Here is a 71,476-nt window from a genome sequence, read left to right on the forward strand (position 1 = left end):
GTTTCCCACTTTTCATGTCCACCTTCCCCACTTTCAGGTCGGCCTTCCCAGTTTTTGGGTCTGGCTTGCCAGCTATCGGATCAGTTTTCAATTCTGTTTTGGCCGGGCTCTTGCCTGTAATTTTCCCTGGATTCAAGCCGAGCTTCCCGGATAAACTTTGTCCCGATTTGCTGAGATTTTGTCCCCGTTTTAACAACGGTTTTCCGACCGACTTTCCAATTTCGTCCCCACTCCCGGGATCAGCAAGGGAATTTTTGATGCTTTTTCCAGGGATACTGTTTCCATTCTCCCCATACCCCTTGATCAGTTTCCCATTATCCTTCTTTATGGTTAACCCATTCTTAATCAGTCCTGTGGGATTCTTCCCGTGAATCAGGCTTTTGTTTGTTTCGGTTTTGCCTCGTAAAACGGCGGTGCCAACAGTCTTTCCCTGAAGGCCGGTAGATTTTCCCTGTATGCCGGCACTTACCGCCTTGCCGAGCTTCCCCAGCCCCGATTCTCCGCGCCCTCTCTCTGTTGCGCTTTTTACCTCTCTGCCAACTCCCCGCGGGGTCACCTCACCCTGGGTGGCTCGCCGACTCCTGTTCGCCCCCTCGCCCTCTGTCCCGCTCCGGGCTACCCCAGTGTCCTCTGTCTTCGGTCGAGTCTTCAAGCTCAGCTGGAAGTCTTTGAACCACTTTGCCATGGCGAGCGATCACCCAACAGGCTTGTGTTCCGATGCAAGTGAACCGACACAGTGCAGCGATACCCGGTCACGAGTCAAACCCAGAGACGACTACTGATCTTCAACTTCACAAAATGCCAACCATTCAATGGAAAATAAAACTCAATCTGTGCGGACGCCCAGGGTGCAGAGACGCCAGCAATCCAACAGTTACATTTTCCTTTAACTTTGTGATTTCAGTCAGAAAAGGGCCCTCCCTCCCTAGACCCCCGCCTGTTGAAGACGTGGGCTATTCCACTCTGCCTGCTCCTCTCGTTAGCCTTCAGACTCCACCTTCCTGCCATTGTGAGCTCGTACGATGAAAAGCACAGCAACTTCCACTTCCACAGGCATCTGATAATTCCACCAAAGCCGAAAAAGAAAAATACACACATTTTCCATCCACAGCCATTGTACTCATTCCTGTTTAACTGTAACACAATCAGTCCCAATAGGAGCATTTATGGTACGAGTGAACTGACCCTCATTTTCTACAGCCACCTCCCTTAATTAACTGTAAGTGCAGTAGTTCTCATTGTGCTGTGGGAACTTTGCTCCTGATTTTACGATCTATATATCAACATAAAGCAATTGTCCCTGGCTGACACCTGCAACCCACTTCCCTTCTAATTAGCAACAAATAACTTCTTAATCAGGTGATGAGTGAATGCAAAGGGGTCATTTTTATGGTCACTGCTGTGGGGTCAGCCAAGGTATGCAGGACAAGCTCTCGAAACACTCTGCAGAAGTGTCCCGACTGGGGTAGAGTCCCGACCGAAAAAGATCGCCTGCCCACATTTTCTCTAGGGATGCTGACTGACCCGCTGAGTACCTCCAGTGTTTTCCCTCAATATTCCAGCATCTGCAGTTCCTTGTAACTCCCACAAAATGCTATTAGCCAAAAAAACATCTGTTTTATTGTCCTGAAGAAGGGTCTCGCCCTGAAACGTCGCCTATTTCCTTCGCTCCATAGATGCTGCCTCACCGGCTGAGTTTCTCCAGCATTTTTGTCTACCTTCGATTTTCCAGCATCTGCAGTTCCTTTTTAAACAAATGTTTTAGAAACATAGAAAATAGGTGCAGGAGGCCATTCGGCCCTTCGAACTTGCACCGCCATTCGATATGATCATGGCTGATCATCCAACTCAGTATCCCGTACCTGCCTTATCTCCATACCCCCTGATACCTTTAGCCACAAGGGCCACATCTAACTCCCTCTTAAATATAGCCAATGAACTGGCCTCAACTACCTTCTGTGGCAGAGAATTCCAGAGATGCACCACTTTTCACCACTCTCTGTGTGAAAAATGTTTTTCTCATCTCGGTCCTAAAAGATTTCCCCCTTATCCTTAAACTGTGACCCCTTGTTCTGGACTTTCCCAACATCGGGAACAATCTTCCTGCATCTAGCCTGTCCAACCCCTTAAGAATTTTGTAAGTTTCTATAAGATCCCCCCTCAATCTTCTAAATTCTAGCGAGTACAAGCCGAGTCTATCCAGTCTTTCTTCATATGAAAGTCCTGACATCCTAGGAATCAGTCTGGTGAACCTTCTCTGGCCATTTATTGTCCATGTTTATTGTCCATTTTCTCCAGAGATGCCGTCTGACCCACACCGGAGTTACTCCGGCACTTTGTGTCTTTACGTTTCAGTAGTTAAAGCAATAGACAATAGACAAATAGGTGCAGGAGTAGGCCATTCGGCCCTTCGAGCCAGCACCGCTATTCAATGTGATCATGGCTGATCATCCCCAATCAGTACCCCGTTCCTGCCTTCTCCCCAATATACCCTGACTCCGCTATCTTTAAGAGCCTTATCTAGCTCTCCCATGAAAGTATCCAGAGAACCGGCCTCCACCGGCCTCCAGAGGCGGAGAATTCCACAGACTCACAAATCTCAGTGAGAAAAAGTGTTTCCTCGTCTCCGTTCTAAATGGCTTACCCCTTATTCTTAGCAAAGTTTGAGGTAGATGTGCGGGAAAGTTTTTTTTAACATACAGCGGATGGTAGATGCCTGGAACGCACTGCCAGGGGCGGTGGTTGAAGCAGATGTGTTAGTGGTATTTAAAATACTTTTGGATAGGCGTATGGATATGAAGGTTATGCTGCTTGTCCCGCTGAGTTACTCCAGTATTTTGTGTCTACCTTCGATTTAAACCAGCATCTGCTGTTCTTCCCTACACAAGGTTATTTATGTGATGGTCTTGGCAACCAATAGAGCCCTAGCCTGCTCAATCTCTCCCTGTATCTCACACCGTCGAGTCCTGGCAACATCCTCGTAAATCTTCTTGGCACCCTTTCCAGCTTCTACGCCTTTTATGGGCCTGTCCCACTTGCCGCTTTTTTTAGGCAACTGCCGGTGACAACCTACGCGATAACCTACGACAGCACCTACAAGTCAAGCTATGCTCATTGGCGTTAAACCCACTGCCGCCAAAAAAAAATTTCAACGTTGAAAATTTAGCGCCGATCACCGGCGAACATGTGATGACAAACTAGTCGCCTGCAGTTGCCTAAAAAAATCACCTAAGTGGGACAGGCCCATTCTGGATCTGGATGTAGTATGCTGAAAAGCTCTAAGTTGAGTATCACTCAGCACTTGCTCTCCCTCTCCTCCCCCTTCTCTCCCTCTCCTCCTTCACCTTCGCTCCTTCTCTTCCCCTCTTTCCTTCTCCTCTCCCTCTCCCCCCTCTTCTCCTCCTCCTTTCCCCATCCTCTCCTTCTCTTTTCCTTTCTCTCCCTCTCCTTCTTCTCTGTCTCATCTTCTCTCTCTCCCCCTTACCCTCTCCTCCTTCCCCTTCTACTCCTCCTTTCCCCCTCCTCTCCTTCTCTCACTCATTAGATTAGATTTACTTTATTAATCCCTTTATTCAGGGGAAATTCAGATGTCCTTGCAGCACACTAATAAAAATACAACATAGCATTCAAGAAGAAGTTCAACACCAAAACACAAAAACATCCCCCCACAGTGATTCCCACTGTGGGGGAAGGCACAAAGTCCAGTCCCCATCCTCTTGTCCACCCAGAGTCGGGCCTATTGAGGCCTCCACAGTCGCCGCCACGGCGCCCGATGTTCTCGGCGGGTGATGGTGCTCCGGCATCGGGAGAACCCTCAGTGGCTTGGGGTGCCAGGAACGGCCGCCTTCCCACCGGAGACCGCGGCTTCCAAGCCAACAGACCGCGCCGGACGGAGCTCCACACACTGGCGATCTCGACAAGAGATCCCAGGCTCCGGGATGTAAAGTTCAGCGCCGCAGCTGGCCGCTCCACAGAACCGCGGCTCCACAATGTTCTCATCGGCGGTCCCAGCATACTGGAGTTCCAGCGCGGCGACCCAGGAAAGGCATTGCCCGCTCCGCAATAGCGCTCCAACGCTGCGCCGCCGCCAAAGCCGAGGTTCTGGCCAGGTCCCCTCAGGGAAACGTCGCTCCAGGACCCGCTGGTAGGCCGCGAGGACAGGTCGAAGGTGCTGCTCGGAGGAAGGCAGCCTCTCCGACCAGGTAGGGACTTGAAAAAGCAGTTTCCCCCTTCCCCCCCACCACCCCCCACACATAAAAAGATTAGACCCCCCCGACTACACACTTTAACCTACTAAAAATAATAAAAAAGAAGTGAAAAAAACGGACAGCTGCAGGACAGGCAGCCGTACAGGACAGCGCCTCCTCCTATCATTCCCCTTCTCTTCCTTCCCCTCTTCCTTCTTCTCCCCCTCTTTCTCTTATTCTCTCATTCACACCACCCCTCCTCCTTCCCCCATTATCCTGTCTTCCTTCGCCCTCCCTCTTCCCTTCTCTTTCTCTCCTACTCTCTCTTCTCCTCCTTTCCCTTCTCCTTATATCCCCACCCCACCCCTTCCTCTCTCCCCTTCACCCCTTCATCTCCCCCTTCTCCCCTTCCCCTGCGCTGAGGTAGCAAAAGGATTTGAGTATAGGAGCAGGGAGGTTCTACTGCAGTTGTACAGGGTCTTGGTGAGACCACACCTGGAGTATTGCGTACAGTTTTGGTCTCCTAATCTGAGGAAAGACATTCTTGCCATAGAGGGAGTACAGAGAAGGTTCACCAGACTGATTCCTGGGATGTCAGGACTTTCATATGAAGAAAGACTGGATAGACTCGGCTTGTACTCGCTAGAATTTAGAAGATTGAGGGGGGATCTTATAGAAACTTACAAACTTCTTAAGGGTGTTCAAGAAGGAACTGCAGATGCTGGAAGATCGAAGGTACACAAAATTACTGGAGAAACTCAGCGGGTGCCTAAACTTCTTAAGGGGTTGGACAGGCTAGATGCAGGAAGATTATTCCCGATGTTGGGGAAGTCCAGAACTAGGGGTCACAGTTTAAGGATAAGAGGGAAGTCTTTTAGGACCGAGATGAGAAAATCATTTTTTACACAGAGAGTGGTGAATCTGTGGAATTCTCTGCCACAGAAGGTAGTTGAGGCCACAGTTCATTGGCTATATTTAAGAGGGAGTTAGATGTGGCCCTTGTGGCTAAAGGGATCAGGGGGTATGGAGAGAAGGCAGGGATGGAATACTGAGTTGGATGATCAGCCATGATCATATCGAATGGCGGTGCAGGCTCGAAGGGCCGAATGGCCTCTACTCCTGCACCTATTTTCTATGTTTCTATGTAACTGTGGTTAATATATCTGCAGAGAAAATGTAGAATGCAACAAAAAAAACCGTGCTGATGAAGGGATGGTGACAAAGAGCAGCAGACTCATCGCCAGCACCTTGTCACCACAGTCCTTGCCTCTGCCTGAAGTGGTCGTCGATGCACAAAATGGCGGCCGGCCTTCTCCTCTCGCTGGCCCCGCTCAATCTCTCCCTGTCGCTCAGCCCCCACCCCTCGAGTCCTGGCAACATCCTCATAAAGTGCAGAGTGCCAAGACCGTGCCAATGGGTCAACGAGTTGCTGCCACCACCTTGTCTTACAATATACTTACAACACCTTACAATATACTTGGTGCCACCCTTGAAGAATCCAAACAAACCAAGTATCTTGGCATCAAATCTGCATTGGAATGATCAGAAACATCATGCAACGGTGAAAGCAACTGGTGTCCTAAACTTTCTGAGGCGCAACTTTCATCATTGTTCAACTTCTGTCAAGGAGAAGCTATACTTCACCCTCGTTAGACCTCATTGGGACTACGCAGTTGCAGCATGGGACCCATACACAAATAAAAACATTTCTTCCATCCAACGTGTCCAAAGACAGGCAGCTCGATTTGTTACTAACACCTATGAGAGAGAAGCGAGTGTCACCAAACTTCTGAATTCTCTAGGGTGGAACCCTCTCCAAGACAGACGTGAAGCTCACCGTTTGACCTGTTTTTACAACATGTTAAATGGGTCAGCTCGACATAGATTACAAGACCTACACCAAACCCAAACCAATTAGGAGCAGACGAGGGCATTCGATGCAATTTGTGATCCCAGCTACAAAGACAGATGTGTACAGCAATTCGTTCTTCCCCCGCACAATTAAAGCATGGAATAGGGGGGTTGCACGAAATGTCACTGGGTCATAGGGCTCGACGCATGGAGCCGCTAAATCCAACTGGAAGACATCCGTCACTTCCGGTATATGTTATTAATGCTAGAAACGCGTACTTTCCTACCTGTTAAAAACCGCCAAAATGTTGATTTTTTGCGCTGAAAAAAATTGTGGGAGTCGGGGTAAGTGTGAGAGACATCTACCCAACTTTAGAATTCCAAACGTGAAGCGAAATGAAGGTATAGAGAAGCGAGAGCTGAAGAGACTACAGCAGCTAAAGTGCTTGGTAAACATTGAAAATATTGGGAATTATCGCGTTTGCTCACTGCATTTCATCAAGTAAGGCATTATTTGTGTTTTTTCTTGATTCCTTTGGTATCTAAAAATTCTCAGAAGTGATAAATCTGGCTGTAAATTTTTCTTCAGATGCGTTTTCATTTTGTATGTAAAAACCCACGAGAACCATGGGCGATTACAGCCAGATTTATCACTTCTGAAATTTTTTAGATGCCAAAGGAATCAAGAAAAAACACAAATAATGCCTTACTGTTGATGAAATGCAGTGAGCAAACGGCCAATGTTCGCCAAGCACTCTGGTTGTTGTTGTCTCTTCAGCTCTCGTTTCTATCTACCGTCATTTCTCCTCACTTTTGGAATTCTGAAGTATGCTAAATGTCTCACACGCTTATCCCGATTTCCATAATTATTTACAGCGCAAAAATGGACAATTTCAGCGGGTTTTAACGGGCCCGCTACGCTGGAAACAATGGTAAGTGCCTACCTGCAGTTCATCGCGTGTAATCCATTTGGAGTAGTGTAGTAACAGTACGGGTCATGGGTCGTGACCCGACTGTCGTGAAGTAGTCGGTGGGGGCGCAGCAAGCCGGCGCCCTGTCAGCAGCGTGTCCGTTTTTCCAACTTTTTTTTTTCTTTTAGTATGTTTTAAAATATGTTTTTTTTGTGTTTTTTTGTGTGTCTTGTGTGGGGGGTGGTGTGGGGCGGTGAGCGGGAAACCGTTTTGGTCGCCTCCTCCATGGAGAGGCGACTTTTTCCAGGTCGCCTCCCCCGTGGCCTAACAACGAGGATCGGGCGGCCTTTCCCGGAGACGCGCCCGGGGCTTCAGCGGCGGGCGCGGCGCGGATTCTCGGCTTGGAGCGGGCGAGCCCTCGCTGGGGCTAGCCAGAGGGGAGCGCTCCGTTTCGCTGGCCCGCGGCAGCCGGCAGCCTGAAGCCGCGGTCTGCAGAGCTCCAGCTGGCGCGGCTACCGCAGCCCGGGATCCCTCGTGGGGGACCCGGGAGAAGAAGGAGCTTCCACCGCTGGCCCGCGGCTAACTTCTACCGCGGACCCGGACATACCATCACCCCTGTAGGGGAGCTTCGACCGCCGGCCCTGTGGTCTGCGGTGCTTCTGGCTGCGGCGGGAACTTTAAATCTTCGACCGCCGGCCTGCGGCCTACACCAACCTAAAGCCGCGGTCTCCGGTGGGGAAGAGCCGATCCTGGACTGACTCTGGACTCTGGTCCCAACCACGGGGGGAAATGGAGGAGGACTGGCCAAATTTTGTGCCTTCCACCACAGTGATGAATGCTGTGGTGGATGTTTGTGTTAAATTTTTATTGTGTATTGTGTGTTCTTTATCATTGTATCGCTGCTGACAAATTCATTTCACTTGCACTTTATGTGCAATGTGACGAATAAAACTGATTGTATAGGGAGGTTTCACGGCAGTTGGGTCACGACCCATGACCCGTACTGTTGCTACGCTACTCCAAATGGAGTACACGCGATGAACTGCAGGTAGGCACTTACCATTGTTTCCAGCGTAGCGGGCCCGTTAAAACCCACTGAAATTGTCAATTTTTGCGCTGTAAATAATGATGGAAATCGGGATAAGCGTGCGAGACATTTAGCCTACTTCAGAATTCCAAAAGTGAGGAGAAATGACGGCAGATAGAAGCGAAAGCTGAAGGGACAACAACAACCAGAGTGCTTGGCGAACATTGGCCGTTTGCACACTGCATTTCATCAAGTAAGGTGTTTTTTCTTGATTCCTTTGGCATCTAAAAAGTTTCAGAAGTGATAAATCTGGCTGTAATTTTTTTAAATCGGTCATGGTTCCCGTGGGTTTTTACATACAAAATGAAAACGCATCTGAAGAAAAATTTACAGCCAGATTTATCACTTCTGAGAATGTTTAGATACCAAAGGAATCAAGAAAAACCACAAATAATGCCTTACTTGATGAAATGCAGTGAGCAAACGCGATAATTCCCAATATTTTCAATTCCGATATCTGCACGGACAATGTTTACCAAGCACTTTAGCTGTTGTTGTCCCTTCAGCTCTCGCTTCTCTATACCTTCATTTCGCTTCACGTTTGGAATTCTAAAGTTGGGTACATATCTCTCACACTTACCCCGACTCCCACAATTTATTTCAGCGCAAAAATTCAACATTTTGGCGGTTTTTAACAGGTAGGAAAGTACGCGTTTCTAGCATTAATAACATATACCGGAAGTGACGGATGTCTTCCAGTTGGATTTAGCGGCTCCATGCGTCGAGCCCTATGACCCAGTGACCTTACGTGCAACCCCCCTATACTTCACCCTCGTTAGATCTCATTTGGACTGCACAGTTGCAGCATGGGACCCATACACAAATAAAAACATTTCTTCCATCCAACGTGTCCAAAGACAGGCAGCTCGATTTGTTACTAACACCTATGAGAGAGAAGCGAGTGTCACCAAACTTCTGAATTCTCTGGGGTGGAACCCTCTCCAAGACAGACACATGTGAAGCTCACCGTTTGACCTGTTTTTACATGTTAAATGTTCAGCTCGACATAGATTACAAGACCTACACCAAACCCAAACCAATTACGAGCAGACGAGGGCATTCGATGCAATTTGTGATCCCAGCTACAAAGACAGATGTGTTGGTACAGCAATTCGTTCTTCCCCCGCACAATTAAAGCATGGAATAATCTTCACCCTACTATAGTTACCCAACCAGATGCAACTAAATTTAAAGTAGCTCTTTCTTCCCAATAACCCTTTCTGGCTTAAGTCCTCTCTTCACCACCTCCAGTTTAAATTCCATTTGGAATATTTTGGAGGACCAAGAAACCAAGAACCAAGGCAGCCATTGTTGACGTTTGATTTCTTTGTGCCCGCAGGTTGGTATACCCCGCCCAAGGAGGATGGTTAACCCGGCCGGCTGCCCTGTGTGTGCTTCAGGACCAATTAACCTGCACCAGTTGGGAAAAAAACAACAACTACATTTTATCAGTAGCTGCCTCTTCCCCTGTGAGACGGATGGGCTTCAATCGGACTCTTGGATCATATACTCACTATAAAATAAAAACCTGTATATACAAGTATACATCTGTACACTCACGGACAAATACTGCAAACTCCTTGTCTGTTGCCAGACCCTGTTTTCGGCGTCCTGCTCCTGCAGACTCTCAAATCCACTTCATGTAAACTGGATTTTGTAAACTGCGGCTGTCACACTACTCAACAATGTACCTCGGTGACTGCCAATCACCCCCCCACCCCGGACACTCCTCCCACAGGAAAAACACTATGTCTGTATACATGTAAATAGATTTATTTATTGAATTCATATTCTATGTCGCTCTTCCAGGGAGATGCTAACTGCATTTCGTTGTCTCTGTATTGTACACTGACAATGACAATTAAAGTTGAATCTGAATCGGATTTTGAATAGATTCGGATCAATTTTACATCTAGTTTTTGTTTCATTTTTGCCCCTGTTCCCCCATACCCACTTCCCTCTCACTAGGCATCAATGTGGACCTTTAATGTATTTTTTCTTCTTCACACGCACCTTTTTTCTCTTTTTGTTGTTGTTGTTGTTTAAAATGTATGCTGGTTTTGTGAAGATGTGTATCTTTCTGAAACAATAATTACAGTTTATTAATGGCTGCAGCTTTTTGTTTTCCTGCCTGACCCTGGGGGCTCCTTCCCTGGTGTGGGAATTCCATTTGGAATATTTTGGAGGACCAAGAAACCAAGAGGGGTTGGACAGGCTAGATGCAGGAAGATTGTTCCCGATGTTGGGGAAGTCCAGAACAAGGGGTCACAGTTTAAGGATAAGGGGGAAGTCTTTTAGGACCGAGATGAGAAAATCATTTTTTTACACAGAGAGTGGTGAATCGGTGGAATTCACTGCCACAGATTGTAGTTGAGGCCACAGTTCATTGGCTATATTTAAGAGGGAGTTAGATGTGGCCCTTGTGGCTAAAGGGATCAGGGGGTATGGAGAGAAGGCAGGTACAGGATACTGAGTTGGATGATCAGCCATGATCATATTGAATGGCGGTGCTGGCTCGAAGGGCCGAATGGCCTCTACTCATGTACCTATTTTCTATGTAATCCCGCTTGGAGTGCATACTGTCGTTGTGTCCTTGGGCAAGACACTTCACCCACCTTTGCCTGTGTGTGAATGTGTGTGAGTGATTGGTGGTGGTCGGAGGGGCCGTAGGCGCAGATTGGCAGCCACGCTTCCGTCAGCCTGCCCCAGGGCAGCTGTGGCTACAGAAGTAGCTCACCACCACCGAGTGTGACTGAGGAGTGTATGAATAATGCGATGTAAAGCGCCTTGAGTATTCTAGAAAGGCGCTATATAAATCCCATCCATTATTATTATTTATGTTTCTATGTAACCGTTTGTACCATCGCCCGATGGGGGTATCGCCTCAGTGCAGAGGGAGAAGAGGAGGGAAGAGACTGCAGCCCTAAGATTTTTGCCTCCACCACAGTGAGGAGGTGCTTGGAGTGGGGACTGGACATGGGGTGGGGACTGGACATTGTGCCTTCCTCCACAGTGCTATCCACTGTGGGGGGATGATTTTTTTTTGTCTAATTGTAGTCCTGTAGGTCTGTGTCCAAGATGGCTGCCGTGAAGAGAGAGTGGACGCTGGCGCGCTTTGGCTGCCGCTGCTCCCTCTTCACACTGTGTTTTTGATTTTCTGTTTTTGGATTGAATTCTGTTTTTAATTTGTGTCTCTGTGATGTCTTTATTACTTGTTATATTCCGATTATATGTTATTCCGATTACTATGTAAGGTGTCCTTGAGATGTCTGAAAGGCGCCCATTAAATAAAATTTATTATTATTATTATTATTGGAGGACTCACTGTGATGGATGTTAATTTGTGTTTATTATTGTTTATTATTGTATTATTGTATGTATGACTGCAGGCACGAAATTTCGTTCAGACCGTAAGGTCTGAATGACAATAAAGGTATTTCTAATTCTAATTCAGTGAAGAAAACGAATGGTATGTTAGCTTTCATAGCAAAAGGATTTGAGTATAGGAGCAGGGAGGTTCTACTGCAGTTGTACAGGGTCTTGGTGAGACCACACCTGGAGTATTGCGTACAGTTTTGGTCTCCAAATCTGAGGAAGGACATTATTGCCATAGAGGGAGTGCAGAGAAGGTTCACCAGACTGATTCCTGGGATGTCAGGACTGTCTTATGAAGAAAGACTGGATAGACTTGGTTTATACTCTCTAGAATTTAGGAGATTGAGTGGGGATCTTATAGAAACTTACAAAATTCTTAAGGGGTTGGACAGGCTAGATGCAGGAAGATTGCTCCCGATGTTGGGGAAGTCCAGGACAAGGGGTCACAGCTTAAGGATAAGGGGGAAATCCTTTAAAACCGAGATGAGAAGAACTTTTTTCACACAGAGAGTGGTGAATCTCTGGAACTCCCTGCCACAGAGGGTAGTCGAGGCCAGTTCATTGGCTATATTTAAGAGGGAGTTAGATGTGGCCCTTGTGGCTAAGGGGATCAGAGGGTATGGAGAGAAGGCAGGTACGGGATACTGAGTGGATGATCAGCCATGATCATATTGAATGGCGGTGCAGGCTCGAAGGGCCGAATGGCCTCTACTCCTGCACCTAATTTCTATGTTTCTATGTTTCTAATTCTAATTCTAATTCTAATTCTAACTGTGGTTAATATATCTGCAGAGAAAATGTAGAATGCAAAAAAAAAAACCTGTGTTTGATGAAGGGATGGTGACAAAGAGCAGCAGTCACTGTCAGCACCTTGTCTCGCCCAAAGATCTTATAGCAGAGCTCTCCTCTATAATCTTTGGTCTCACCTCTGCCTGAAGTGGTCGTCGATGCACAAAATGGCGGCCGGGCTGCTCTCTCCATCCGCCCCCCTCGCCAACACTGCGGGGCGGAAGTGACCGTCCAGCTGCCCTAAATAACCGATTAACACGCCAAACGTCACCCCCCGACGGCCTGCCGGTTGAATATGTTGCTTCCCTTCCCTCTCACGGCCGCTGAAGGGCGGTCAGAGCGGAGAGAAGAGGGGGGAATGAATTAACCCGGGTCACGTGATAATAAGGGGGCAGAGGGGGGCTTCCGGCCGGGAGCACGTGGTCTGATGGAGGGCGACGGCGGAGGTGAGGACAACATGGCGGCTGCTGGCCTCAACCTGTCTTATTGCCTTCCAGTGGAAGTTACTGTCGCAATGGAGACCTCTCTCCTCTTGTTTAACTGTTTCTTTCCATGGCTGACAAAAGTTGCATTCAACTTCAAACGGGTGTGGACAGTCGTTCATTCATTCATTCAATCAATCAATGTCATTCGACGTTGGGAGTGGACACGTGTAGGTCAGCAAATCTCTTGCAGGTTTAGATCATGCAGCAGGGTGGCCAGATGCCCCATCTAAGCTTGTCCCCATCTAAACTACTCCCATCGAAGCTACTCCCATCTAAACTAGTCCCATCTAAACTAGTTCAATTAAAACTAATCCCATCTAAACTAGTTTAATTTAAACTAGTCCCATCTAAACTAATCCCATTTAAACTAGTCCCATCTAAACTAGTTCAATTAAAACTAATCCCATCTAAACTAGTTTAATTTAAACTAGTCCCACCTAAACTAATCCCATTTAAACTAGTCCCATCTAAACTAGTTCCATTTAAACTAGTCCCATCTAAACTAGTTCCATTTAACCGAGTCCCATCTAAACTAGTTCCATTTAAACTAGTCCCATCTAAACTAGTTCCATTTAACCGAGTCCCATCTAAACTAGTTTAATTTAAACTAGTCCCATCTAAACTAGTTCCATCTAAACTAGTTCCATTTAACCGAGTCCCATCTAAACTAGTTTAATTTAAACTAGTCCCATCTAAACTAGTTCCATTTAAACGAGTCCCATCTAAACTAGTTTAATTTAAACTAGTCCCATCTAAACTAATCCCATTTAAACTAGTTCCATTTAAACTAGTCCCATCTAAACTAGTTCCATTTAAACTAGTCCCATCTAAACTAGTTTAATTTAAACTAGTCCCATCTAAACTAATCCCATTTAAACTAGTTCAATTTAAACTAGTCCCATCTAAACTAGATCCATTTAAACTAGTGCCATCTAAACTAGTTCAATTTAACCAATCCCATCTAAACTAGTCCCATCTAAACTAGTTTAATTTAAACTGGTCCCATCTAAACGAGTCCCATCTAAACTAGTTCAATTTAAACGTCCCATCTAAACTAGTCCAATTTAAACTAATCCCATTTAAACTAGTCCCATTTAAACTAGCCCCATGTAAACTAGTCACATCTAAACTAATCCCATCTAAACTAGTTCAATTTAACCAAGTCCCATCTAAACTAGTTCAGTTTAAACTAGTCCCATCTAAACTAATCCCATTTAAACTAGTCCCATCTAAACTAGTCCCATTTAAACTAGTCCTATCTTAACTACAAACAGCTAACAATGGGCTGTTGAAGGTTTAGATCATACAGCAGGGTGGCCAGAGGCTCAACCATGATGAACAAGATGCCCCATCTAAGCTTGTCCCCATCTAAACTAGTCCCATCAAAGCTACTCCCATCTAAACTAGTCCCATCTAAACTAGTCCTATCTAAACTACAAACAGCTAACAATGGGCTGTTTCCTTTATCATCGTCACTTTTTTGCATATCTTTCATTCATTGTTCTTTATCTTTCCACATCACCGTCTATAAATCTCTCGTTTCCCTTATCCCTAACCAGTCTGAAGAAGGGTCTCGACCTGCGGTGTTTCCACTTTGAAGGAAATTACCCGAAATTCTGGAAATTCTGGTTGTCTTTGGGTAATTTTAGGGAAATTAAATAATTTGGGGAAATTTCCTGGGCCGGTAAGCCTTCCCTAACTACGCACGTGCGACTGCCGCCCGCAACTGTGCACGCGCGGATACCCGCCCCACTTCGCAAGCGTGGGGAGACGAGAAGGGATTTGGGGGAAAAAACTAATTTCCTCTAATCCCCCTCTCCCATCGGTAGAAAATACAGAAGCCTGAAAGCAAGTACGGTCAGATTCAGGAACAGCTTATTTCTCGCCGTTACCAGACTTGAATGGACCTCTCATGTACTAAATGTGTATGAAGGAACTGCAGATGCTGGTTTAAACCGAAGATAGACACAAAAAGCTCGACTTACTCAGCGGGTCAGACAGCATCTCTGGAGAAAAGGAATGGGCGATGTTTCAGGTCTTCCAATGCTATTTCTTTTATTTGGTATCATGTGAATAAATCAAGACTTTATATGTATTTTATGGTATTTTTTATATGCAATGTATCTTTTATGTAATGTTGTCCCTTGTCTGGACCTTGAGTCCGAAATAAAGTCTATTATTAAATTCTCTATCTCACCAAATCTCACTTGATTAGGTTGTAATTCGTTGCACTCTCTTGGGTGTCTGCCATTCTGTATATGACCGCTTGATGAGATGCTCATTCCCGGGTATCTATCATCGAGTCAGTGAGCTCTGAGGGTGGCACAATGGTAGAGTTGCTGCCTTACAGTGCCAGAGACCCAGGTTCGATCCTGACCACGGTGCTGTCTGTACGGAGTTTGTACAGTCTCCGTGTGCTCCGGTTTCCTCCCACTTTCCAAAGATGTGCTGCTTCTGTAAATTGTTCCTAGTGTGTAGGATAGAACTATTGTATGGGTGATTGCTGGTCGGTGTGGGCTGAAGGGCCTGTTTCCATGCTGCATCTTTGAGACTGGGACACTCCATCCATGTCAACCAAGTGGCATACTGGGCTAGTCTTCAAGATTCAAATGTAATTGTCATATGCACCAAATCTTATTTGCCTGCATTTGGTCCATAAACTGTACCTATCCATTTATCTGTTCAAATGTCTTAAAAGTGGTATTATAATCTATTAACCCATTTCTAAAAACTCCTTCCTCCTTTCTAATCTTTAACGTACTCGGTCTGTGTATGAACCTTCTCCCTAGACACTTAGATTTTAGTCTGTATCTTTCATATTCTGCACATAAACCTTTGATTGGATCCCAGCATGACTGACTGACTCTAAGGTCATGTATTTTTCCAATATGCAGCCCCCCCCACCTGCTGCTCCTAACTATATGGTATTTAACTCTTCTGTGTATCCCTTGCACATGAACCCTGTGAATGAATATTTAAAGATTAGTCAGAGGGTGGAATTCATTGCCACAGAAGGCTGTGGAGGCCAAGCCATTGGATATTTTTAAGGTGGAGATTGACAGATTCTTGATTAGGGTAGACAAAAGTGCTGGAGAAACTCAGCGGGTGCAGCAGCGTCTATGGAGCAAAGGAAATAGGCAACGTTTCGGTCCGAAACGTTGCCTATTTCCTTCGCTCCATAGATGCTGCTGCACCCGCTGAGTTTCTCCAGCACTTTTGTCTACCTTCGATTTTCCAGCATCTGCAGTTCCTTCTTAAACAGATTCTTGATTAGTACGTTTGACAGGGATTATGGGGAGAAGGCAGGAGAATGAGGTTGCGAGGGAGAGATAGATCAGCCATGATTGAATGGTGGAGTATACTTGATGTGCTGAATGGCCTAACTCTGCTCCTCACGAACATAAATTCCAGCCTCTATCTTAAAGAGAACTGGTTCCCGATTGTTATCGAATGTGCTGTTCACTAATTATATACATTGGATCAGAAATCAGTACCTCACCTCTTCCACCAGAAGGCACTTGTGGACCTGGTCTGCTGCTGCTGCTGCTCTTGAGCAGAGCAAAGATTTTTAGACGATTACTTGGTTGATCGAACTTGAACTGACACAATCTTACAGAATTGAAACTGACTGGCTGTTGAATCTTTTGCAGGTCTGAAGAAGCCTTTGGAAAAGATAGAAATGTGAGTCCTTTTCAACATTATTTAACTGAAAAGAAATTGATGTACAAATTTGGCAGGCAAAAAGGTATGCACTTTTTGATGTATGAAAGTAGCAGAGTGTACAATTCGACTTGTTTAAGAAAGAACTTAAAAAGAAGAAAAAAAAAACCTTTTTCACCCAGAGAGTTGTGAATTTGTGGAATTCCCTGCCACAGAGGGCAGTGGAGGCCAAGTCACTGGATGGATTTAAGAGAGAGTTACATCGAGCTCGAGGGGCTAGTGGAATCAAGGGATATGGGGAGAAGGCAGGCACGGGTTATTGATTGGGGACGATCAGCCATGACCACAATGAATGGCGGTGCTGGCTCGAAGGACCGAATGGCCTCCTCCTGCACCTATGTTCTATGTTTCAATGTAACTGCAGATGCTGGAAAAATCTTAGGTGGGCGAAAATGCTGGAGAAACTCAGAGGGTGATGCAACATCTATGGAGCGAAGGTATAGGTGATGTTTCTGGTCGAGATTGTGCAGTGCTTTGTATGAGTACTAAGTTTGTATCACCTAATCTATCCTAGACAAAAGCTGCTAATTAAACAGAGTCAGTTATCTCATGTCCTTGGGGATTTGAAGCATATCTGTTGATATTCAGCAACTCACGGTTCAGATGGCAGACTGATTTTCTGACTTCTCCAAACTCCCATTGTTTTTAGCCTAGGTAGACAAAGAAAGCTGGAGAAACTCAGCGGGTGAGGCAGCATCTATGGAGCGAAGGAATAGGTGAAGTTTCAGGTCGAGACTCTTCTTCGCACCTGCCCTTTTTACCCGAAACATCCCTCCAGAGATGCTGCCTGTCTCGCTGAGTTACTCCAGCATTTTGTGTCTATCTTCGGCTTCAATCAGCATCTACAGTTCCTTCCTACACTTTTTTTTACCCGGGTCTCCTTTCCATTTTATGGATGGGATTTAACTGTGATGTTCAGGGCACCCCTCTGATTCCTGCCCCAGGTTGCTCTCTAGTGACCTCTGTTGGAAATGAACGTTGGATGAGGCAGAGTTTTACTTTGCCTCCCCTTACATCCAGTCTGAAGAAGGGTCCCGACCCATAGCTTTTCTCCAGAGATGCTGCCGGACCCGCTGAGTTACTCCAGCACTCTGTGTCTGTCACCTGCAGTTCTTTGTTTCTACATTTTGCTGTGTAAATGTAGACACCAGTCACTGAAAGTTGGATTACCGCTACAGCAGGCAGTGAAGAAAGCTAATGGAATGTTGGCCTTCATAACAAGAGGATTTCAGTATAGGAGTAAAGAGGTTCTTCTGCAGTTGTATAGGGCTCTGGTGAGACCACATCTAGAGTATTGTGTACAGTTTTGGTCTCCTAATTTGAGGAAGGACATCCTTGTGATTGAGGCAGTGCAGCGTAGGTTCACGAGATTGATCCCTGGGATGGCGGGACAGTCATATGAGGAAAGATTGAAAGGACTAGGCTTGTATTCACTGGAGTTTAGAAGGATGAGGGGAGGGGGTCTTATAGAAACATATAAAATAATAAATGGACTGGACAAGCTAGATGCAGGAAAAATGTTCTCAATGTTGGGCAAGTCCAGAACCAGGGGCCACACAGTCTTAGAATAAAGGGGAGGCCACTGAAGACTGAGGTGAGAAAAAACGTTTTCACCCAGAGAGTTGTGAATTTATGGAATTCCCTGCCACAGAGGGCAGTGGAGGCCAAGTCACTGGATGGATTTAAGAGAGAGTTAGATAGAGCTCTAGCGGCTAGTGGAGTCAAGGGATATGGGGAGAAGGCAGGCACGGGTTATTGATAGGGGACGATCAGCCATGATCACAATGAATGGCGGTGCTGGCTCGAAGGGCCGAATGGCCCCCTCCTGCACCTATTTTCTATGTTTCTATGTGTTTGGTGGTTTGATGCCTAACACTAGTGTCTGAGTCAGATAGTAGTGGATTTGCATCATACTCCAGGATTGTGAACACAAAACCCAGGCGAAACAAATAGGGATGCAATCTTCCACATAAGATATTTATAATCAGGTGCCTCTTTCAGAAAAATCCCCAAACCCCCCTTTAGTTGAGTTTATTGTCACTTGTACCAAGGTACAGTGGAAAGCTTTTGTTGCATGCCAGCCAGTCAGTGGAAAGACAATAGTGTTTAAGAAGGAACTGCAGATGCTGGAAAATCGAAGGTACACAAAAATGCTGGAGAAACTCAGCGGGTGCAGCAGCATCTATGGAGCGAAGGAAATAGGCAACGTTTCGGCCCGAAACGTTGCCTATTTCCTTCGCTCCATAGATGCTGCTGCACCCGCTGAGTTTCTCCAGCATTTTTGTGTACAGTGGAAAGACAATACATGATTACAATCGAGCTATTTACAATGTACAGTTAGATGAGAAAGTGAATAACCTTTAGTGCAGAATAAATCCAGTAATGTCCAATCAAAGATAGTCCGAGGGTCTCCAATCAGGTCGATAGCTGTTCAGGGCTGCTCACTAGTTGTGGCAGGATGGTCCAGTTGTCTGATGGGAAGAACAGCTGAGAAAAAACTGTCCCTGAAACTGGAGGTGATATTATTTTGAAGTATAATTTGCATATTAATTGGTCCACATGACAATAAAAGACCTTTGAACCTTTGAGTTCTCTTGGCGTCATGAAGCCTTGAATTAATTCTCAACCAATATTACTGAAATTGTCTGATAATTAATATGATGTCAGTTTGGACCCAAGCAAACCATGCCCTCTTTCCTATTGCACCACAGCAACTGAAAACCAATAAAAACTGCAGATGACAATAGACAATAGGTGCAGGATTAATCCATTCGGCCCTTAGAGCTAGCACTGCCATTCAATTAACACGTTTGCGGGCTAATTGGTTTGGTATGAATGTCAATTTAAAGTCCCTAGTGTGTGTGTGTGTGTAGGGCAGTGGTAACATTCGGGGATCGCTGGTCGGCGCGGACTCGGTGGGCCGAAGGGCCTGTCTCTAAAATAAACTAAACCCTCTCCACTCAAGCCCTCTAGCCACTCTATACTTAGAATTTTCCACCCTAGGATCTTATAGAGGTGTATAAATTCATGAGAGGAATAGATCGGGTAGGTGCACAGAGTCTCTTGCCCAGAGTAGGGGAATCGAGGACCAGAGGACATGGGTTTAAGGTGAGGGGTGAATAGACAACAAGTGCAGGAGTAGGCCATTCGGCCCTTCGAGCCAGCACCACCATTCACTGTGATCATAGCTGATCATCCCCAATCAGTACCCCGTTCCTGCCTTCTCCCCATATCCCCCGACTCCGCTATTTTTAAGAGCCCTATCTAACTCTCTCTTGAAAGCATCCAGAGAACCGGCCTCCACCGGCTGGAAGTCTAAAATAAAAACAAGTCAAAGACCTGAAATATTGACTCTGTTTCTCTTCCCACGGATACAGCTTGACCTGCTGAGTAATTCCAGCATTTTCTGTTTTTATTCCTACGTAACTACCATATCTGGAGAGAAGGAATGGGTGACGTTTCGGGTCGAGACCCTTCTTCAGACTGAACGGCCGAATTGCCTACTGCTGCACCTATTGTCTATTGTCTATAGGCCATTCGGCCCATTAAGTCTACTCCACCATTCAGTCATGGCTGATCCATATCTCCCTCCCAACCCCATTCTCCTGCCTTCCCTCCGTAACCCCTCACACCCGTCCTAATCAAGTGGGGAAGATGGCCCAGCGTGACAGGAAGGAACTGCAGATGCTGGTTTAAACCGAAGATAGACACAAAATGCTGGAGTAACTCAGCGGGACGGGCAGCATACCCGTTACAACCCAGTGGTATGAATATTGATTTCTCTAACTTCAAGCAAACCCCTGCACTCCCTCTCTTTCCCACCCAAGTCGCACCAGCTTCTCGTTCCCACCTAGCAAAGAGTTAAAAATGGCCTGTGGACAAAAATGCTGGAGAAACTCAGCGGGTGCAGCAGCATCTATGGAGCGAAGGAAATAGGCAACGTTTCGGGACGAAACGTTGCCTACTTCCTTCGCTCCATAGATGCTGCTGCACCCGCTGAGTTTCTCCAGCATTTTTGTCTACCTGCGATTTTCCAGCATCTGCAGTTCCTTCTTAAACAGTTAATAATGGCCTGTTTCCTTTATCATCCTTTTTTTTTGAAATCTTTAATCGTTCATTTGTCCTCTATCTCTCTCTACATCACCCTCTGTATCTCTTGTTTCCCTCTCCCCTGACTCATAGTCTGAAGAAGGGACTCGACCCTAAAAGGTCACCCATTCGTCTCCCCAGAGATGCTGCCTGTCCCACTGAGTTCCAGCATTTTGTGTCTATCTTCCTTTTAGCATGAATTGGACATCAAATCGTGCCAGGAACATATTAACCTTGCACCGTCTTTTTCTGTGTTGATTCCCAGGGAAAAGCCTGAAAGCAGTAACGAGCAGCTGGCATCGAGGGCGTTTAGCCCTGAGGGACCGTCTAACAATAATTTGGAAACTAAAAAGACAGCAGGTAACTGATAAGGGCTTCTTTTCTATCTTTAAAAAAAAATCGATAATGAGCTGTTTTATTTTTAGAGACACAGAACGGAAACAGGCCTTTCTGCCCACCGTGTCTGTGCAGACCAGCGATCCCCGCACACTTAACACTATCCTACACACACACGAGGGACAATTTACAATTACACCAAGCCAATTAACCGACAAACCTGCGCGTCTTTGGAGTGTGGGCGGAAACCGGAGAATTTAACCCAGGGCTTCTCCATCCACCAATTTGTATGGGTTTAAAAAAAAGGAGAGAGTGCTGGAGTAACTCAGTGGGTCAGGCAGCCAGCATCTCTGGAGAATGTGTTTAAGAAGGAACTGCAGATGCTGGAAAATCGAAGGTACACAAAAATGCTGGAGAAACTCAGCAGGTGCAGCAGCATCTATGGAGCGAAAAATCTGGAGAATGTGGATAGGTGACGTTTCAGGTCAGGGCCCTTCTTCGGGGCCGATTTGTGTGGGTTATTTGTACATTGAGAGGAGTGCATCCATCTTGGCTGTCATGCTTTCCATTAGTAAATAATAATAATAATAATACACTTTATTGTCATTGTAAATACGTCCAACAAAAATTCAAGCGCACTGCCCGAGCGGAGTTCCAACGTATCAGATAAATAATAACGAATAATAAAAACGGCAAGAAAACATCAAGTCAAGTCTTTTTTTTAATAGGTGCAGGAGTAGGCCATTCGGCCCTTCGAGCCTGCACTGCCATTCAATATGATCATGTGTGGTTTACTCCGTGTAAATATCTGCGTGGTAAGATGTTCACGCTCGCTCCCCTGTTCACTGGAAGTCGACCTGCTTCCCATTGACATGCATAGAAACATAGAAAATAAGTGCAGGAGTAGTCCATTCGGCCCTTCGAGCCTGCACCGCCATTCAATATGGTATACCCGGTCGTGTTCTAAAAACCTGTGCGGACCAACTGGCGGGAGTTTTTAAGGACATTTTCAACCTCTCACTTCTGAGGTCTGAGGTCCCCACCTGCTTTAAAAGGGCATCAATTATACCGGTGCCCAAGAAGAGTAAGGTGACGTGCCTCAATGACTATCGACCAGTGGCACTAACGCCGGTGGTGATGAAGTGCTTTGAGAGGCTGATCATGGAGCAAATCAACTCCTACCTCGACAAAAACCTGGACCCACTGCAGTTCGCTTACCGCCATAACAGATCAACGGTGGATGCGATCTCGCTGGCCCTCCACTCCGCTCTGGACCACTTGGACAACAAAAACTCATATGTCAGGCTGTTATTCATCGATTACAGCTCGGCATTCAACACAATCATCCCCTCCAAACTGGTTACCAAACTCGCAGAACTGGGTCTCTGCGCATCCCTCTGCAACTGGATCCTCGACTTCCTCATCCACAGACCACAGTCTGTTCGTATTGGTGGAAATGTGTCAGCCTCGATAATAATCAGCACGGGAGCACCTCAAGGCTGCGTGCTCAGCCCCCTGCTGTACTCTATACCCATGACTGCGTAGCCAACCACAGTGAGAACTCCATCATCAAGTTCGCTGACACCACCATTGTGGGGCATATCACTGATGGGGATGAGTCAGAATATAGAAGGGAGATCGAGCAACTGTCCATATGGTGCCAGCGCAATAACCTGGCCCTCAACACCAGCAAAACCAAGGAACTGATTGTGGACTTTGGAAGGAGTAGGAGGGGGACCCACAGCCCCATTTATATCAAAATGGTTGAAAGGGTCAAGAACTTCAAATTCCTGGGCGTGCACATCTCTGAAGATCTTTCCTGGTCCAAGAACACTAACGCAATTATCAAAAAAGCTCATCAGCGCCTCTACTTCCTGAGAAGATTACGGAGAGTCGGTTTGTCAAGGAAGACTCTCTCTAACTTATACAGGTGCACAGTAGAGAGCATGCTGACCGGTTGCATCGTGGCTTGGTTCGGCAATTTGAGCGCCCTGGAGAGGAAAAGACTACAAAAAGTAGTAAACACTGCCCAGTCCATCATCGGCTCTGACCTTCCTTCCATCGAGGGGATTTATCGCAGTCGCTGCCTCAAAAAGGCTGGCAGTATCATCAAAGACCCACACCATCCTGGCCACACACTCATCTCCCTGCTACCTTCAGGTAGAAGGTACAGGAGCCTGAAGACTGCAACAACCAGGTTCAGGAATAGCTACTTCCCCACAGCCATCAGGCTATTAAATCTGGCTCGGACAAAACTCTGATTATTAATAACCACTTTCTGCTATTTGCACTTAATCAGTTTATTTATTCATGTGTGTATATATTTATATCATGGTATATGGACACATTTATCTGTTTTGTAGTAAATGCCTACTATTTTCTGTGTGCTTAAGCAAAGCAAGAATTTCATTGTCCTATACAGGGACACATGACAATAAACTCACTTGAACTTGAACTTGAATATGATCATGGCTGATCATCCAACTCAGTATCCTGTACCTGCCTTCTCTCCATACCCCCTGATCCCTTTAGCCTCAAGGGCCACATCTAACTCCCTCTTAAATATAGCTAACGAACTGGCCTCAACTACATTCTGTGGCAGAGAATTCCAGAGTTTCACCACTCTCTGTGTGAAAAATGTTTTTCTCATCCCGGTCCTAAAAGATTTCCCCTTTATCCTTAAACGTTGACCCCTTGTTCTGGACTTCCCCAACATCGGGAACAATCTTCCTGCATCTAGCCTGTCCAACCCCTTAAGAATTTTGTACGTTTCTATAAGATCCCCCCTCAATCTTCTAAATTCTAGCGAGTACAAGCCGAGTCTATCCAGTCAGAATGTGCAATGTGCCATATTCACGGTATGGTGTTGTGGCCGTATGAAATATTGACTGTGGGGGCTGTGTGTTCAGTGCGGAGTTCAGAGTGGTATTGGCCTTGGGATCATCTGCCCTATGCCCCCTTATGTTCCACTTGTGCCGTCGTTGTTTGGCTAAGATAATCGTGGTGCTGCATCCTGCGGGGGGCACAGGCTGTGGTAGAGGGTGAGGGTCGCAACTCCTGGCATTCACCTCCATTTAATTCAGTCTGGCGTTTCTGGTTTATTTCAGGGCTGAAGAAGAATGAGGTTTATATCGGAAACCTGCCATCTGACATCACAGAGGTAATCTGGGCGGTTTGGAGTAACTGTGAACCAACACTTGCAGGTTGTGAACTATTTTGTTCTGTGCCTAGTGTTCAGCGTTTAATTTAGTTTAGCGATACAACGCGGAAACAGGTCCTTCGGCCCACCGGGTCCACGCCGTCCAGCGATTCCCGCACATTAACTCTATCCTACACACACACTAGGGACAATTTTTACATTTACCAAGCTGCTCATGGTCCTATTCCTTATTCACAGGATCAGATCATGCAGCTGTTTGCGGCCTTTGAACCTGTGACGGTTCGCAGAATAGTATCGGGGCTGAAGTGGTAAGCTGTAGTTTTGTTTGACTTGACTGCAATCGCAAGTTTCTTTTCGCAGGGCATAAAATACCATGAATCGTCGGAAGGTCGACATTGACAACTACAAAACTCTTCCCCCATCTCCCTTCTTTCCCATCCCCTAGAAACATAGAAACATAGAAATTAGGTGCAGGAGTAGGCCATTCGGCCCTTCGAGCCTGCACCGCCATTCAATATGATCATGGCTGATCATCCACTCAGTATCCCGTACCTGCCTTCTCTCCATACCCTCTGATCCCCTTAGCCACAAGGGCCACATCTAACTCCCTCTTAAATATAGCCAATGAACTGGCCTCGACTACCCTCTGTGGCAGGGAGTTCCAGAGATTCACCACTCTCTGTGTGAAAAAAGTTCTTCTCATCTCGGTTTTAAAGGATTTCCCCCTTATCCTTAAGCTGTGACCCCTTGTCCTGGACTTCCCCAACATCGGGAGCAATCTTCCTGCATCTAGCCTGTCCAACCCCTTAAGAATTTTGTAAGTTTCTATAAGATCCCCTCTCAATCTCCTAAATTCTAGAGAGTATAACCAAGTCTATCCAGTCTTTCTTCATAAGACAGTCCTGACATCCCAGGAATCAGTCTGGTGAACCTTCTCTGTACTCCCTCTATGGCAATAATGTCCTTCCTCAGATTTGGAGACCAAAACTGTACGCAATACTCCAGGTGTGGTCTCACCAAGACCCTGTACAACTGCAGTAGAACCTCCCTGCTCCTGTACTCAAATCCTTTTGCTATGAAAGCTAACATACCATTCGCTTTCTTCACTGCCTGCTGCACCTGCATGCCCACTTTCAATGACTGGTGTACCATGACACCCAGGTCTCGCTGCATCTCCCCTTTTCCTAGTCGGCCACCTTTTAGATAATAGTCTGCTTTCCTGTTTTTGCCACCAAAATGGATAACCTCACATTTATTCCCCCCTTCCCCTGAGTCCCGCCGGGAATTGCACCTATTATTCCCCTACCCTTCCATAGAAATTCCTTCCTCTAGCTTTGTGACTCGCAACTCTTCCAACCATCCTTTTGTCTATTTTTGTAAACCAGCACCTGCAGTTCCCCGTCTCCTTATTTAACTGATTCGTGAATCACGTGAGCGGTGCTGGCTCGAGGGGCCGAATGGCCTACTCCTGCATCTATTGTCCATTGAGCCACAGTGTCATGTATCCAGAACGGGCAGAAACCCGTGAAAAATACACGGAGGAGTAGTCAGTTCTCGCCATGTATTGATGGCTTCAACTCCACTTTCCTGTCTGTTCTCCACAACCTCCGACACCCGCAAAGTTCAGGAATTTGTCCATCTCAGTCCTGACCATCTCCAATGATTCAACCTCTGTCATTATACGTCTGCTCCTGATCCTGGGCGTTACAGATTTCAAGCTCCGATACCTTCTTCCTGATGGCAGGAATGAAATGAGAGCGTGGCCAGGATGGTGTGGGTCCTTGATGATGCTGGCTGCCTTTATTAGGCAGCGAATCCTGTAGTCAAGTCAAGTCAAGAGAATTTATCTTGTTCATCTTCCCATCTCCCCCTATGTCTGCCTTCCGCAAAGACCGCTCCCTCCGTAACTCCCTTGTCAATTCTTCCCTTCCCTCCCGTACCACCCCCTCCCAGGGCACTTTCCGTTGCGACCGCAAGAGATGCAACACTTGTCCCTTTACCTCCCCCCTCGACTCCATTCAAGGACCCAAGCAGTCGTTCCAGGTGCGACAGAGGTTCGCCTGCATCTCCTCCAACCTCATCTATTGCATCCGCTGCTCTAGATGTCAGCTGATCTACATTGGTGAGACCAAGTGGAGGCCGGGCGATCGCTTCGCCAAACACCTCCGCTCAGTCCGCAATAACCAAGCTGACCTCCCGGTGGCTCAGCACTTCAACTCCCCCTCCCATTCCCCATCCGACCTCTCTGTCCTGGGTCTCCTCCATGGCCAGAGCGAGCAACACCGGAAATTGGAGGAACAGCACCTCATATTCCGCTTGGGGAGTCTGCATCCTGCGGGCATGAACATTGAATTCTGTTAGCCCTTGCTGTCTCCTCCCCTTCCCCAGCCCTCGGGCTGTCTCCTCCTCCTTTTTCCTTTCTTCTCCCGCCACCCCCCATCAGTCTGAAGAAGGGTTTCGACCCGATACGTCGCCTATTTCCTTCGCTCCATAGATGCTGCTGCACCCGCTGAGTTTCTCCAGCATTTTTGTGTACCAAGAGAGTTTATTGTCGTGTGTCCCAGATAAGACAATGAAATTCTTGCTTGCTGCAGCACAACAGAATATTGTAGGCATACTGTAGGTCCCTTCGATGGTGGGGAGGTCGGTACCCGTGATGGACTGGGCAGTGTCCACCACTCTCTGTTAAACTAATCACTGTTAAACCTGAAACAGTGGCAACACCGACTCCTAAGGATCAGACGTTTGCCACTTTTAGTGGCTGGAAGAGTCTGTGTACCACGTGTACATGGAGTGCGTGAGGCTGCAGCCACTGTTTGAATACCTAAAGGGGCTGCTCCTTGCCCTCTGGCTGCATTTTTCACCCACCATCCTCATCTTTGGACACCCTGTGCGTAGGGGAGAAGGTAGGGCTGAAGATGTCCTGGTTGGGTTGCTCCTGGGCCTGGCCAAGCTGGGCCTGGCGCCAGGCGGTGGAGGGCTCTACCCGAGCCGGCTGCCTGCCCCTTTTCCGGGGATACGTCCGTGCCCGGGTACGGTTAGAAAGGGAATACGCCCTGTCTACGGGCACCCTGAGGGAGTTCCGGGACCGCAGGGTGTAGAATGTATCCTCAATAAGGATTGTATCCTAATTGTATTATAGTTTACTATGGTTATATGTTTGTATTGTATTATGGTGGTGGGCTCTGGATTGTTTTATTGTAGTATAAATATTATTTTTCAGGACCTGGTGAGGGGGGAGGAAAAATACAAAGTTGGTATATCCCTTTTAGCTCTTTTTTTTAACTTTTAACATATCATCTGTTTTCTTTTTCTCTTTTTCCTTTTCTATGGCTCACTTCTTAACTTTTTTTCCCATTTCTCTGTGTCTAAGGGTCATTTTTTTGATCACTCTTTCACACACACATTATCCTATCTTACTTTCTTTACTTTTCTTTATTTTAAAGTTTAAAATATGAAGTGGTACAAGAAATGTATCATGTTATTTTTGGCATATACTATTGTAATGTACACTACTTCTAATAAATAACATTGTAAATAAATAAATAAAAGTAAATATTATTTTTTAACAATTGAACACATTTTTTTGGGGGGGGGGGAAAAAAAAGGACCCGTCGTTTAGATTTAAAACAGTGTTTAGATATTGGGCGGAATTCCCAGAACTAGGAATCCCAAGTGTTCACCACTTTTTGCAAATCTTCTTCGTTCCCGGGCGTTTGAGCAGGAAAATACTGAGTTGTTCGGTATGCGTTCACAGATGGGGGGAGGGGGGGGGATGTCTTGTAGGGAGAATGGAGTGGCGGGAGGGTGGGGGGTGTTCTGACAAGAGAAAGCTTCACTCGCACACGCTTCATCCGCATCGCTGACCCCCCCCTGACTTTCGGCAGCTTTGCGTTTGTGGACGTGGGGGATCCTCAGAACATGATGCTGGCCGTCAGCCACATCAACAACACCATCTACTGTGGCCGCCGACTGATCGTCAGAGACCTGGTCAAATCCAGGAGCTGTGAGAGACCACTGGAATTATTGGACCAGGAGTTACTGGTAAGAGTTGTTCGTGTGTTGTTCCCGATGTTGGGGAAGTCCAGAACAAGGGGTCACACAGTTTAAGGATAAGGGGGAAATCTTTTAGGGCCGAGATGAGGAAAACATTTTTCACACAGAGAGTGGTGAATCTGTGGAATTCTCTGCCACAGAAGATAGTTGAGGCCAGTTCATTGGTTATATTTAAGAGGGAGTTAGATGTGGCCCTTGTGGCTAAAGGGATCGGGGGTATGGAGAGAAGGCAGGTACAGGATACTGAGTTGGATGATCAGCCATGATCATATTGAATGGCGGTGCAGGCTCGAAGGGCCGAATGGCCTACTCCTGCACCTATTTTCTATGTTCTATGTATGGTGGTGGATAGGAGGAGACATGTATATATATATATATTTATACATGCATACACACACATATATGCACTTGTTTCAAGTCAAGAGTCAAGTCAAGAGAGTTTATTGTCATGTGTCCTAGATAGGACAAAGAAATTCTTGCTTGCTGCAGCACAACAGAACATTGTAAGCAAAAATACAGAACAGTTCAGTTCAATATACACATAAATAAGCAGATAAAGTGCAATGGTAGACAAAAATGCTGGAGAAACTCAGCGGGTGCAGCAGCATCTATGGAGCGAAGGAAATGGGCAACATTTCGGGCCGAAAACCCTTCTTCAGACTGGCCAATTAAGTATACATCCATTGACATCTGACTGGTGAAACAGAGTCTGATTAGACTAGGTAGACAAAAACGCTGGAGGAACTCAGCGGGTGCAGCAGCATCTATGGAGCGAAGGAAATAGGCAACGTTTAGGCCCGAAACGTTGCCTATTTCCTTCGCTCCATAGATGCTGCTGCACCCGCTGAGTTTCTCCAGCGTTTTTGTCTACCTTCGATTTTCCAGCATCTGCAGTTCCTTCTTAAAGATAAAGTGCAATAGGCTGTTACAGTTTAGGGTCTGTTTGTTGGTGAGTTTAATAGCCTGATGGCTGTGGGGAAGTAGCTGTTCCTGAACCTGGATGTTGCAGACATCAGACTCCTGTACCTTGTGCCCAATGGTAGCGGAGAGATGAGTGTGTGGCCTGGATGGTGTGGGTCCTTTATGATGTTGGCTGCCTTTTTGAGGCAGCGACTGCGATATATCCCTTCGATGGTGGGGAGGTCAGAGCCGGTGATGGACTGGGCAGTGTTTACAACTTTCTGCATCCATTTCCACTCCTGGACGCTCAAGATGCCGAACCAAGCCACGATGCAACCAGTCAGCATGCTCTCTACTGTGCACCTGTAGAGGTTCGAGAGAGTCCTCTTTGACATACCGGCTCTCCGTAATCTTCTCAGGAAGTAGAGGCGCTGATGTGCTTTCTTTATAACTGCATCAGTGTGCTGGGACCAGGAAAGATCTTCGGAAATGTGCACGCCCAGGAATTTAATGTTTTATGTGTTATTCCTAACTGTCACTGTATGTCATGTTGTCACTTGCGGGCGGAGCACCAAGGCAAATTCCTTGTATGTGAAATGTCCTAACGCTCCTCCCCTAATCTATTTCCAACAGCCCTTGGAGAAGGTGGACAACGACTCGGACAAAGCTCCCAGTAAGTACATTTGTTGTCTCCTACCAACAATGTTTGCTTCGCCCCACTCCCTACCCCTACCCCCACCCATCCAGTGTGGTTGTGGAGCTGGGGGGGACGTCGTACAGATGGGCTGTACAGCAGTGAACAGACCCTTCGGCCCTACTTGTCCATGCTGGGCAAGCTCAACCAAGCTAGCCCGACATGGCTGCCCCTGGCTTATGTACCTCCAAACGGTTATGTGGAGAAGGCAGGAGAGATAGATCAGCCATGATTGAATGATGGAATAGACTTGATGGGCCGAATGGCCTAATTCTGCTCCTATCACTTATACCTTATGAACCTTTCCGTCCATGTGGCTTTTACATATTCTTCTTCTTCTTGCGTATGGTGTGCACAGCCTAAAGTTGTAGGACAACTTGTTCTATTTGATCTTATTTGGTTGATTGCATTCGTCGAAACAGGGCGGACCACTTGAAGGTTGCAATCTCCCACCCCAAACATGTTCTAACAGTACCTGACTCTACCACTTGCTCTGGGGTGTTTGTAGGTTAATTGTCTTTGGATAGTGCTGGTGTATGGGGTGATGGCTGGTCAGCGTGGGCCGAAGGGCCTGTTTCCGTGCTGTATCTCTGAAGTCTACAGTCTAACGCCTCACTCTGGCAATGGAGGAGGCCCAGGGCAGAAAGGTCAGTAAGGGGAACGTGAGCAGGGTGGGTTTGTGAGGTGGTTTGGCTTGTTTTTCTCTCGCATTGTTACTTATTTCCTCTCTATTCCTCTGCTTCAGGAGCCGTGCCTTGCCCTGGAAGATCCAGAGACAGAAGCGAACCCGTTTATGCGGTGCCTTTGGAGATGAGGTCTGCCCTATCATGTGTTCTCTTCACTGTTATGGGAGGTCGTATATAACCATGCCTAATCTGAGGAAAGACATTCTTGCCATAGAGGGAGTACAGAGAAGGTTCACCAGACTGATTCCTGGGATGGCAGGACTTTCATATGAAGAAAGACTGGATAGACTCGGCTTGTACTCGCTTGAATTCAGAAGATTGAGGGAGGATCTTATAGAAACGTACAAAATTCTTAAGGGGTTGGACAGGCTAGATGCAGGAAGATTGTTCCCGATGTTGGGGAAGTCCAGAACAAGGGGTCACAGTTTAAGGATAAGAGGGAAGTCTTTTAGGACCGAGATGAGAAAATCATTTTTTTACACAGAGAGTGGTGAATCTGTGGAATTCTCTGCCACAGAAGGTAGTTGAGGCCAGTTAATTGGCTATATTTAAGAGGGAGTTAGATGTGGCCCTTGTGGCTAAAGGGATCAGGGGGTATGGAGAGAAGGCAGGTATGGGATACTGAGTTGGATGATCAGCTGTGATCATATTGAATGTGATCCAGTCTTTCTTCATATGAAAGTCCTGACATCCCAGGAATCAATCAGTCTGGTGAACCTTCTCTGTACTCCCTCTAGGGCAAGAATGTCCTTCCTCAGATTAGGAGACCAAAACTGTACGCAATAGTCCAGGTGTTGTCTCACCAAGATCCTGTACAACTGCAGTTCCAGAACAAGGGGTCACAGTTCCAGAACAAGGGGTCACAGTTTAAGGATAAGGGGGAAGTCTTTTAGGACCGAGATGAGAAAATCATTTTTTAAACAGAGTGGTGGATCTGTGGAATTCTCTTTCACAGAAGGTAGTTGAGGCCAGTTCATTGGCTATATTTAAGAGGGAGGTAGATGTGGCCCTTGTGGCTAAAGGGATCAGGGGGTATGGAGAGAAGGCAGGTATGGGATACTGAGTTGGATGATCAGCCATGGTCATATTGAATGGCGGTGCAGGCTCGAAGGGCCGAATGGCCTACTCCTGCCCCTATTTTCTATGTTTCTATGCGCACAGGCACTCCAAATTTGGGCTTCTTGTCAAGGCAAAAATGAAATTTTTACTTGCAGATTTCATATTAAGGGCCTGTCCCACCTGGGCGATTTTTTTGGGCGACTGCCGCAAAATGTTCAACATTTTCGGCGACAGTGGCGACAATTTTTGCTGTCGTAGGTTGTCGACAGGTGTCGTAAGTGAATCCCATTAAAACTAGTCCCTGGCAGTCGCCTAAAGAGTCGCCCAAGTCTTCTTCTTGCTTATGGCGTGCACAGCCTAAAATTGTAGGGCAACTTGTTCTATTTGATCTCATTTGTTTGTGCACGCCCGGTTGATTGCAGGGCGGACCACGTGAAGGTTGCAATATTCCACCCCAGTCGCCTAAGTGGGGCAGGCCCATAACTTACAATGGAATGCTTTCAAATTTAAGAAGGAACTGCAGATGCTGGAAAAATTGAAGGTAGACAAAAATGCTGAAGAAACTCAGCGGGGTGAGGCAGCATCTATGGAAAGAAGGAATATGCAACATTTCGGGTCGAGACCCTTCTTCAGACTGTCCTTTGACTCTTCCCATTTAACAAATAATACTCTTCTCCGCCTTGCGGAGCAGGTCCTTACCCTCAACAACTTTCCCTTAGACTCGTCCCATTTAAAAACCACGCTCCTCGTCTGGAAAAATTGAACGTAGACAAAAATGCTGGAGAAACTCAGCGGGCGAGGCAGCATCTATGGAGCGAAGGAATTGGTGACGTTTCGGGTCGAGACCCGGAAGGGTCTCGAGCCGAAACGTCACCTATTCCTTCGCTCCATAGATGCTGCCTCGCCCGCTGAGTTTCCAGAAGGGTCTCGACCCGAAACGTCACCTATTCCTTCGCTCCATAGATGCTGCCTCGCCCGCTGAGTTTCCAGAAGGGTCTCGACCCGAAACGTCACCCATTCCTTCGCTCCATAGATGCTGCCTCGCCCGCTGAGTTTCCAGAAGGGTCTCGACCCGAAACGTCACCCATTCCTTCGCTCCATAGATGCTGCCTCGCCCACTGAGTTTCCAGAAGGGTCTCGACCCGAAACGTCACCTATTCCTTCGCTCCATAGATGCTGCCTCGCCCGCTGATTTTCCAGAAGGGTCTCGACCCGAAACGTCACCTATTCCTTCGCTCCATAGATGCTGCCTCGCCCGCTGAGTTTCCAGAAGGGTCTCGACCCGAAACGTCACCCATTCCTTCGCTCCATAGATGCTGCCTCGCCCGCTGAGTTTCCAGAAGGGTCTCGACCCGAAACGTCACCCATTCCTTCGCTCTATAGATGAATAGGTGACGTTTCGGATCGAGACCTATTCCTTCGCTCCATAGATGCTGCCTCACCCGCTGAGTTTCTCCACCATTTTTGTCTACCTATGAAACGTTTCCTTGGTATTCTGGATGAATATAGAACGAATAGAAAGATGTGCTGGAGCTGAACGGAAGGTCATTTGAAGCCAGTACTAATCTGAAGGGCCGAATGGCTTGTAGCTTTGGTGCGGGTTCTCTGACGATTTACGCAGCGACTTTGTTTTCCAGGAGTTTGCTGCAGGTGGAGATGCTCTCCAGCTGTTTCAAGACCACGGAGTGGATTGTGGAGAGCGCCAGTGTCCGCGGGGAGGTGGGACTGATGGTCATGGAGACCTTCCCTCAGATGCCCTTCTTCTGGGCCATGAACCTGACTCCGGTAAGACGGACACCGGCTGACAAGGCAAAGGGCACGACTGATGGAGAGTGCCCGAGGAAGCGCTGCCTCGTCCCAGTTATGTCAAGTCAAGTCAATTTGATTTCTATAGCACATTTAAAAAACAACTCTCGTTGACCAAAGTGCTTCACATCAGTGCGAGTACTAACGTGCCGCATACACTGGTACATAGATCTAACAATACATACATACAGCGTTCCCTCAGAGGACCTCAAGAAACGCTTGTGAGTAGAAATAGGTTTTAAGTCTAGACTTAAAGGAGTCGAAGAAGGGGGCAGTTCTGATGAGAAGAGGGATACTGTTCCACAGTCTAGGTGCTGCAACCGCAAAAGCGCGGTCGCCCCTGAGCTTAAACCTAGACCCCGGGATGGTCAGTAGCCCCAAGTCGGCAGACCTGAGGGCCCTGGAGGTAGAATGGTGGGTTAGAAGCTTTTTGATGTAGGGGGAGCTTGAAATTATGACGAGCGTTGAAACCCATAGGCGTAGGGTGGGACGGTGGCGCAGCGGGTAGAGCTGCTGCCTCACGGCGCCAGAGACCCGGGTTCCATCCCCGACTATGGGTGCTGACTGTACGGAGTTTGCACGTTCTCCCCGTGACCTGCGTGGGTTTTCTCCGGGTGCTCCAGTTTCCTCCCGCACTCCAAAGACGTGCATGTCAAGTCAAGTCAAGTCAAGTCAAGTTTATTTGTCACATACACATACGAGATGTGCAGTGAAATGCATAGACAAAAATGCTGGAGAAACTCAGCGGGCGAGGCAGCATCTATGGAGCGAAGGAAATAGGTGACGTTTCAGGTCGAGACCCTTCCGGGTCTCGACCTGAAACGTCACCTATTCCTTCGCTCCATAGATGCTGCCTCGCCCGCTGAGTTTCCAGAAGGGTCTCGACCCGAAACGTCACCTATTCCTTCGCTCCATAGATGCTGCCTCGCCCGCTGAGTTTCCAGAAGGGTCTCGACCCGAAACGTCACCTATTCCTTCGCTCCATAGATGCTGCCTCGCCCGCTGAGTTTCCAGAAGGGTCTCGACCCGAAACGTCACCTATTCCTTCGCTCCATAGATGCTGCCTCGCCCGCTGAGTTAGCTTGGTATAAGTGTAAATTGTCCCTAGTGTGCGTGTAGGATAGTGTTAGTGTGCGGGGATCGCTGGTCGGTGCGGACTCGGTGGGCCGAAGGGCCTGTTTCCGCGCTGGATCTCTAACCTAAACGAAAGGCAATTAACCTACAAACCCGCACGTCTTTCGAGTGGGAGGAAGCCGGAGAACCCGGAGAAAACCCACGTGGGTCACGGGGAGAACGTGCGAACTCCGTACAGACAGACTAGACTAAACTTTGAGGGGAACATTTAAAACCGATGCTAGGGATGGGTGTGGGGGGGTGGATGTATATCTCCATCTTCCTTTTTCTTATTTCTCTCCTTTCCTCGCACTTCTTTGGTAGTTTAGGGGTCTTTTCTTTCCTTTCTTTTATTTTACTTATTTTTCTTCATTCTCTCCTTCTTTCTCTTTTAGAAAAAAAATTCAGGTTTCAATGTTAAAAATGAAGCTGTACAAAAATGGTATAACTGTCATTATTGTGATTGAAGATTGAGGGGGGATCTTATAGAAACGTACAAAATTCTTAAGGGGTTGGACAGGCTAGATGCAGGAAGATTATTCCCGATGTTGGGGAAAGTCCAGAACTAGGGGTCACACAGTTTAAGGATAAGGGGGAAGTCTTTTAGGACCGAGATGAGAAAATCATTTTTTACACAGAGAGTGGTGAATCTGTGGAATTATCTGCCACAGAAGGTAGTTGAGGCCACACAGTTCATTGGCTATATTTAAGAGGGAGTTAGATGTGGCCCTTGTGGCTAAAGGGATCAGGGGGTATGGAGAGAAGGCAGGGACGGGATACTGAGTTGGATGATCAGCCATGATCATATTGAATGGCGGTGCAGGCTCGAAGGGCCGAATGGCCTCTACTCCTGCACCTATTTTCTATGTTTCTATGTCATGTCGATCGCCTTATTCTTGTACAGTTGCTTCTAATAAAATAAATTCCAAAAAAAAACTTTGAGGGAGTTGGGGGGGGGGGGGGGGGGGGGGGAGGGGGAGGGGGGAAGGCAGAGGGAGGTGTTTGCTGGATTTGGGGATTGAGGGGATGATTTGCTTTCTGGCAGGAGACCTACATGAAGATGTGCCAGTTGTTCACCGCTCTGTCCGTGGTGACGCAAGACCAGCCCTTCCTGATGAAAGCCGAGGTCCAGAGAGGCCGGCGCTGCATGGCCGAATACCCAGGAGAGAGCGGGGATTGGAATAGGTTGGTGCAGGGGGAACAGGGCGCCTTCTCATAACATCACCAGCGATAGCAGCACTTTGATGTGGATAAATGTCAGGTTATGCCATAGAGAAGGTTCACCAGACTGATCCATGTCTCCCTCCCAACCCCATTCTCCTGCCTTCCCTCCGTGACCCCTGCCACCAGTTCTAATCAATAATAATAATAATAATAATGGATGGGATTTATATAGCGCCTTTCTAGAATACTCAAGGCGCTTTACATCGCATTATTCATTCACTCCTCAGTCACACTCGGTGGTGGTGAGCTACTTCTGTAGCCACAGCTGCCCTGGGGCAGACTGACGGAAGCGTGGCTGCCAATCTGCGCCTACGGCCCCTCCGACCACCACCAATCACTCACACACATTCACACACAGGCAAAGGTGGGTGAAGTGTCTTGCCCAAGGACACAACGACAGTATGCACTCCAAGCGGGATTCGAACCGGCTACCTTCCGGTTGCCAGCCGAACACTTAGCCCATTGTGCCATCTGTCGCCAAGTGGCGCCATCTGGGCCATCTGTCCCCAAGTGGGGAAGATGGCCCAGCGTGACAGGAAGGAACTGCAGATGCTGGTTTAAACCGAAGATAGACACAAAATGCTGGAGTAACTCAGCGGGACGGGCAACGTACCCGTTACAACCCAGTGGTATGAATATTGATTTCTCCAACTTCAAGCAAACCCCTGAACTCCCTCTCTCTCCCACTCAAGTCACACCAGCTTCTCGTTCCCACCTAGCAAACAGTTAAGAATGGCCTGTGGACAAAAATGCTGGAGAAACTCAGCGGGTGCAGCAGCATCTATGGAGCGAAGGAAATAGGCAACGTTTCACTCCATAGATGCTGCTGCACCCGCTGAGTTTCTCCAGCATTTTTGTCTACCTTCGATTTTCCAGCATCTGCAGTTCCTTCTTAAACAGTTAATAATGGCCTGTTTCCTTTATCATCCTTACTTTTTGAAATCTTTCATTCATTTGTCCTCTATCTCTCTCTACATCACCGTCTGTATCTCTCGTTTCCCTCTCCCCTGACTCCTAGTCTGAAGAAGGGTCTCGACCCGAAACGTCACCCATTCCTTCTCTCCAGAGACGCTGCCTGTCCCGCTGAGTTACTCCAGCGTTTTGTCCCTTATCTGTGTGTTGTCCTGTGTTTTTGTTTTGAAGCACTGTGCCACCAGCTGTGTGGAATGAGCATTGCAACCAAAGATCGTACAGCAAGCAAGATAGTCCACTCGACGAAAAAGACGTAGTACGGTCATGGGCAGATTCACGGGTAATTTTCGGCCCCATTTCCATAACCGGCTTCCGTCTCCGCACCAATGGTCCCGAAAGATAACTAGTGCGGAGATGGAAGCCGGTTACGGAAACATCCTCGTAAAAATAAAAGTTCTTTGGTAAAAATCTTCTCCTCATTTTCAGAATTATAATTTATTAACACAAACTGTTCCCCCACAACGTTGATTACACTGCGAGTCGGTTCGGGTTACTGCAATGGATGAAAAAAAGGCCCACGTTCCGCTCCGTTGCGCACTACACGTCAGCCCATTGCATTTAGCAGGAGTGGTCTATCTTGCTCCGCTATAGGATCTTTGATTGCAACTGCCCCCACCAGCACCAGCACTTGTCAAACACTTGCACTCACCAGGTCCCGCTAGATCTGCCGGTTGCTATCCTTCCCGATCCCACGCGGACCTTCCAATCCTGGGCCTCCTCCATTACCAGATTGAGGCCACACGCAAACTAGAGGAGCAGCACCTCATGTTCCACCTGAGTCGCTCACAACCCAAAGGTGTGAACAGTGAATTCTCCAAGTTTAGGAACTAATCACAAGTCCTCTCTTCTCCTCGCCCCCCTTCCTTTCCCCCTCTCTGCACGTTGGGCCGAAGGGCCTATTTCCGCACAGTACCTCTAGTCATAAGACCCCCCCCACCATTGTTCATCGTTATCACTCAATGTTGCCACCTGACTGTGAGTTTAGTTTAGAGAAACAGCGCGGAAACAGGCCCTTCGGCCCACCGGGTCCGTGCCGACCAGCGATCCCCGCACATACACTAGGGGCATTTTTTACATTTACCAAGCCAACCTGTACGTCTTTGGAGTGTGTGAGGAAACGTAAGATCTCGGAGAAAACCCACGCAGGTCACGGGGAGAGCGTGCACACTCCGTGCAGACGGCACACAGGTCACGGGGAGAACTTGCAAACTCCGTACCGACAGCACCCGTAGTCGGCATGGAACCCGGGTCTCCGGCGCTGCATTCACTGTAATGCAGCAACTGTACCGCTGCGCTAACGTGACTGCGACCAGGCCAAAATGTTATGCCTCACGGAATTAATTCTTTCTTCACCCCCACAAGGTGCTGGATCGTGGACGTGGTGGAGAATAAAGTAATTCTGCTCTACGTGGATTCGGGCAACACGGCGTGCGTGCCGGCAGCGGCTGTCAAGTCTCTGGACAAAGACGAGTTCTGGGACGTCCCTCCCCTGGTGCAACCCTTCGTCCTGCATCAAGGCAAGTCTGCTGACGGTCGCAGCTCCACTGAAGGTTCATTCCCGGGATGGCGGGACTGTCATACGCTGAGAGAATCGAGCGGCTGGGCTTGTACACTCTGGAGTTTAGAAGGGTGAGAGGGGATCTCATTGAAACATATAAGATTGTTAAGGTGGTCTGAAGAAGGATTTCGGCCCGAAACGTTGCCTATCTCCTTCGCTCCATAGATGCTGCTGCACCCGCTGAGTTTCTCCAGCATTTTTGTGTACCTAAGATTGTTAAGGGCTTGGACACGCTAGAGGCAGGAAACATGTTCCCGATGTTGGGGGGAGTCCAGAACTGGGCTGGTGTACTCTGGTCCAGGACTCTCCCACTTGCGGAAATATCCTCCCCACCTCCAGGCCTTTCATTGTTCCGTACGTTTCAATGAGGTCCCCCTCATCCTTTTGACCTCCAGTGCCTTCAAATGCTCCTCATATGTTAATCTAATCAACCCCAGGATCATTCGCGCAAACCTCCTCTGGACACTCTCCAACCCACTCAGATTATGGTGGACAAAAGTGCTGGAGAAACTCAGCGGGTGCAGCAGCATCTATGGAGCGAAGGAAATAGGCAACGTTTCGGGACGAAACGTTGCCTATTTCCTTCACTCCATAGATGCTGCTGCACCCGCTGAGTTTCTCCAGCACTTTTGCCTACCTTCAATTCTCCAGCATCTGCAGTTCCTTCTTAAACAGTTAATAATGGCCTGTTTCCTTTATCATCCTTGCTTTTTGAAACCTTTCATTCATTCATCCTCTATCTCTCTACATCACCATCTGTATCTCTCGTCTCCCTCTCCCCCTGACTCCTAGTCTGAAGAAGGGACTCGACCCGAAACGTCGCCCATTCCTTCTCTCCAGAGACACTGCCTGTCCCGCTGAGTTACGGGGCTGTCCCACTGCACGAGCTAATTCAAGAGTTCTCCTGAGTTTCCCCTGATTCGAACTCGGAGAATTACGGGAATTACGTTCCTTCTTGAAGCTCCTCAGATTATGGGGCCCACAACTGTGCAGAATTTTCCAAACCATAGTGGCATACAGTCTCAGCGTTACACCTTTGCTTCTGAATTCTAGTCCCCTTGAGATGAAAGCTTTGCCTTTTCGTTAGAACAGCAGTGGGAAATAACCATTCGTCGTGACATAGAAACATAGAAAATAGGTGCAGGAGTAGAGGCCATTCGGCCCTTCGAGCCTGCACCGCCATTCAATATGATCATGGCTGATCATCCAACTCAGTATCCCGGACCTGCCTTCTCTCCATACCCCCTGATCCCTCTAGCCACATCTAACTCCCTCTTAAATATAGCCAATGAACTGGCCTCAACTACCTTCTGTGGCAGAGAATTCCACAGATTCACCACTCCCTGTGTGAAAAATGTTTTTCTCATCTCGGTCCTAAAAGATTTCTCCCTTATCCTTAAACTGTGTGTGTGGCCCCTTGTTCTGAACTTCCCCAACATCAGGAACAATCTTCCTGCATCTAGCCTGTCCAACCCGTTAAGAATTTTGTAAGTTTCTAGAAGATCCCCCCTCAATCTTCTAAATTCGAGCGAGTACAAGTCGAGACTATCCAGTCTTTCCAGTGACAATGCGTCGTCTTATTCCTTTGAACAGGAGTCCTGGGCAATCAAAAGATGGATGGAACCATACTGAAGGGAAGTGTGATCGGATGCCATGAGGCTGAGGTACTAAAACAAGCGGCAAGTTTCAGCGTGATCGAAACAGGAAAGAGTGCAGGGAAGGGGGGGGGGGGGGAGTGTGTGTGTGTGGGAAATCCTCGAGGTGACGAGGCAGGCATCTCCATGTCTTTGTGAGGATTAGAAATATAAATAGGTGCAGGAGGAGGCCATTCGGCCCTCCGAGCCAGCACTGCCATTCATAGAAACATAGAAAATAGGTGCCGGAGGAGGCCATTTGGCCCTTCGAGTCGGCACCGCCGTCCAATATGATCATGGCTGATCATCCACAATCAGTACCCCGTTCCTGCTTTCTCCCCATATCCCTTGATTCCGTTAGCCCCAAGAGCTAAATCTAACTCTATTGAAAACACCCAGTGAATTGGCCTCCACTGCCTTCTGTGGCAGAGAATTCCACATTTACAACTCTCTGGGTGAAAAGGTTTTTCCTCATCTCAGTCCTAAATGGCCGACCCCTTATTCTTAAACTGTGTGTGACCCCTGGTTCTGGACTCCCCCAACATGGGGAACATTTTTCCTGCATCTAGCCTGTCCAATCCCTTTAAGAATTTTATATGTTTCTACAAGATCCCCTCTCATCCATCTAAATTCCAGGGAATACAAGCCCAGTCGACCCATTCTTTCATCATATGTCAGTGCCGCCATCCCAGGAATGAACCCGGTTTGGATGCTAGTTTAGAGAACGTATCCGGTCACAGTCTGTGAATGAAGAACTCCCCTGTTATTCTGGCGATAATATATTGATACTGGAGATGGCTGGAGAACACACAATCCAAGTACAGGCCTTCATTCACCCAGTCGCACTGTAACCTGCTTTTGCTGAATGAAATGTCTATTTCTCAAGCCATCAAAGTTAAAAGACATAATTGTAATGAGGAGAATGCTGGAGAAAGCAAGTCAACACCAGAGGTCTTGAGTGCCAATTAAGTATACATCCATTGACATCTGACTGGTGAAACATAGAAAATAGGTGCAGGAGTAGGCCATTCGGCCCTTCGAGCCTGCACCGCCATTCGATATGATCATGGCTGATCATCCAACTCAGTATCCTGTACCTGCCTTCTCTCCATACCCCCTGATCCCTTTAGCCACAAGGGCCACATCTAACTCCCTCTTAAATATAGCCAATGAACTGGCCTCAACTACCTTCTGTGGCAGAGAATTCCACAGATTCACCACTCTCTGTGTAAAAAATGATTTCTCATCTCGGTTCTAAAAGACTTCCCTCTTGTCCTTAAACTGTGACCCCTAGTTCTGGACTTCCCGAACATCGGGAATAATCTTCCTGCATCTAGCCTGTCCAATCCCTTAAGAAACAGAGTCTGATTAGACTAGGTAGACAAAAGTGCTGGAGGAACTCAGCGGGTGCAGCAGCATCTATGGAGCGAAGGAAATAGGGCCGAAACGTTGCCTATTTCCTTCGCTCCATAGATGCTGCTGCACCCGCTGAGTTCCTCCAGCACTTCTGCCTACCTTCGATTTTCCAGCATCTGCAGTTCCTTCTTAAAAACTGATTAGACTAGGATCTGACTTTTAAACTTCTGTGGAGTAAGACTGTTTTTGTTTCTCTCTCTCTACACGCGCACACACACACAACAAAAAGCCCCACATCCTGAAATTTTCCCAGTCCGATGACAACTGAAGCAAGCATTGAGCGAAGGGGACAAAGCAACCGATACTTCAAGAATAAAGTTATGAATGGATAAACACACAGCATGTGTATCGGCCCTTGGTATTCCAGAGTACTGGGCGGCTCGTCGGTGGAGAAGCCGCCTGCCGTACATCGCCAATGGCGGGGGAGGGGCACAGACGTGGCACACCGTGGTCTGACACACGGGCAGAGTGGGGGGGAGGAGAGGGATGAATTGGCAAGGAGGGGGGAGGGGGGGCAGACATTCACGAGTCCGTCCATCAGCAGAGACCAAGAGTCCACTCACCATGTAGAGTTGCCCCGAGCAACCGCAGTCGCACTCTGCTCGCTCTGCTTCTCCACCGGGCAAGTCTACTCCCTGGATGTTGAGACATCTCCAACAAGGCGAGGATAGATAGATGCAGAGACCATTGCAAATTCCCCGCCACCCCCCCCCCCACACACACACACATCACAAAACACACCAGGGAAGGAGCCCCCAGGGTCAGGCAGGAAAACAAAAAGCTGCAGTCATTAATAAACTGTAATTATTGTTTCAGAAAGATACACATCTTCACAAAACCAGCATACATTTTAAACAACAAAAACAAAAAAGAGAAAAAAAAGGTGCGTGTGAAGAAGAAAAAATAAATTAAAGGTCCACATTGATGCCTAGTGAGAGGGAAGTGGGTATGGGGGAACAGGGGCAAAAATGAAACAAAAACTAGATGTAAAATTGATCCGAATCTATTCAAAATCCAGTTTACATGAAGTGGATTTGAGAGTCTGCAGGAGCAGGATGCCGAGAACAGGGTCTGGCAACAGACAAGGAGTTTGCAGTATTTGTCCGTGAGTGTACAGATGTATACTTGTATATACAGGTTTTTATTTTATAGTGAGTATATGATCCAAGAGTCCGATTGAGGCCCATCCGTCTCACAGGGGAAGAGGCAGCTACTGATAAAATGGAGTTTTTTCCCCAACTGGTGCAGCTTAATTGGTCCTGAAGCACACACAGGGCAGCCGGCCGGGTTAACCATCCTCCTTGGGCGGGGTATACCAACCTGCGGGCACAAAGAAGTCAAACGTCAACAATGGCTGCCTCTACAACTAAAGGGCCTGTCCCACTTTCATCAGCATCATCCTATATTGTCATCTTGTACTGTGCAAAATGGGAAGACGTTTCCCAGGGAATACCGGAGCATCGCACATAAAACTTAAACATTTTACGCATAAATACAAACGATTTTTTAAAAATCCAGTTCCTGATAAAAAAAACAGTACGAATAGTTAAAAAACAGTGCTGGTTAAAAAAGCAACATTAAAATACAAGTAAAACACAGTCATAAAATGTCCAGGGCAGTGGCCTGAGCCAGTGCCAGAGTTATTACTCAGTGCCAGTTATTAAATTGTCAGTGCAAAAGCAGCAGAATCAGGTGGATCACGACCTCTGCTGAGTTTGCCCTCGACTCATACTCGCAGCATGGTCGACACGAGGTCTTAGGCAGGTTGTGATGCTGGTCGTAGGTACTCGTGGCATCGAGTAGGTCGGGGCGTTTTTTCTAGCCTGGTGAAAAATGTCCACGAGTAAAAAAAGGTCGTGAAAGTGGGACAGGCCCTTAAAGATGCTGCAAGTAAAGGGCCTGTCCCACTATGGAGACCTTATTGGCGAGTTTAGGAGACTGCGCTCGCCACAAGCTCGCAACATGGTCGCAGCTGGTTTCCGGTGAGTCTCCTTCACGGTTGAGAGTAGTTCCCGCATGCGGCCTCGGTATGGTTGCGGAAATTTTTTCAACATGTTGAAAAAAGTTCCGCGCCCAAAAATTGTCCGGCATGGAGAAAATCTATACATTTGTAGTCGTAGGTTTAGTCAAAGTAGGTCATAGTAGGTTGGCATGTTATCGAAGGTAGTTGTGGATAGGGTTAGTATATTCGCCTTTGCTCATTTCAATGGCTCGTTGATAGTCGAAGCTGGTCTTCTACATAGTCGAAGGACGACAACTTTTCAGCGATTCAACAAGACCAGGACAGTCTCCTAAACTCGCCAATAAGGTAGTCATAGTGGGACAGGCCCTTAAGAATTTCATTGTTCTATGATAAGATATGATAGAACTATATTTATCCCAGGAGGGAAATTTTTAAGAACTGCAGATGCTGGAAACATCGAAGGTAGACAAAAATGCTGGAGGAACTCAGCGGGTGAAGCAGCATCTATGGAGAGAAGGAATGGGCGACGTTTTGGGTCGAGACCCTTCTTCAGTCACAGTGTAACCAGCAGCTGTAGTTCCTTAATAATCCAGAGATGCTGCCTGACCCGCTGAGTTACTCCAGCACTCTGAAACGTCACCTATCCATGTTCTCCACAGATGCTGCCTGACCCGCTGAGTTACTCCAGCACTCTGTGAAACGTCAACTATCCATGTTCTCCAGAGGTGCTGCCTGACCCGCTGAGTTACTCCAGCTTTTTGCGTCTATCTTCAGTTTCAAATCAGCACCTGCAGTTCCTTCCGACACAAAAGGCCAGAGGCACCACCCGCAAAGCTTAAAGGTGATAAGCCTAACACGTGGTTGGGGTTTAGACTTCCCTGTTTGCAGTTCTTACCATTTTTCTCATGAATCTGGACCAGCGATTTATAGGACTGCTGGGCTCTGCTCAAACTGTACTGTGACTGAAAGGAGGAAAAGACTGGTTAGAAAAGAGCCCAGTGTACTCCTGTAGCATCTCCCAGCCTCACTGGACATTCCCACACGCTACCTAGAGAAACAGCAGCTCATATTTCACTTGGGCAGTTTACAATCCAGCGGTATGAATATTAATTTATCTACTTTCAAGTAAACCGCTGCATTCCCTCTCTGTCCCATCCTGATACTCTTGCTAATTTCACCGTTTCAAGAGAGAGTTACATTTAGCTCGTAGGGCTAAAGGAATCAAGGGATATGGGGAGAAAACATTCCCTCTCTGTCCCATCTGATACTCTTGCTAATTTCACCGTTTCAAGAGAGAGTTACATTTAGCTCTTAGGGCTAAAGGAATCAAGGGATATGGGGAGAAAGCAGGAACGGAGGTACTGATTGCTGATGATCAGCCATGATTGGTGCTGGCCAGAAGGGCCGAATGGCCTACTCCTGCACCTATTGTTTATGTTTGTATCCCTTCATTGTCAGCCCGTCTCCAGCCAACAATGAACCATTGTGGGCCCCACCTTTCCTAAGTCATCGATGCAGGCTCTGCTTTGTCTGGTCCTTTCTCACACCTCCACCCCTCCCCGGCTCTCAGCCTGAAGAAGGGTCTCGACCCGATACGTCACCCAGAGACGCTGCCTGACCCTGACGCTGAGTTACTCCAGCACTTTGTGTCTATCGAGGCCTATGGTATGTTATGCTGGTCCTCACCGGCCGAGTCTAAGAGAGTCGAGAAGTTGTGTTGCAGTTTTATAGAAGATTGAGGGGGGATCTTATAGAAACTTACAAAATTCTTAAGGGGTTGGACAGGCTAGATGCAAGAAGATTGTTCCCGATGTTGGGGAAGTCCCGAACAAGGGGTCACAGTTTAAGGATAAGGGGGAAATCTTTGCGGACCGAGATTAGAGGGGTTTTCTTCCACACAGTGAGTGGTAAATCCGTGGAATTCTCTGCCACAGAAAGTAGTTGAGGCCAGTTCATTGGCTATATTTAAGAGGGAGTTAGATGTGGCCCTTGTGACTAAAGGGATCAGGGGGTATGGAGAGAAGGCAGGTACAGGATACTGAGTTGGATGATCAGCCATGATCATATTGAATGGCGGTGCAGGCTCGAAGGGCCGAATGGGCCACCTGTGCACCTATTTTCTATGTTTCTATAGGGCGTTGGTTACTCCACACCGGGAGTTCTGGCCGTCCCGTTGCAGGAGAGACATGGAGGGCTTGTACACTCTGGAGTTTAGAAGGATGAGAGGAATTTCTCATTGAAACGTATAAAATTGTTAAGGGCTTGGACACGCTAGAGGCAGGAAATATGTTCCCGATGTTGGGGGAGTCCAGAACCAGGGGCCACACACAGTTTAAGAATAAGGGGTCGGCCATTTAGAACGGAGACGAGGAAGCACTTTTTCTCATAGAGAGTGGTGAGTCTGTGGAATTCTCTGGTTCTCTGGATACTTTCAAGAGAGAGCTAGATAGGGCTCTTAAAAATAGCGGAGTCAGGAGATATGGGGAGAAGGCAGGAACGGGGTACTGATTGGGGATGATCAGCCATGATCACATTGAATGGCGGTGCTGGCTCGAAGGGCCGAATGGCCTGCACCTATTGTCTACTGGATCACAGGGAGAGGTTGGACAGACTTGGATTGTTTTCTCTGGAGTGCCAGAGGCTGAGGGTGGGATGTGATCGAACTTTGTTAAATTATAAAATGCATAGATATGGTAGATCATCACATAGATTTCACACAAGGTGCAAATGTCAAAGACTGAAACCTAAAGGTGAGAGGGGGCAAAGTCTAAAGGAGATGCGTGGAGCAAGTTTTTTTAAACAGTGGCGGGGTGGTGCCTGGAACGTGCTGGCAGGGGTGGTTGTGGAGGCAGATACGATCGTGGCATTTGAGGCTGTTGGTTGGGCATGTGTGCAAGTGCAGGGGAGAGAAGGATATGGCTTGTGTACAGGGGACGGAGATTAGTTTAACATAGCATTCGTGTTATCGATTGGGGACGATCAGCAATGAATGGCGGTGCTGGCTCCAAGGGCCGAATGGCCTCCTCCTGCACCTATTTTCGATGTTTGGCATAGACATTGTGGATGGGAGGGCCTGTTCTTGTGCTGTACTGCTCTATGTTCCACAACACCAGGGAGAACTGTGAGGCAGCAGCGGGTAGAGCTGCTGCCTCACAGCGCCAGAGACCCGGTTTCGATGCTGACCACGGGTGCTGTCTGTACGGAGTTTGCACGTTCTCTCCCCGTGACCTGCGTGGGTTTTCTCCGGTTTCCTCCCACACTCCAAAGACGTGCACGTTTGTAATTGACTTTGGTAAAATTGTCGGGGATTGTTGGTCGGCACGGACTCGGTGGGCCGAAGGGCCTGTTTCCGTGTTGCATCTCTAAACTAAATTGAACTAAATTCACCCACACATCTTCAAAAATTCATCAGAGGGCATGTTCTATCTACTGCCTCATCCAATAACACATTATTGCATTAATAAGTTATCTTTAAGCATTCATTGGTTAGAGCATCGTGGAAAAGTCATCATTCACTTCTCATTTGCCTTGGACTGAGCCATTCAGAGGCTATTTAAGAAACATTCAAGTTGCAGCGTGTTGTGTAGATCAGAGCAATCTAGGCGCGCAGTTAGACTCAAAATGCCGGAGTAGCTCAGCGGGACAGGCAGTATCTCCCGAGAGAAGGAATGGGCGACGTTTCGGGTCGAGACCCTTCTTCAGACTGATGTCAGGGGAGGGGGCAGGACAGATAGAATGCAGGCGGAGACAGTAAGACTGGTGGGAGGAGGGGGGGATGGTGAGAGAAAGCACGGGCTATCGAAAGTTACAGATTTGCGCTGGGCCTCACTCTGACAGTGGAGGAGGCCCAGGACAGAAAGGTCAGATTGGGAATGGGAGGGGGAGTTGAAGTGCTGGGCCACCGGGAGATCAGGTAGGTTAAGGCGGACTGAGCGGAGGTGTTCAGCGAAACGATCGCCGAGCCTGCGCCTGGTCTCGCCGCGTGCAGGTACATAGTTCGCGACACGCGTGGCCCAAAAGCACTTTAGCTTTCGTCAGTCAGAGTACTGAGTATAGACGTGAGGAGGTCGAAAAGGACAAAGGACATTTATTGTCACATACACCAAACGGTGTAGTGAAATTTGTCTTGTTATACAAGATATTGTTGAGGCCACATTTAGGATATTGTGTTGAGTTTTGGTCACCACATTATCGGTGCAGAGAAGATTTACGAGGATTGGCCCTTGTGGCTAAGGGGATCAGAGGGTATGGAGAGAAGGCAGGTACGGGATACTGAGTTGGATGATCAGCCATGATCATATTGAATGGCGGTGCAGGCTCGAAGGTCCGAATGGCCTACTCCTGCACCTAATTTCTATGTTTCTATGTTGCCAGGACTCGTGGGCCTGAACTAGAAGGAGAGGTTGAGCAGGCTGGGTCTCTATTCCCTGGAGCGCAGGGCGATGAGGGGCATTCTTATACAGCTGTACACAGTCATGATAAAGAATAGATTGGGTAGATGCCCAGAGTCTGTAGCTCAGAGTTGGGGAAAGAGAGATCCAGAGAACATAAGTTTAAGATTTGTTTAAGAAAGCACTGCAGATGCTGGAAAATCAAAGGGAGACAAAAATGCTGGAGAAACTCAGCGGGTGAGGCAGCATCTACGGAGCGAAGGAAATAGGTGACGTTTCGGGTCAAGTCCCTTCTTCACAAAAATGCTGGAGAAACTCAGCGGCTGAGGCAGCATCTATGGAGCAAAGGAAATAGGTGACGTTTCGGTTCAGAGTCTGAAGAAGGGTCTCGACCGGAAACGTCACTTATTTCTCTCGTCCTCTCCATAGATGCTGCCTCACCCGCTGAGTTCCTCCAGCACTTTTCTCTACCTAAGTTTAAGGTTTAATAATGTTTTTGTTTCACAGAGGGTGGAGGGTGCCAGAGGAGGCAGTTGAGGCAGGTACATAGGTAGGTAGGTGGGACTAGACAGTTCTATTCTACAGCATCCTGCAACATCCACAGGCAATGGACAGCCGTAGCTTGGAGATGACTTTCCCTTCTCAGCTCCACAAGAATTAACAAAAATGGAAGGTGTAAGGTAAAAAAGTTGTCATGCGTACCTCCCTTACCTTATTGGCCCCAAACTGGATCCTGGCCTTCCCTTTCACGAGCGTTGCACTGATTTGCATGATAACAGACTCGATGGAGTAGGCGCTGCTCCAGCCCTGGGGACAAGGTGCAAAGTTTAATGTCGGCGAACAATCTACCAGGATAGACAATAGAGACTAGGTGCAGGAGTAGGCCATTCGGCCCTTCGAGCCAGCACCGCCATTCATTGTGATTACCTGAATGGTGGCCGATTAGGAAAGGGGGAGATGCAACGAGACCTGGGTGTCATGGTACACCAGTCATTAAAAGTAGGCATGCAGGTGCAGCAGGCAGTGAAGAAAGCGAATGGTATGTTAGCATTCATAGCAAAAGGATTTGAGTATAGGAGCAGGGAGGTTCTACTGCAGTTGTACAGGGTCTTGGTGAGACCACACCTGGAATATTGCATACAGTTTTGGTCTCCTAATCTGAGGAAAGACATTCTTGCCATAGAGGGAGTACAGAGAAGATTCACCAGACTGATTCCTGGGATGTCAGGACTTTCATATGAAGAAAGACTGGATAGACTCGGCTTGTACTCGCTAGAATTTAGAAGATTGAGGGGGGATCTTATAGAAACTTACAAAATTCTTAAGGGGTTGGACAGGCTAGATGCAGGAAGATTGTTCCCGATGTTGGGGAAGTCCAGAACAAGGGGTCACCGTTTAAGGATAAGGGGGAAATCATTTAGGACCGAGATGAGGAAAACATTTTTCACACAGAGAGTGGTGAATCTGTGGAATTCTCTGCCACAGAAGGTACTTGAGGCCACAGTTCATTGGCTATATTTAAGAGGGAGTTAGATGTGGCCCTTGTGGCTAAAAGGATCAGGGGGTATGGAGAGAAGGCAGGTACCGGATACTGAGTTGGATGATCAGCCATGATCATATTGAATGGCGATGCAGGCTCGAAGGGCCGAATGGCCTCTACTCCTGCACCTATTTTCTATGTTTCTATCCCCAATCAGTACACCGTTCATGCCTTCTCCCCATATCCCCTGACTCCACTACCCCCTAGAGCCCTATCTAGCTCTCTCAGCATATGACAGCCCCGCCATCCGGGGAATTAACCTTGTAAACCTACGCTGGGCTCCCTCAATAGCATGAATGTCCTTCCTCAAATTAGGGGACCAAAACTGCACACAATACTCCAGGTGTGGTCTCACTGGGGCTCTGTACAACTGCAGGAGGACCTCTTTGCTCCTATATTCGATTCCTCTTGTTATAAAGGCCAACATGCCATTCGCTTTCTTCACTGCCTGCTGTACCTGTATGTTGCCAGGACTAGAGGCCCTGAGCTACATGGAGATGAGAAGCAGGTTGGAACCAGGGGCCACACACAGTTTAAGAATAAGGGGTCGGCCATTAAGGACAAAGACGAGGAAACAGTTCTTCACACAGAGAGTTGTGAGTCTGTGGAATTCTCTGCCTCAGAGGGCGGTGGAGGCCAGTTCTCTGGATACTTTCAAGAGAGCTAGATAGGGCTCTTAAAGATAGTGGAGTCAGGGTATATGGGGAGAAGGCAGGAACGGGGTACTGATTGGGGATGATCAGCCATGATCACAGTGAATGGCGGTGCTGGCTCAAAGGGCCGAATGGCCTCTACTCCTGCACCTATTGTCTATTTTGTACACCTCTATAAGATCACCCCTCATTCTACTAGAGTAGTTAGGGCATGTTGGTCAGTGTGGACAAGTTGGGCTGAACTTTGGTTTGGTTTAGTTTAGAGATACAGCACGGAAATAGGCCCTTCGGCCCACCGGGTCCGTGCTGAACAGCAATCCGCGCACATTAACACTATATCCTACACACACTAGGGACAATTTTTACATTTACCAAGCCAATTAACCTACAAACCTGTACGCCTTTGGAGTGTGGGAGGAAACTGAAGATCTCGGAGAAAATTCACGGGGAGAACGTCCATGGTCGTGATGGAACCCGGGTCTCCGGCGCTGTGAGGCAGCAGCTCTACCCGCTGCACCTCTGTGTCTGCCGTGTAGTTGGGGCATGTTGGTCAGTGTGGGCTGAACTGTAAGACTGTAATGCCCCTGTCCCACTTCGGAAACCTGAACGGAAACCTCTGGAGACTTTGCGCCCCACCCAAGGTTTCCGTGCGGTTCCCGGAGTTTTTTTGTCAGTCTCCCTACCTGCAACCTCCGGCAACCACCTGCAACCTCCGGGAACCGCACGGAAACCTTGGGTGGGGCGCAAAGTCTCCAGAGGTTCCCGCGCGAGGTTTACTTATTGGTAAGCTGACAGCCCACTCACCTGTTTCGTGAGCAGTTCCATGCATATGGCTCCCCCTCCAAGGACGTAGCTGCAGATTTAAACAAAAGTTGTTAGATATTGTGGAGAGGAATCTTCGTTCGGGAGACAAAGCGGTAACTTATCGGTAGATAAAAAAGCTGGAGAAACTCAGCGGGTGAGGCGGCATCTATGGAGCAAAAGAATAGGTGACGTTTCGGGTCGAGACCCTTCTTCCCACAAAAAAGCTGGGGAAACTCAGCGGGTGAGGCAGCCTCCGTGGAGCGAAGGAATATTCATTCGAAAGAAGGGTCTCGACCCGAAACGTCACCCATTCCTTCGCTCCATAGATGCTGCCTCACCCGCTGAGTTCCTCCAGCATTTTTATCTACCTTCAATTTTCCCAGCATCTGCAGTTTTTTTAAATATTTTATTTTATTAGAAGTAAGTACAGTCATATGGCACCAAAGTGCCTAATATATATTTTCATAATGCATTTTATGTACAGCTTCTTTTTTTTTTTTATTACACTGAAAAAAGATTAGAATAAGAAAAAGAAGTTAGATAGTAAAGAATAGAAAGATGTGAAATATATAGTGTGTGAAAAAAGAAAACGAGTAAATGAAGAAAGTTGAGAGAGAGAATAGAGAAAATAAAATAAAATAAAAAAAAGAAAAGGAGATCATTATTTATAATCTTGACCAACCCTCGTCCAGTCCTGAAACAGTTATTTTTTACAATTATGTTGCACCATATGATTCCAAAAAAACGACGAATGGAGACCAACTCGTTATGAATTGGTCTGATTTATCCATTAGGAGGAATCGCATTTCCTCAAGATGAGCGGTGTCCAACATACTTGCAATCCACATTTTAAGCGTTGGTATTGATGTACCCTTCCAAAATTTAAGAATTAATTTTTTTGCTATTATTAAACCATAGTTAAGGAATAGATTTTGAGATGAGTTCAATTTATTCCCATCTTCCATTACGCCAAATATAATCATTTCAGTATTAGGTTCCATTCTTGTCTTGAATAATTTTGTAAATATTTCAAAAATATCCTTCCAAAATCTATAAAGTTTTATGCAGGAAACTAAGGAGTGTGTTATAGTTGCCTTTTGGGCTAGACATTTATCACAAGTGGCGGATATATTTGGATAAAATTTGTTCAATCTTGTTTTTGAATAATATAATCTATACAATTTTAAATTGAATTAGATTATGTCTTACATTAATTGAACATTTGTGAATATATATCAGGTATTTTTCCTTCTTAAACAAGCAGTAACTTAGTGACCGTTTCACCAAACACTTGAGTGTGTTTTAGCTAAAAACCGAACAGCAACTCCCCTTCCAAGATTTTCTTTTTTTTTCCCTTCTGTTCCATTTTGTTTTTATAATTCTGCCGCTTGCCAGATTTAAGGAAGCTAATGGAATGTTGGCCTTCATAACAAGAGGATTTCAGTATAGGAGTAGAGAGGTTCTTCTGCAGTTGTATAGGGCTCTGGTGAGACCACATTCAGATTCAGATTCAGATTCAACTTTAATTGTCATTGTCCGTGTACAGTACAGAGACAACGAAATGCATTTAGCATCTCCCTGGAAGAGCGACATAGCATATGATTTGAATAAATATTTACATTAGAATATATACAGACATAGTGTTTTTCCTGTGGGAGGAGTGTCCGGGGGGGGGGTGATTGGCAGTCATCGAGGTACGTTGTTGAGTAGAGTGACAGCCGCCGGGAAGAAGCTGTTCCTGGACCTGTTGGACCAGCAACGGAGAGACCTGTAGCGCTTCCCGGATGGTAGGAGGGTAAACAGTCCATGGTTGGGGTGAGAGCAGTCCTTGGCGATGCTGAGCGCCCTCCGCAGACAACGCTTGCTTTGGACAGACTCAATGGAGGGGAGCGAGGAACCGGTGATGCGTTTGGCAATTTTCACCACCCTCTGCAATGCCTTCCGGTCGGAGACAGAGCAGTTGCCATACCATACTGTGATACAGTTGGTAAGGATGCTCTCGATGGTGCAGCGGTAGAAGTTCACCAGGATCTGAGGAGACAGATGGACCTTCTTCAGTCTCCTCAGGAAGAAGAGACGCTGGTGAGCCTTCTTGATCAGAGTTGAGGTATTGTGGGTCCAAGAGAGGTCTTCGGAGATGTTAACACCCAGGAACCTGAAGCTAGAAACACGTTCCACCTCCGTCCCGTTAATGTGGATGGGGGTGTGCGTGCCGCCCCTGGACTTCCTGAAGTCTACAATGAGCTCCTTGGAGTATTGTGTACAGTTTTGCTCTCCTAATTTGAGGAAGGACATCCTTGCGATTGAGGCAGTGCAGCGTAGGTTCACGACATTGATCACTGGGATGGCGGGACTGTCATATGAGGAAAGATTGAAAAGACTAAGCTTGTATTCACTGGAGTTTAGAAGGATGAGGGGAAGATCTTATAGAAACATTATAAAAGGACTGGACAAGCTAGATGCAGGAAAAATGTTCCCAATGTTGGGCGAGTCCAGAACCAGGGGCCACACACAGTCTTATAATAAAGGGGAGGCCATTTAAGACTGAGGTGAGAAAAATCTTTTTCACCCAGAGAGTTGTGAATTTGTGGAATTCCCTGCCACAGAGGGCAGTGGAGGCCAAGTCACTGGATGGATTTAAGAGAGAGTTATATAGAGCTCTAGGGGCTGGTGGAATCCAGGGATATGGGGAGAAGGCAGGCACAGGTTATTGATTGGGGACGATCATCCATGATCACGTCTATTGTCTAACCGAAGAGCACCTCCCATTCCAAGTTTTTCTTTTTTTCTCTTCTCCCGTTCTGCTTTATTTTTTTAATTCCGCCACTTGCCAGATTTATTTCTCCACGGAATAAATTTTGCAATTGACAACATTTGAGGAAAATCGTACTCACCCTCCAGAGAGCACTGGAGACACGACTCGTACAAAGGGCGGGTCGAAAGGGAAATTGTCCTGCGGGAAAGAACGAGAGATGTGTTAGCGTTTGCGTCCACTCTGTGCAGATCATTTCCAACAAGCCTAAGGGGCATCACGTGGCGCAGCGGTAGAGTCGCAGCGTCACGGCACCGGAGACCTGGGTTCCATCCCGACCACGGGCGCTCGGTCTGGTACGTTCTCCCCGTGACCCGCCCGGGTTTTCTCCGAGATCTCCAGTTTCCTCCCGCACTCCAAAGACGTGCAGGAACTGCATTCAGTGCACTTTATTGTCCCGCTTAACCGAGGTACAGTGAAAAGCCTTGGTTGTGTTCTTGCCAGCCAGCATAATAAATCATACCCGATTACAATCGAGCCATTTACAGTGTAGTGGGAATAACGTTTAGCCCAAGGTAAAGCCAGCAAAGTCCGATCTAAGGTAGACAAAAAATGCTGGAGAAACTCAGCGGGTGAGGCAGCATCTATGGACAGAAGGAATAGGTGATGTTTCGGGTCGAGACCCTTCTTCACACTGATGATGGGTGGGGGGGGGCGGGAAGAAGAAAGGAAGAGGAGGAGCCAGAGGGCTGAGGGAGAGCTGGGAAGGGGAGGAGACAGTAGGGGCTACCTGAAATTGGAGAAGTCAATGTTCATGCCGCTGGGGTACAAACCAAAGATCCTATAGCGAGCAAGATAGACCACTCGACGAAAAAGACGTACCAGTCATGGGCAGATTCGTGGGTAATTTTCGGCCCCATTTCCGTAACCGGCTTCCGTCTCCGCACCAGAGATCCCGTAGGATAACTAGTGCGGAGACGGAAGCCGGTTACGGAAACATCCTCGTAAAAATAAAAGTTCTTTGGTAAAAATCTTCTCCTCATTTTCAGAAATTTAATTTATTAACACAAACTGTACCCCCACAACGTTGATTACACTGCGAGTCGGGTCGGGTCCGGTTACAGAAATGGATGAAAAATAGGCCCACGTTCCGCTCCGTTGCGTACTACACGTCAGCCCATTGAATTTAGCAGGGGTGGTCCATCTTGCTCCGCAGACCAACAGGGGGCGCTGACCTGTGCGCGGCTGACCAGCCAGCAGCTGTCTGTCTTTTAATCTTTTTTTTATTTTTAGTTAGTTAAAGTGTTTTTGTTTCTGGAGTTCTAGACTTTTTTATGTGGGGGATGGGGGGGGGGGAAGGGGGAAACTACCTTTCAGGGTCCCTACCTGGTCGGAGAGGCAGCTTTTCTCCGGGCTGCAGCTTCGACCCGTCCTCGCGGCCTACCAGCGGGCCTGGAGCAACGTTTCCTGTCGGGGACCGCCCAGAACCACGGCTTCGGCGGCGGCACAGCGCTAGAGCGCTATCGTGGAGCGGGCGATGCCTTGCCTGGGTCGCCGCGCTGGAGCTCCGGTGAGCTGAGACCGCCGGGAACAACATCGCGGAGCTGCGGGTCTGAGGAGCGGCCAGCTGCGGGCGGCGGCGCCGAACTGTACACCGGGAGCCTGGGATCTCGCGACGAGATCGCCAGTTGTGGAGCTGCAACCGGCGCGGCCTTGTTGGCTTTGGAAGCCGCGGCCTCCAGTACGGAAGCGGTCGTTCCAGGGTTCCCAAGCCGCTGTGAGGACTCTCCCGACGCCGGAGCACCACCACCCGGCGAGAACGGCCAGGAACATCGGGCCTCCGTAGAGGCAACTGTGGAGGCCTCAATTGGCTCGACTATGGGTGAACTGGGGTTGGGGACTGGACTTTGTGCCTTCCCTCATGGTGGGAGCCATTGTGGGGGGATGTTCTTTATGTTTAAATCTCTTATTAATGTTATGTCTGTATTCTTTCTTTATGTGCTGCATTGGCAAGAAGCATTTCACTACACCTAGGTGTATGTGCCCAATAAATAACCTTTGAAAAATAACCTTTGAAATATAGGATCTTTGGTAAGGACTATCTGAAATTGGAGAAGGCAATGTTTATGCCGCTGGGGTGCAGACTGCCCAAGCGAAATATGAGATGCTGCTCCTCCAATTACCGGTAAACTTCACTCTGGCCATGGAGGAGGCCCAGGACAGAAAGGACATCAGTCAGTGATGCTGGCAGTCGCCGAAAAAAAAAAAATGCCAAGTGGGACGGGCTCTTTAGTGTGCGGGGATCGCTGGTCGGCACCAACTCAGCGGGCCGAAGGGCCTGGATCCATAAATTAGACTAAAATGAAAAAGACTGGCGCAGGAAAGGGATGGTGGCCCTCCCGACGACACACAAACTCCGCTCCCCGATGGTACTCACTTTAAAAGAGAAATTTAACAAAATGAAGTCAACGCCCTCTTTCTCTTTGAGGATTTGGAGGTCGTTGTGCAAAGCACTGTCCTGGTCGACCCTGGAAGTGAAACAGCGAGAATCAGTCACCAACAGCTGCATTTGTGTAGCGCCCTGTACAACAAAGCATGCTACTATGAAAGGAAGGAATGGCAACCATCCTCTATCAATACGGGATTATGGGGAAAAAGTCCCAACAAGCCTAAGGGGCGGCTGGGTGGAGCAGCGGGTAGAGCTGCTGCCTCACAGCGCCGGAGATCCGGGTTCCATCCCGACCACTGGTGATTGTCTGTACGGAGTTTGCACGTTCTCCCCGTGAGTTTTCTCCGACATAGACAATAGACGGTGCAGGAGTAGGCCATTCGGTAAATTGGCTTGGTAAATGTAAAAAATTAGGATATAGTGTTAATGTGCAGGGATCGCTGGTCAGCGTAGACCCGGTGGGCCGAAGGGCCTGTTTACGCACTGTATCTCTAAACGAACCCAAAGTTCAGCCCAACTTGTCCACATTGACCAGCATGCCCCAACTACACTAGTAGAATGAGGGGTGATCTTATAGAGGTGTACAAAATAGACAATAGGTGCAGGAGCAGGCCATTTGGCCCTTCGAGCCAGCACCACCATTCACTGTGATCATGGCTGATCATCCCCAAACAGTACCCCGTTCCTGCCTTCTCCCCATATCCCCTGACTCCGCTATCTTTAAGAGCCCTCTCTCTTGAAAGCATCCAGAGAACCGGCCTCCACCGCCCTCTGAGGTAGAGAATTCCACAGACTCACAACTCTCTGTGAGAAAATGTGTTTCCTCGTCTCCGTTCGAAATGGCCGACCCCTTATTCTTAAACTGTGGCCCCTGGTTCTAGACATCTTCGGTTTCCTCCCACACTCCAAAGACGTGCAGGTTTGTAGATAGACGCAGAGTGCTGGAGTAGCTCAGCGGGTCAGAGAAGGAGTCTTACTGTCTCCGACTACATTCTATCTTTGTCCCACCCACTTCCCCTGATATCAGTCTGAAGAAGGGTCTCGACCCGAAACATCAGCCATTCACGACTCTCTGGGTGAAAATAGTTTTTTCTCACCTCAGTCTTAAATGGCCTCCCCTTTATTCTAAGACTGTGTGGCCCTGGTTCTGGACTCGCCCAACATTGGGAACATTTTTCCTGCATCTAGCTTGTCCAGTCCTTTTTATAATTTTATGTTTCTATAAGATACCCCCTCATCCTTCTAAACTCCAGTGAATACAAGCCTAGTCTTTTCAATCTTTCCTCATATGACAGTCCCGCCATCCCAGGGATCAATCTCACCAGACTGATTCCTGGGATGTCAGGACTGTCTTATGAAGAAAGACTGGATAGACTTGGTTTATACTCTCTAGAATTTAGGAGATTGAGAGGGGATCTTATAGAAACTTATAAAATTCTTACGGGGTTGGACAGGCTAGATGCAGGAAGATTGCTCCCGATGTTGGGGAAGTCCAGGACAAGGGGTCACAGCTTAAGGATAAGGGGGAAATCCTTTAAAACCGAGATGAGAAGAACTTTTTTCACACAGAGAGTGGTGAATCTCTGGAACTCTCTGCCACAGAGGGTAGTCGAGGCCAGTTCATTGGCTATATTTAAGAGGGAGTTAGATGTGGCCCTTGTGGCTAAGGGGATCAGAGGGTATGGAGAGAAGGCAGGTACGGGATACTGAGTTGGATGATCAGCCATGATCATATTGAATGGCGGTGCAGGCTCGAAGGGCCAAATGGCCTACTCCTGCACCTAATTTCTATGTGAACCTACGCTGCACTGCCTCAATCACAAGGATGTCCTTCCTCAAATTAGGAGACCAAAACTGGACACAATACTCCAGACGTGGTCTCACCAGAGCCCTGTACAACTGCTGAGGAAGAGGAGGGAGTAGGCGCAAAAGGGGGAATGTAGGGAGAGATTGAGGAGCCATTTGGAAATCAGACAAAGGGCCGTTGAGAGGTGCTCAAGGTGGACAAATCGCGTCTACTCTACCATTCAATGCTGGCTGATGTCTGCCTCCTAATCCCATTCACCTGCCTTCTCCCCATAACCCTTGACAGATACCTGTTCTAATCAAGAACTTGTCTGTCTATGCCTTAAAAAATATCCACTGACTTGGCCTCCAGGTCCCTCTGTGGCAACGAGCTCCACAGATTCACCACCCCCTGACTAAAGAAGTCCCTCCTCACCTCCTTTCGAAAAGAGCGCCCTTTAATTCTGAGGCTGTGACCACTGGTCCTGGACTCTCCCACTAGTGGAAACATCCTCTCCACATCCACTCTATCCGGGCCTTTCACTATTCTGTAAGTTTCAATGAGGTTCTCCCCCCCCCCCCCTCGTTCTTCTAAACTCCAGCGAGTACAGGCCCAGTGCCGTCAAACACTCATCGTATGTTAACCCACTTGTTCCTGGGATGGTTCTTGCAAACCTCCTCTGGACCCTCTCCAGAGCCGGCAACATCCTTCCTCAGATATATATATATAAAATTATAGGAGGACTGGACAAGCTAGATGCAGGAAAAATGTTCCCAATGTTGGGCGAGTCCAGAACCAGGGGCCACACAGTCTTAGAATAAAGGGGAGGCCATTTAAGACTGAGGTGAGAAAAAACTTTTTCACCGAGAGAGTTGTGAATTTATGAAATTCCCATCCAGTGGAGGCCAAGTCACTGGATGGATTTAAGAGAGAGTTAGATAGAGCTCTAGGGGCTAGTGGAGTCAAGGGATATGGGGAGAAGGCAGGCACGGGTTATTGATAGGGGACGATCAGCCATGATCACAATGAATGGCGGTGCTGGCTCGAAGGGCCGAATGGCCTCCTCCTGCACCTATTTTCTATGTTTCTATATGGGAGTTCAAATTAGCCCATGTTGCTCCAAATGCGACCTGACCAGCCCCATAGAGAGAGAGGGTAGACAAAAATGCTGGAGAAACTCAGCGGGTGAGGCAGCATCTACGGAGCGAAGGAAATAGGCGACGTTTCCGGTCGAGACCCTCCTTGCACACAAACGGAAGGTCGGAGCAGCGAGAGCCACTTACTTGAGGATCTTCACGTTCCAGTCGTATAAGCTGTCGTTGACGAGCTCGACTGCGTAGTTTCCTAGTGGGGGGGGAAAAGGATAAAGAAATCAAATCACGCCCTGTACCAAAGGTCGTCAGAGCCCTGTGCAGACCTCCCACCGCCAACCGTCCACGCCCCAACTCCGATGTACAATTGACTGAGTGCGCACTCTGCCGCACATGAAGAACAAACTGAATGAAGGGAAACCACAAGGGAAGAGTTCCGTCTAGTTTAGAGATACAGCGTGGAAACATGCCCTTCGGCTCACCGGCCCGTACACTAACACTACCCTACACACACTAGGAACAACTTACAGAAACTGGTTAACCTACAAACCCGCACTCACGTATTTGGGATGTGGGAGGAAACCCAAGCAGTCACGGGGAGAACATGCAAACTCCATACAGACAGCACCCGAGATCAGGATTGAACCCGGGTCTCTGGTGAATACAAGCCCAGTCTTTTCAATCTTTCCTCATATGACAGTCCCGCCATCTCAGGGATCAATCTGGTGAACCTACGCTGCACTGCCTCAATCACAAGGATGTCCTCCCTCAAATTAGATTGTTGGATATCAGACGAGGAAGAATGTTTGGGAGGTTAGGTGTCATTACCGACGTATCGTATTTACGATGGGTTTATCAGAACGTAAGCCCATCGTAGGTTTAGGAGCTTTGGTAATCACGTAGGGCAGCACAGAGGCAGAGACACACACACACGCACGTACACACACGCCATGCACGCACAGACACACACACACACGGCAACACGCACACACAGACACACACGCACAGACACACACGCACGCAGGCACACACACGCAGACACGCACGCACAGACACACGCAGACGCACGCACGCACAGACACACGCACGCACGCACGCAGTCACGCACGCACGCACGCACACACGCAGTCACGCACGCACGCAGACACACACACACACGGCAACACGCAGACGCACGCACGCAGACACACACACACACACGGCAACACGCAGACACACGCACGCACAGACGCACGCACACACACGCACGCACGTACACACCACGCACACGGCAACACGCACAGACACACGCACGCACACACACACGCACGCAGACAGACACGCACACACGCACGCAGACACGCACGCACAGACACGCACGCACACACAGACACACACGCGCATGTACACGCACACACAGCACACACACAGATACAGACACAGACCCGCACACACAGACACGGCAACACACACACAGATACGGACACACACACACAGATACAGATACACACACACAGATACAGACACACACACACACGGCAACACACACACGGCCGGTTTACATGCTATCTCGGTAAAAACTAAAAATATCTAAAAAATAAATGTAAATACAGCATGATTATAACTTGCATCGCCCGGTGATTCGCCCTGGATGCTGAGTTAACAGCTTTGCCACTGAAGCAGACCAGCAGTTTACGTTTACACAGACCAGGGGCAACACAGAGACAAGAGACACACACAGACACAGGATGACGGTTCATACGAGGGAACCAATCACTCAGATCTCGGGCCGCCAGTAAGTCTTACCTGCTTTAAAACTCTCTGATCGGTAAATATCCCTGAGTTCTTTCATAAGTCGGTCGGTGGCCTGAACAGATCCCGACACCGCCCCCTGCAGAAACAAACGGGCAGAAGGTGAGCACCTGGGAGAGTAAGAGGCCATTTGGCCCCTCTAGCCTGCCCCAGCCATCCAACACCAGTCTGAAGACCAGAAACGTCACCCATTCCTTCTCTCCAGGGATGCTGCCAGTCCCAAGGAGTTCCTCCAGCGTTTTGTGTGTCTCTCCACCATCCACACCGGCCCGAACCCCCCCCCCCTCCTGCGTCAGATACCCAGCACCTCCCCAAAAACTATCCTCTACATCCAGCTTCAAAGCTCGTAAAATATAACCCACCAAAAACCTCCAGTGGCCAATGGTCAGCGTGCAGGGAGTGGAGGAGAAACTGAAAAACTTTTCGTTAAGTTTAGACAATAGACAACAGGTGCAGGAGTAGGTCATTCGGCCCTTCGAGCCAGCACCGCCATTCAATGTGATCACGGCTGATCATCCCCACTCAGTACCCCGTTCCTGCCTTCTCCCCATATCCCCTGACTCTGCTATCTTTAAGAGCCCTATCCAGCTCTCTCTTGAAAGCATCCAGAGAACCGCCCTCGGAGGCAGAGAATTCCACAGACTCACCACTCTCTGTGAGAAAAAGTGTTTCCTCGTCTCCGTTCTAAATGGCTTACCCCTTATTCTTAAACTGTGTGTGTGTGGCCCCTGGTTCTGGACTCCCCCAACATCGGGAACATGTTTCCTGCCTCTAGCGTGTCCAAACCCTTAACATAGACAGAGTTGACGTGGATAAGCTTTTCCCATTGAGAGTAGGGAAGATTCAAACAAGAGGACATGACTTCAGAATTAAGGGACAGAAGTTTAGGGGTAACATGAGGGGGAACTTCTTTACTCAGAGAGTGGTAGCTGTGTGGAATGAGCTTCCAGTGGAAGTGGTGGAGGCAGGTTCGATTTTATCATTTAAAAATAAATTGGGATAGGTATATGGATGGGAAAGGAATGGAGGGTTATGGTCTGAGTGCAGGTAGATGGGACTAGGGGAGAATAAGTGTTCGGCACGGACTTGTAGGGCCGAGATGGCCTGTTTCTGTGCTGTAATTGTTATATGGTTATATGGATAACAATCTTATAAGTTTCAATGAGAAACCCTCTCATCCTTCTAAACTCCAGAGTGTACAAGCCCAGCCGCTCCATTCTCTCAGCGTATGACATTCCCGGGAATTAACCTTGTAAACCTACGCTGCACTAGGGGCGATACAGCACGGAAACAGGCCCTTCGGCCCACCAAGTCCGTGCCAACCAGCGATCCCCGCACACTTACACTGTCCTCGGGACAAGTTACAATTATGCAAAACAAAGAGTCACGTGATATTAAAGTATCATTCATTATACCCAAGCCAATTCACCTACAAACCCGCACGTCTTTGGAGTGGAAGAAAACCGGAGCGCCCGGAGAAAATCCCCAGGGGTGAACGCGCAAACTCCGTACAGACAGCACCCGCGGTCGGGATCGAAGCCAGGTCTCTGGCGCTGTGAGGCAGTAACTCAGCGGGTCAGGCAGCATCCCCGGAGAAAAGGAATGGGTGACGTTTCTGGTCGAGACCCTTCTTCCACACTCTGAGGTCTGAAGAAGGGTCTCGACCCACCAAGTCCACACCGACCAGCGATCCCCCCCCACACACTAACAATTTTTTGACATCTACGCCCATTAACCTACAAACCTGCACGTTTTTGGAGCGTGGGAGGAAACCGAAATCTGGGAGAAAACCCATGCAGGTCACGGGGAGAACGTAACAAACTGTTCCGCTGAGTTACTCCAGCTTTTTGTGTCAATGTTAGCATTCATAGCAAAAGGATTTGAGTATAGGAGCAGGGAGGTTCTACTGCAGTTGTACAGGGTCTTGGTGAGACCACACCAGGAGTATTGCGTACAGTTTTGGTCTCCTAATCTGAGGAAAGACATTCTTGCCATAGAGGGAGTACAGGGAAGGTTCACCAGACTGATTCCTGGGATGGCAGGACTTTCATATGAAGAAAGACTGGATAGACTCGGCTTGTACTCGCTGGAATTTAGAAGATTGAGGGGGGATCTTATAGAAACTTACAAAATTCTTAAGGGGTTGGACAGGCTAGATGCAGGAAGATTGTTCCAGATGTTGGGGAAGTCCAGAACAAGGGGTCACAGTTTAAGGATAAGGGGGAAATCTTTTAGGACCGAGATGAAGAAAACATTTTTCACACAGAGAGTGGTGAATCTGTGGAATTCTCTGCCACAGAAGGTAGTTGAGGCCACAGTTCATTGGCTATATTTAGATGTGGGCCTTGTGGCTAAAGGGATCAGGGGGTATGGAGAGAAGGCAGGTACAGGATACTGAGTTGGATGATCAGCCATGATCATATTGAATGGCGGTGCAGGCTCGAAGGGTCGAATGGCCTCTACTCCTGCACCTATTGTCTATGTTTCTTCGGTTTAAAGCTGTTCCTTCCTGCCCAATGGTCGGGTGGTTGGTCGGCGCGATGGTCTGGGCCAAAGATCCTACAGCGAGCAAGATAGACCACTTGACGAAAAAGACGTAGAACGGTTATGGGCAATTTTCGGCCCCATTTCCGTAACCGGCTTCCGTCTCCGCACCAAAGATCCCGCCATAGCGGAGCAAAGATAACTAGCGCGGAGACGGAAACATCCTCGTAAAAATCAAAGTTCTTTGGTAAAAAATCTTCTCCTCATTGTCAGAATTATAATTTATGAACATAAACTGTTCCCCCGCAACGTTGATTACACTGCGGGTCGGGTCGGGTTACTGAAATGGATGAAAAAAAGGCCCGTTGCGTACTACACGTCAGCCCATTGCATTTAGCAGGAGTGGTCTATCTTGCTCCGCTATAGGATCTTTGGTCTGGGCTGTGTCTGCAATTGCGATGTCTCGGGTTGAGCTTTGACCACAAAGCTGTGATGCATCCCCATAAAACATTGTCATGAACAAACCAGAGCCAGGGCTAACACAATAACCCGGGCTATCAGAGTCTCCTACAGACACGTACATTTAGATAATCTTGCCTCTGGTTCTTTTTAATTTTCTCCAATATCGCCAGGTTTTCCTTGCCGATCCCCTCGTCCTCAGACTTCTTGCCCTCCGCTGGCTCTTCCTCTTTCATTTCGTAATGGTCCAGGTCCTCATTGTCCTGGGAGAGGAGAGAAAGAGCCACGTTGTACAGGGGCCTGCAATCCGTAACGGCCAGGTTCAGGGGCAGCTATATCTCCCAAAGCACCGCTGTTTAGTTTAAAATAGACTATCCACATCCCACCCTCAGCTTCTGGCACTCCAGAGAAAACAATCCAAGTCTGTCCAACCTCTCCCTGTGATCCAATAGACAATAGGTGCAGGAGCAGGCCACTCGGCCCTTCGAGCCAGCACCGCCATTCAATGTGATCATGGCTGATCATCCCCAATCAGTACCCCGTTCCTGCTTTCTCCCCATAGGACGACAGATGGCACAATGGGCTAAGTGTTCGGCTGGCGACCGGAAGGTAGCCGGTTCGAATCCCGCTTGGAGTGCATACTGTCGTTGTGTCCTTGGGCAAGACACTTCACCCACCTTTGCCTGTGTGTGAATGTGTGTGAGTGATTGGTGGTGGTCGGAGGGGCCGTAGGCGCAGATTAGCAGCCACGCTTCCGTCAGTCTGCCCCAGGGCAGCTGTGGCTACAGAAGTATCTTACCACCACCGAGTGTGACTGAGGAGTGTATGAATAATGCGATGTAAAGCGCCTTGAGTATTCTAGAAAGGCGCTATATAAATCCCATCCATTATATCCCCTGACTCCACTATTTTTAAGCATCCAGAGAACCGGCCTCCACCGCCCTCTGAGGCAGAGAATTGCACAGACTCACAACTCTCTGTGTGAGAAAAAGTGTTTCCTCGTCTCCGTTCTAAATGGCCGACCCCTTATTCTTAAACTGTGTGTGTGTGGCCCCTGGTTCTGGATTCCCACAACACCGGTAAAGTGTTTCCTGCCTCTAGCGTGTCCAAGCCCTTAACAATCTTATATGTTTCAATAAGATCCTTCTAAACTCCAGAGTGTACAAGCCCAGCCGCTCCATTCTCTCAGCATATGACAGGCCCGCCATCCCGGGAATTAACCTGGTGAACCTACGCTGCACTCCTTCAATAGCAAGAATGTCCTTCCTCAAATTAGGGGACCAAAACTGCACACAATCCTCCAGGTGTGGTTTCACTAGTGCTCTGTACAACTGCAGAAGGACCTCCTTGCTCCTATACTCAACTCTTCTTGTTATGAAGGCCAACAGGCCACAATTGCACACAATACTCCAGGTATGGTCTCACTAGGGCTCTGTACAACTGCAGAAGGATCTCTTTGCTAAAACTAAAGGGCATGTCCCACTTTCATGACCTAATTCGCGACCTTTTTTACTCGTGGACATGTTTCATCGTGCTAGGAAAAATGCCCCGACCTACTTGATGCCACGAGTACCTACGACTAGCATCACGGCCTGCTACGATCTCGTGACGACCATGCTGTGAGTACGAGTCAAGGGCAAACTCGGCAGAGGTCGTGAATGTGGGACAGGCCCTTAACTCAGCGGGACAGGCAGCATCTTAAACTTCTGAAGAAGGGTCTCGACCCGAAAGGTCACCTATTCCTTCGCTCCATAGATGCTGCCTCGCCCGCTGAGTTTCTCCAGCATTTTTGCGAAGAAGGGTCTCGACCCGAAACGTCGCCTATTTCCTTCGCTCCATAGATGCTGCCTCACCCGCTAAGTTCCTCCAGCATTTTTGTCTACCTTCCATTTTTCCAACACCTGCAGTTCCTTCTTCAACTGTTTAGCTTACTATAGTTTTAGAGATACAGCACGGAAACAGGCCCTTCGGCCCACCGTGTCCGTGCCGACCAGCGATCCCCGCACACTAACACCGCCCCACACTCACTAGGGACAATTTTTATATTTACACCAAGCCAATTAACCTATGAGTTGGAGTGTGGGAGGAAACCGAAGATCTCGGAGAAAACCCACGCAGGTCACGGGGAGAACGTGCAAACTCCGTACAGACAGCACCCGTGGTCGGGATTGAACCCGGGTCTCCGGCGCTGCATTCGCTGTAAAGCAGCAACTCTACCGCTGCGCCACCGTAGTCAGGATTGAACCTGGGACTTCATAAATTCAGGGAGCAGAATTAGGCCATTTGGCCCATCAAGTCCATTCCGCCATTCAATCGTAGGCCGATCTATCTCTCCCTCCGAACCCCATTCTCCTGCCTTCTCCCCCATAACCCCTGACACCCGCACTAATCAAAAATCTGCCAATCTGTTAAAAAGCCTTACAAATATCCACTGACTTGTGGCCTCCACCGCCGTCTGTGGCAACAAATCCCACAGATTCACCACCCTCTGGCTAAAGAAATTCCTCCTCGTCTCCTTCCAGAAGATACGCCCTCTAATTCTGAGGCTGTGCCCTCTGGTCCTGGACTCTCCCACTAATGGAGACATCCTCGCGGCATCCAGGCGCCCACGGCTACGAAAGAGCAGCTCAGCCCACAACACGGTCTAGCTTTGTGGATGTGGGTAGGGTGGGGGGAGGGGTGGGGGAGGGGCAACCGAGGCGTCCCAGAGGCATCATCACCCGCCCGCCTGCACGATGGGAACGCGGTCTCACCTCCGCCATCTCCTCGTCTTCCTCCTCGGACGTGACGTCATCTCGCGTGCTCTGTGGGGGGGGGGGGGGTGATAAATAAGTACGTAATTTTTTTTTATTTAGCGCTTTTAAATCAAATCATGTCGATGCCAGAGTACTTTACAGAGAAAAAAATTAGATTACCATACAACCATATTTGTTATATGGTTATATAGGTAGATGGGACTAGGTGTAAGCCACTATATAAGCCTTCTAGACCACTAAGATCTTCTGAAACCAATCTGTTAGTGATTCCCAGAGTAAATACAAAACATGGGAAAGCAGGATTTAGTTACTATGCAACAAATAGCTGGAATAAACTTCCTGAAGATTTAAGACTTGCCTCAACTTTGACCACTTTTAAAACAAGACTGAAAACTTTTATGTTTACTTTAGCTTTCAGCTAAATCTTAACTACATTGCACTTTTAACGTTTGCACTTTTTTATAATGCATTTTTAATTTTGCTTTTCTTTTCTTTTAGTTCTTCTATTTTATTTCATTTTATTATTTCATTTTATTGTATGACATGTTTTTATGTGAAGCACTTTGAGTCTGCCTCGTGTATGAAATGTGCTATATAAATAAAGTTGCCTTGCCTTGCCTTGCCTAGGTGAGAGGAAACGTAGAAACATAGAAAATAGGTGCAGGAGTAGGCCATTCGGCCCTTCGAGTCTGCACCGCCATTCAATATGATCATGGCTGATCATCCAACTCAGTATCCTGTACCTGCCTTCTCTCCATACCCCCTGATCCCTTTAGCCACAAGGGCCATATCCAACTCCCTCTTAAATATAGCCAATGAACTGGCCTCAACTACCTTCTGTGGCAGAGAATTCCACAGAAAACTCCATAGATGCTGCTGCACCCGCTGAGTTTCTCCAGCACTTTTGTCGATTTTCCAGCATCTGCAGTTCCTTCTTAAAAGCGCCAAAGTAGCACACAGCTCCTGAGTCCGAATGGGTCGCAGGGTGATGCTGGAACGCACTCAGGCCTGGAGTACAATGGACTGGAGTTAGATTGGGCTCTTAAAGATAGCGGAGTCAGGGCATATGGGAAGCAGGCAGGAACGGGGTACTGATTGTAGATGATCAGCCATGATCACATTGAATGGCGGTGCTGGCTCGAAGGGCCGAATGGCCTACTCCTGCGCCTCATAGATACTCATAGAAACTAGGCGCAGGAGGAGGCCATTCGGCCCTTCGAGCCAGCACCGCCATTCACTGCGATCATGGCTGATCGGCCCCAATCAATAACCAGTGCCTGCCTTCTCCCCATATCCCTTTATTCCACCAGCCCCTAGAGCTCCATCTAACTCTCTCTTAAATCCATCCAGTGACTTGGCCTCCATTGCCCTCTGTGGCAAGGAATTCCACAAATTCACAACTCTCTGGGTGAAAATGTTTCTTCTCACCTCAGTCTTAAATGGCCTCCCCTTTATTCTAAGACTGTGTGGCCCCTGGTTCTGGACAATCCTAACATTGGGAACATTTTTCCTGCATCTAGCTTGTCCGGTCCTTTTATAATTTGATATGTTTCTATAAGACCCCCCCCTCATCCTTCTAAACTCCAGTGAATACAAGCCTAGTCTTTTCAATCTTTCCTCATATGACAGTCCCGCCATCCCAGGGATCAATCTCGCGAACCTACGCTGCACTGCCTTAATCACAAGGATGTCCTTCCTCAAATTAGGAGACTAAAACTGGACACAATACTCCAGATGTGGTCTCACCAGAGCCCTATACAACTGCTGAGTTCCCTATTGTTTATTCTTTGATGGCATTACGTCTGAATTTGCTGGTGTTCAGAAGGATGGGGGGTGGGGGAACAACTTATCGAATCGTACCGAATAGTGAAAGGCCTGGATAGAGTGGGTATTTAGTTTAGAGATACAGCACGGAAATAGGCCCTTCGGCCCATGCCGACCAGCAATGACCACACACTAACACTATCCTACACACACTAGGGACAATTTACATTTATGCCGAAGCCAATTAGACAAAAAAACCTGCACGTCTTTGGAGTGTGGGAGGAAACCGGAAATCCTGGAGAAAAAAACCCACGCAGGTCACGGGGAGAACGTGCAAACTCCGCACAGACAGCGCCCGTAGTCAGGATGGAATGCGGGGGGTCTCTGGAGCGGTGAGGCAGTAGCTCTACCCAAAGATCCTATAGCGGAGCATGATAGACCACCCCTTCTAAATGCAATGGGCTGATGTGTAGTACGCAATGGGCCTTTATTTCATCCATTTCAGTAACCCGACCCGACCCGACTCGCAGTGTAATCAACGTTGCGGGGGAACAGTTTGTGTTAATTAATTATAATTCTGAAAACGAGGAGAAGATTTTTACCAAAGAACTTTGATTTTTACGAGGATGTTCCCGTCTCTGCACTAGTATCTTTGCTCCGCTGTGATGAGATCTTTAGGGCGGAGACGGAAGCCGGTTACGGAAATGGGGCCGAAAATACCCCATGACCGTACCACGTCTTTTGCGTCGAGTGGTCTATCTCGCTCGCTGTCGGATCTTTGGCTCTGCCCGCCGCGCCACTGTGCTGCCCCCTCCTTCGAAGGATCGAAAATCACGCACGCACACACACGCGCGCACCACCACTCACCTGTTCCGTCGGTAGAGGCTGATCCAACATCTCGACGTCGGGGTGCTGAGGGAGGTTGTAGAGTTTGCACAGGTCGGAGATTATTCGCTTCAAGTGCTGAAGCAGCTGTCGGGGGAGAGGGGGAGGGAGAAGGAGGTGGAGGGGGAGGGGGAGAGGGGGAGAAGGAGGGAGAGAGAGAGGAGAGAAATCAGTACAGAGCGAAGGTGCTCATTCGGCCCTTCGAGCCTTCACTCAATGTGATCATGGCTGATCATCCCCAATCAGTACCCCGTTCCTGCCTTCTCCCCATATCCCCTGACTCCGCTATCTTTAAGAGCCCTATAGAAACATAGAAAATAGGTGCAGGAGTAGAGGCCATTCGGCCCTTTGAGCCTGCACCGCCATTCAATATGATCATGGCTGATCATCCAACTCAGTATCCCATCCCTGCCTTCTCTCCATACCCCCTGATCCCTTTAGCCACAAGGGCCACATCTAACTCCCTCTTAAATATAGCCAATAAACTGGCCTCAACTACCTTCTGTGACAGAGAATTCCACAGATTCACCACTCTCTGTGTAAAAAATGATTTTCTCATCTCGGTCCTAAAAAACTTCCCTCTTATCCTTAAACTGTGACCCCTAGTTCTGAACTTCCCCAACATCGGGAACAATCTTCCTGCATCTAGCCTGTCCAACCCCTTAAGAATTTTGTACGTTTCTACAAGATCCCCCCTCAATCTTCTAAATTCTAGCGAGTATAAGCCGAGTCTATCCAGTCTTTCTTCATATGAAAGTCCTGCCATCCCAGGAATCAGTCTGGTGAACCTTCTCTGTACTCCCTCTATGGCAAGAATGTCTTTCCTCAGATTAGGAGACCAAAACTGTACGCAATACTCCAGGTGTGGTCTCACCAAGACCCTGTACAACTGCAGTAGAACCTCCCTGCCCCTATACTCAAATCCTTTTGTTATGAATGCTAACATACCATTTGCTTTCTTCACTGCCTGCTGCACCTGCATGCCTACTTTCAATGACTGGTGTACCATGACACCCAGGTCTCGTTGCATCTCCCCTTTTCCTAATCGGCCACCATTCAGATAATAGTCTACTTTCCTGTTTTTGCCACCAAAGTGGATAACCTCACAACCTATCTAGCTCACTCTTGAAAGCATCCAGAGAACCGGCCTCCACCGCCCTCTGGCAGAGAATTCCACAGACTCACAACTCTCTGTGAGAAAAAGTGTTTCCTCGTCTCCGTTCTTAATGGCCGACCCCTTATTCTTAAACTGTGTGTGGCCCCTGGTTCTGGACTCCCCCAACATCGGGAACATGTTTCCTGCCTCCAGCGTGTCCAAACCCTTAACAATCTTATATGTTTCAATAAGATTCCCTCTCATCCTTCTAAACTCCAGAGTGTACAAGCCCAGCCGCTCCGGCATATGACAGTCCCGCCATCCCGGGAATTATCCTGGTGAATCTACGCTGGGCTCCCTCAATACCAAGTATGTCCTTCCTCAAATTATGGGACACAATACCCCAGGTGTCGTCTCACCAGGGTTCTGTACAACTGCAGAAGGACCTCTTTGCTCCTATACTCAACTCCTCTTGTTATAAAGGCCAACATGTCATTCGCTTTCTTCACTGCCTGCTGTACCTGCATGCTTACTTTCATAGACTGATGAACAAGGACCCCCAGATCCCCTTTTCCCAACTTGACACCATTTAGATAGTAATCTGCCTTCCTGTTTTTTATACCAAAGTGGATAACCTCACATTTATCCAGCATTAAACTTCATCTGCCGTGCATCTGCCCACTCCCCCAACCTGTCCGAGTCACCCTGCATCCTCTAACTGCAGAGGGACCTCTTTGCTCCTATACTCGACTGCTCTTGTTATAGAGGCCGACATGCCGTTGGTTTTCGATACTCACCAGGGTGCTGCCTTTCTTGAGGTCGACAAGCCGCTCCAGCACGGCAGCCAGGCTTGGGTCATCAGACTCGACAAACCATATGGGGGGCACCAAGGGGTAGGATTCCTGCAGGGAGGGGTTGGAAGCAGGGTCAGATACGGAGCCGTTATCCCCCCCACCCCCTCCCACCCCACTCCATCCCCCAGTCCTCACCCCTTTCATCTCTCCGGAGAGCTTGGAGTGCAACAGAAAAAGTCCAACGCTCCCCTCTACAGCCTGCAATGCCCCCAAAACAGCTCAGCGATCCCCCCCTCCCCCCCCGTATAAATCCTCCACACACACACCCCCCACCCCACCACCAGCTCAAGAGTTCCCGCAGTTATATATACACAGAACCATCCCCACCAGTACTGTACCCCAGTGTTACACACACGCAGACCTGTTCCCACCAGTACTGTGCCAGAGAGAGAGACAGAGAGACAGAGAGACAGACAGAGAGAGAGACACACACACACACACACACACACACACACACACACACACACACACACACACACACACACACACACACACACACACACACACACACACACACACACACACACACACACACACACACACACACACACTGTAGTTGAGGCCAGTTCATTGGCTATAGTTAAGAGGGAGTTAGATGTGGCCCTTGTGGCTAAAGGGATCACCTATCTTCAGGCTCGCTGGAGAAAACGAATGGGTGACGTTTCAGGTCGAGACCCTTCTTCAGACAGACTCCAGTCTGAAACATAGAAAATAGGTGCAGGAGAGGCCATTCGGCCCTTCGAGCCTGCACCGCCATTCAATATGATCATGGCTGATCATCCAACTCAGTATCGTGTACCTGCCCTCTCTCCATACCCCCTGATCCCTTTAGCCACAAGGGTCACATCTA

At 48.0% G+C, this 71,476-nt stretch overlaps 3 protein-coding genes across 3 annotated transcripts in view; 1 reads left to right on the plus strand and 2 right to left on the minus strand.

Annotated features, from left to right (window-relative positions):
* she (Src homology 2 domain containing E) overlaps positions 1-1,074 on the minus strand; it is a 24,343-nt gene extending 23,269 nt beyond the window's left edge. The window contains exon 1 of the mRNA XM_033015891.1: positions 1-1,074. This exon is cut by the window's left edge and continues 422 nt beyond it. Coding sequence (XP_032871782.1) covers positions 1-685 — 685 coding nt within the window. The 5' untranslated portion in view covers positions 686-1,074.
* Positions 1,075-16,274: 15,200 nt separating this feature from the next.
* On the plus strand, positions 16,275-39,125 carry tdrd10 (tudor domain containing 10). Its single transcript, XM_033015875.1, has 11 exons — positions 16,275-16,366; positions 20,760-20,854; positions 23,938-23,990; positions 24,228-24,298; positions 27,878-28,034; positions 29,580-29,619; positions 30,386-30,455; positions 33,023-33,170; positions 35,350-35,489; positions 37,863-38,050; positions 39,112-39,125. Coding segments are annotated over exons 1-11 (978 nt in total). The 5' UTR covers positions 16,275-16,364.
* Positions 39,126-41,890: 2,765 nt separating this feature from the next.
* Positions 41,891-71,476, minus strand: part of ube2q1 (ubiquitin conjugating enzyme E2 Q1) — a 48,827-nt gene continuing 19,241 nt past the window's right edge. Inside the window, exons 6-17 of the mRNA XM_033015876.1 lie at positions 70,570-70,782; positions 68,659-68,763; positions 66,025-66,075; positions 63,394-63,534; positions 60,323-60,407; positions 58,730-58,790; positions 55,649-55,739; positions 53,354-53,412; positions 50,460-50,508; positions 48,174-48,269; positions 43,967-44,033; positions 41,891-42,428 (exon numbers count right to left, since the gene is read on the minus strand). Of these exons, the coding sequence (XP_032871767.1) occupies positions 42,397-42,428; positions 43,967-44,033; positions 48,174-48,269; positions 50,460-50,508; positions 53,354-53,412; positions 55,649-55,739; positions 58,730-58,790; positions 60,323-60,407; positions 63,394-63,534; positions 66,025-66,075; positions 68,659-68,763; positions 70,570-70,782 (1,050 nt within the window). The 3' untranslated portion in view covers positions 41,891-42,396. The remainder of the gene's footprint in view (positions 42,429-43,966; positions 44,034-48,173; positions 48,270-50,459; positions 50,509-53,353; positions 53,413-55,648; positions 55,740-58,729; positions 58,791-60,322; positions 60,408-63,393; positions 63,535-66,024; positions 66,076-68,658; positions 68,764-70,569; positions 70,783-71,476) is intronic.

The sequence above is a fragment of the Amblyraja radiata genome, chromosome 47 (genome assembly GCF_010909765.2).
Source record: "Amblyraja radiata isolate CabotCenter1 chromosome 47, sAmbRad1.1.pri, whole genome shotgun sequence".
Taxonomy (NCBI): domain Eukaryota; kingdom Metazoa; phylum Chordata; class Chondrichthyes; order Rajiformes; family Rajidae; genus Amblyraja; species Amblyraja radiata.

Coding starts and splice junctions, on each gene's coding strand:
- tdrd10 (XM_033015875.1), top strand. Junction 28,035..29,579: donor TATTGGACCAGGAGTTACTG/GTAAGAGTTGTT, acceptor TATTTCCAACAG/CCCTTGGAGAAGGTGGACAA. Junction 33,171..35,349: donor GGGCCATGAACCTGACTCCG/GTAAGACGGACA, acceptor GCTTTCTGGCAG/GAGACCTACATGAAGATGTG.